The 72,089-nt window shown below is 37.0% G+C and overlaps 3 protein-coding genes, 1 long non-coding RNA gene, 6 other non-coding genes and 1 pseudogene across 10 annotated transcripts; 6 read left to right on the top strand and 5 right to left on the bottom strand.

Moving 5' to 3' along the window:
• Window positions 1-9,971: 9,971 nt before the first annotated feature.
• Window positions 9,972-10,906, top strand: LOC148905300 (uncharacterized; annotated as a pseudogene).
• A 2,691-nt stretch (window positions 10,907-13,597) lies between these two features.
• On the top strand, window positions 13,598-14,409 carry LOC148905299 (uncharacterized). Its single transcript, XM_089040260.1, has 2 exons — window positions 13,598-13,630; window positions 13,717-14,409. Exons 1-2 carry the CDS (start codon window positions 13,598-13,600, stop codon window positions 14,407-14,409), a joined length of 726 nt encoding a protein of 241 aa, XP_088896386.1.
• Window positions 14,410-39,076: 24,667 nt separating this feature from the next.
• Window positions 39,077-39,149, bottom strand: Trnav-aac (transfer RNA valine (anticodon AAC)). Its single transcript has one exon. It is a non-coding gene; the product is annotated as a tRNA-Val (tRNA).
• A 3,162-nt stretch (window positions 39,150-42,311) lies between these two features.
• Window positions 42,312-42,385, bottom strand: Trnar-ucu (transfer RNA arginine (anticodon UCU)). The gene has a single exon. It is a non-coding gene; the product is annotated as a tRNA-Arg (tRNA).
• Window positions 42,386-44,917: 2,532 nt separating this feature from the next.
• Window positions 44,918-44,990, top strand: Trnad-auc (transfer RNA aspartic acid (anticodon AUC)). Its single transcript has one exon. It is a non-coding gene; the product is annotated as a tRNA-Asp (tRNA).
• Window positions 44,991-46,168: 1,178 nt separating this feature from the next.
• On the bottom strand, window positions 46,169-46,242 carry Trnar-ucu (transfer RNA arginine (anticodon UCU)). Its single transcript has one exon. It is a non-coding gene; the product is annotated as a tRNA-Arg (tRNA).
• Window positions 46,243-46,731: 489 nt separating this feature from the next.
• Trnav-aac (transfer RNA valine (anticodon AAC)) lies at window positions 46,732-46,804 on the top strand. Its single transcript has one exon. It is a non-coding gene; the product is annotated as a tRNA-Val (tRNA).
• A 4,227-nt stretch (window positions 46,805-51,031) lies between these two features.
• On the top strand, window positions 51,032-53,880 carry LOC116287735 (uncharacterized). The gene is made up of 6 exons (XM_031694425.2): window positions 51,032-51,087; window positions 52,238-52,474; window positions 52,551-52,622; window positions 52,723-52,839; window positions 52,911-53,325; window positions 53,417-53,880. Exons 2-6 carry the CDS (start codon window positions 52,250-52,252, stop codon window positions 53,761-53,763), a joined length of 1,176 nt encoding a protein of 391 aa, XP_031550285.2. The 5' UTR covers window positions 51,032-51,087; window positions 52,238-52,249; the 3' UTR covers window positions 53,764-53,880.
• A 184-nt stretch (window positions 53,881-54,064) lies between these two features.
• On the top strand, window positions 54,065-56,301 carry LOC148905298 (uncharacterized). The gene is made up of 3 exons (XR_016121714.1): window positions 54,065-54,311; window positions 54,891-54,954; window positions 55,172-56,301. It is a non-coding gene; the product is annotated as an uncharacterized LOC148905298 (long non-coding RNA).
• LOC148905297 (uncharacterized) lies at window positions 56,112-60,318 on the bottom strand. Its single transcript, XM_089040000.1, has 11 exons — window positions 59,365-60,318; window positions 59,148-59,251; window positions 58,627-58,739; window positions 58,378-58,451; window positions 58,138-58,247; window positions 57,805-57,903; window positions 57,451-57,543; window positions 57,231-57,340; window positions 56,983-57,135; window positions 56,702-56,821; window positions 56,112-56,605 (listed from the first exon to the last, which is right to left on the bottom strand). The coding sequence occupies exons 1-11, from the start codon at window positions 59,982-59,984 to the stop codon at window positions 56,456-56,458; spliced, it is 1,746 nt and encodes a 581-aa protein (XP_088896126.1). The 5' UTR covers window positions 59,985-60,318; the 3' UTR covers window positions 56,112-56,455.
• Window positions 60,319-63,941: 3,623 nt separating this feature from the next.
• Window positions 63,942-64,013, bottom strand: LOC116295587 (U6 spliceosomal RNA). Its single transcript, XR_004197030.1, has one exon. It is a non-coding gene; the product is annotated as a U6 spliceosomal RNA (small nuclear RNA).
• Window positions 64,014-72,089: the final 8,076 nt, after the last annotated feature.

Raw genomic sequence — 72,089 nt, 5'->3', positions numbered from 1 at the left:
ATAACATGGATAAAGCTATGGAAAAGTACGTACTATGCTACCTATGATTGGATCGAAACCGAATTCATCAGTTTCACGGAAGAAAAAATAAAATAAGAAAAAAGCTGATAAACGCAAATGCTCGGCAGCAGAACATACTTTAGGAAGAAAAGGGCATGTGTTATATTTAATTCCTTAGGAGGAAATCCTTTAGCAAAATGAATACAGCCCTGAGATATCCCACAACTTGATAATATTGATGAGGACACTCTACTAATATTTACGATCTCAAAATGACAAATCCTGCGTGAGGGCTCTACTTTCTTCGAAATGTTTTGTTGGGGAAGCCAAGGAGCTTGTTCAAAACTTGTTTTTTTCCTTAACATAGCACTAAATATAACATAAACATAAAAGAATTATTACAAAGCAAAACAAAAAAGACGTGAAATAGTCAGTTGTCTTCTACTGTACAGTCAATCAATGTGCCATAACTTTACCACAGTATGGTATAGAAAGTTGTGACTTGTACTGTTTTTAGTTACTGTTTTTTGTACTGTTCTTATTACAAAGGATATTCAGTTTATACATTATATTTCAACACATATGGTTATGAGGTTGCACCTGTGACAAGTTGTATCCTTTATACAGTAAAAAACATAATTAGAATGAATGTTATATGCATCTTTTCAATTTTATAGTGAACAAAATCCCAAATTGACTTATGACCCCCCTCTCCATACTTAAGCAATTAGCTTCTAACCCCCCTACCCTACACTCCAATTTAACTTTTGACACCCCCCCCCCCCTATTAATTTTAGAACCCCCCCCCCCCCCCCCCCCCCCGATTATTATTGCACAGTCCCTAAGGGTTTTTTCCGAGAGGTTACATGCTCCCGTGGGATCCCTGTTGCACAACCTCGTCCTCGATCCTGCTTGTTTTAGATTGTCTCCCCGATTAGTAGGGCACTTGTGCCCGGCTAGAAGATTAGAGACATTAATAAAGTTATTATTATTATTATTATTATTATTATTATTATTATTATTATTATTATTATTGTGCATGATTGTTAATATATGGGTCATGTAAGGTATTGCAAAAAATGGTTGAATATTAATGCGGAATTGTTTTTTTTTTTTTTTTAATATGTATAGTTTTGTTACCACTGTTGCGAGTTTCTTCTATATACGATTTTCCGCTTTTCTGTAATTAAGAAGCATTTTACTAGCCATTTTACTAATGATTGATGCATTTCTCGTATATATATATATATACAGCCATTTGCAAAAATTATGGCCGTTTCAAATATAAATACAAGTATATCGAAAGTATATCAGACAGGGCGGGATATCTTTATTGATATTTTTTTTCAGAAAGCCCTAATGATAAACAACTCGAAAAAAATATAATGGAGGATATCCCATAACATTTGGTATGCTTTTGATATACTTGTATATATATTGGAAGTTGCCATAATTTTTGCAAATGGCTGTTTATATATATATATATATATATATATTTATGTATATATATATATATATATATATATATATATATATATATATATATATATATATATATATTTGTTTAAGAAAAAGTCAAGACAACATTTTTCCCGACAAGCCTGTTTCGTGAATTGCTTTACTCTTCAGGGGATTTAATGATAAGAATATTCGTTACTATCATTTATATAGAAAAAGTATACATAATTAATTAGTGGATGTAGTTTAGCTGTTGCGTAATAATGCTTTTGTTTCTGTGGCGGCATGAAGATACAAGTTCGTTGCGCTTATTTAATGATGAGAGTTCCGGTCGATAAATTATTAGAAACTTTTCTTGAAGACAAAGGTTACATCTTTTGCTGGAGCTGTTGTAGGCGGAGCTTGAAGATAGGACGCGCCATAAAATGGAGTAGCTGATATTACCGTTCTTGAGAGTCCAGATGTATTTGCTGAGTTCAGTCGAGTTTTTATGTTGTTCGTGGCGGAATGAGGCGGTGTGGTTTCTGTATCTTGTTTTGAAGTCGTTTTCTGTGAGTCCTATGTATGTTGCGGTAGTGTTGTTGTCCTTTCTTGTGACGGTGGCTTGGTATACAACTGATGATTGGAGGCAGTTGCCATTAAGCGGGCAATTGTTCTTTTGTCGGCAGTTGCATGTTTTCTTGTCCTTTGTGTTGTTTGCGGTGTCGTTGTCGTCTCTCGGTGGATGTAAATTGCGCTTGTTATGATTGTCAATGATTTGTTTGGCATTGTTCATGCAGCTGTAACTGATCTTGATGGTGTTACGATTAAAGACTTTCCTAAGATTATGGCCTCTAGGAAAGTGTTTATCAACTAGGCCAAGGAATCTCTGTCCGATATTGGTGCTGACATTTTTGCTAAATGGGGGGTTGTACCAGAGTATGCCGTTTCGTTGTCTGTTTTTGCGTTTTGTGGTCGCGGTTGGTTCGTAGTTTAGGATGTACTGGTATCCGCTTTCGTCAAGTGCTTTTTGGTATGGAGGGGCAGCTTGGTCGAAGGATGCTTTGTCGGATGAAAGGGATGACAGTCGTCTGTTGATGCCGGCAAGTATGTTGTTGGTAGTGATTGGTGGATGGTTGCTCTCACGGTGGACGTACTGCAGTGTAGTGTTAGGCTTTATGTAGGGCTGGTAGGTATTTTGGTTTAGGTTGAAAGTAGCATCTAGGAAGTTGATGATCTGCTTGTTGGCTTCGATGGTGATGCGTAGTCCGTTGTTGTTGAAGATTCGGCAAATGTCTTTCTTGATATTTTCAGTTTCTCTCGGTGTGGCGTTAGAAATGGCTAGTCCGTCGTCTCGGTACAGTCCTACGTTGATGTTAAGGTTCTGTAGTTGAGAAAGAAGAAAACTTCCTACTAACTCGCATGTTTCAGCGCCGTCATAGCTGCCCATTGTAACGTCAAATGTTGTGTCTCCTTTCTTCTGCCGTTGTTGCTGCTTGTGTATGAGGATTGATTTCTTAGCATGACTTATGATGTTTCGTTCGTCGTACATACGACAATATCACCAACGACGAACGAAACATCATAAGTCATGCTAAGAAATCAATCCTCATACACAAGCAGCAACAACGGCAGAAGAAAGGAGACACAACATTTGACGTTACAATGGGCAGCTATGACGGCGCTGAAACATGCGAGTTAGTAGGAAGTTTTCTTCTTTCTCAACTACAGAACCTTAACATCAACGTAGGACTGTACCGAGACGACGGACTAGCCATTTCTAACGCCACACCGAGAGAAACTGAAAATATCAAGAAAGACATTTGCCGAATCTTCAACAACAACGGACTACGCATCACCATCGAAGCCAACAAGCAGATCATCAACTTCCTAGATGCTACTTTCAACCTAAACCAAAATACCTACCAGCCCTACATAAAGCCTAACACTACACTGCAGTACGTCCACCGTGAGAGCAACCATCCACCAATCACTACCAACAACATACTTGCCGGCATCAACAGACGACTGTCATCCCTTTCATCCGACAAAGCATCCTTCGACCAAGCTGCCCCTCCATACCAAAAAGCACTTGACGAAAGCGGATACCAGTACATCCTAAACTACGAACCAACCGCGACCACAAAACGCAAAAACAGACAACGAAACGGCATACTCTGGTACAACCCCCCATTTAGCAAAAATGTCAGCACCAATATCGGACAGAGATTCCTTGGCCTAGTTGATAAACACTTTCCTAGAGGCCATAATCTTAGGAAAGTCTTTAATCGTAACACCATCAAGATCAGTTACAGCTGCATGAACAATGCCAAACAAATCATTGACAATCATAACAAGCGCAATTTACATCCACCGAGAGACGACAACGACACCGCAAACAACACAAAGGACAAGAAAACATGCAACTGCCGACAAAAGAACAATTGCCCGCTTAATGGCAACTGCCTCCAATCATCAGTTGTATACCAAGCCACCGTCACAAGAAAGGACAACAACACTACCGCAACATACATAGGACTCACAGAAAACGACTTCAAAACAAGATACAGAAACCACACCGCCTCATTCCGCCACGAACAACATAAAAACTCGACTGAACTCAGCAAATACATCTGGACTCTCAAGAACGGTAATATCAGCTACTCCATTTTATGGCGCGTCCTATCTTCAAGCTCCGCCTACAACAGCTCCAGCAAAAGATGTAACCTTTGTCTTCAAGAAAAGTTTCTAATAATTTATCGACCGGAACTCTCATCATTAAATAAGCGCAACGAACTTGTATCTTCATGCCGCCACAGAAACAAAGCATTATTACGCAACAGCTAAACTACATCCACTAATTAATTATGTATACTTTTTCTATATAAATGATAGTAACGAATATTCTTATCATTAAATCCCCTGAAGAGTAAAGCAATTTACGAAACAGGCTTGTCGGGAAAAATGTTGTCTTGACTTTTTCTTCTCAAACAAATATTCTGCTCTACTTCTATCGATGTATTGAGCACTATTTTACGGAAAATTGATTCACAGATTTCTTTTATATATATATATATATATATATATATATATATATATATATATATATAACCTGTTTTATGAAAAGGTAACCCCCCACCCCCCTAACATGAGCTTGGTTAGGTGGTCAGGATTTCACACTAGAATGCTTTCCAAGTGAAAGGTCAATTCCTGTTTTGGCGCCTTGTGCACACCCCTAGCTCCGCCCTACCTTCCCTCCCCCCCCCCCCCCCCCCCCTCCACCCTTGGTACCAAAATGTCAGCCATCTATATAGCACTAATGGGTCTCTCACCTTAATGATCTTGTCACTTTTTCAGGTGCGCATGCACTGACTGAGTGTTGGGCCTGGGTAAACAAAAACAAAAATCAAAAACAAAACAAAGCCTTAAGCCAAGCTTGGCGCTGAGAGTGGAACGCTTTGCAGAGGCAGTGGGGAAGTGTTGACGTCAGAACTAGGCTTGGCTGATCTGATTCTATGCCTTTGAAGAGTACAATATTTCGTCAATCAAATGGCATAGCATGCAAATGCTTGGAGACCAACAACCAAACAAGAATACTTAAAAAGCTGCAACCCACATAAAGGAACCAATTATTGTTTTGGCCAGCCATGCATGGCCCAATTGGCTTATTCATGCAAATTTACTGATAGAAAATCATCTATTCTGGGTAAAAAATGAAGAAATCAAACATGGATTTAAAAAAGGGCAGCTCTAGAGGAAACCCCTTCGGCCTTAACTGCATGGTCCAGTTAATGGCAAGTATTGTACCACAAAGAATGTCATAACTCATTGAAAAAGAAAAATTTTTGTCTGTTAACTTGTTATAATTTTTTTATTCATCAAAACTACGAAAAATTTGCTTTATTTCAACGCGTTAAAACTGCATGGTCCAGTTAATGGCAAGTATTGTACCACAAAGAATGTCATAACTCATTGAAAAAGAAAAATTTTGTCTGTCAACTGGTTATAATTTTTTCATTCATCAATGCTACGAAAAATTTGCTTTATTTCAACGCTTTAAAAGGGAAAATGTTTCGTAGCATTGATGAATGAAAAAATTAGAAGAGGTCTGTACCTTACCTTTTAATATAAGTGTAATTCATGTTTTTTTCTTCTACTGTGACGTGGTATATCTTCTTAACAGACATAGAGATTTGAAAATATCGCTGCAGCAACAAATTACTTAATAGAGGAAAAGCAAAAAAATAATTTTTTTTTATGCAAAGCTTCTCCGACATGCGTACTAGACGTCTTACACAGGGATCCCAACATTTTTCTTTGCTTGTTCAGTTCCTTTCTTTCTTGTTTAGATAGATAGATACACCTACTTGCAAAAACGTTGCCATACGATATTAGAACATTAGTAATTTAGCGAGAAAGGAAAAAATTAAAAGACAAAAGAAAAAGTTCAGCTTCAGTGATCTTCTTTTGTTTTTTAATATAATTTCTATCCCACTAAATCACTAATGTTCTATTTTCGTATGTCAACGTTCTTGCAAGTAGGTGTATATAAAATCTGATTAAAAATATATAAACTATAAATCACAATACTGCGATGCTACATGATTGAAAAACTAGATATATATACCATATAGACAAAAAGTGGATAGAAAACAAATAATTATTTATGCCCCCCCCCCCCCCCCCTGAACTCCCCAAAAAAGAAAAAGAAATTAATAAGGAGAATTCTTAACAATAATAAAAAGAATGAAAGTGGAAAAATGGACAGTGTTATAATTATAACTGGAATTAGTAAATGTAGGTTAACTAATGATAGAAGCAATATATATAGCGACTTTGTTGAATTTGAAACGAAACAGTTCCTTGATGTAATTCGGCCCACGCGTAGAGGCTAAGGCTTGGTGAACCAGGGACAGAGAATAATATGACCGACGACGTTCAAGAGTTTGTAACTTGACCAAGTGCAATAAAGCATCGTCGCATGGACAATCGTGAGGTACTTTGAAAACAGATCTTAAGCCAAAACAATTTGCTTTCTCAAGCTTATCACGCAAACCATTCGCAACTCCAAGTAGTAAAGGGCTACAGTATTCAAAATGTGGTAGAATAAAGGCCTTATATAGCTTCGCGGCAGTATTAATGGAGATCAAATTTTTAATGCGTCAGCTGATAACGGAAAGCTTAGTGTATACTTTGTTAAGTTTGTTCTTAATATGGACATTCATTGTTAGAGAGCTGTCAATATTAACGTCAAGTCAATCTATTTTTCTTTATATTTTTATTTTCCCTTTCTTTCTTTTCTTCCTTTTTGTTAATTTCTTTCTTTGCTTTGTTTTTTTTCCTACCTACCTACCTACCTACCTACGTACCTACGTACCTACCTACCTACCTACCTACCCACCTACCCACCTACCCACCTACCCACCTACCCACCTACCCACCTACCCACCTACCCGCCTACCCACCTACCCACCTACCCACCACCCACCTACCCACCAACCCACCTACCAACCACCAACCTAGCACACCAACCACCTACCCACTACCTACATCCTTCAGCATCGCGTCTTCGCCTTTTTCTTTCTTTTCTCCTTCCCTTCTTCTCTCCCATTTTTCCTTCTTGGTTATCATTAATCTATCTTTTTTTCTTGCCTTCCGTTTCATTCTCTCATTCTTCAATCAATTCTTTCAGTCTCTCATTCAATCTTCTTCTTCTTTCCTTTCTTTTCTTTCGTTCCTTCCTCATTCTAACCTGTCGTTATATTTTCCTTCCTCCTTCCTTCCTTCCTTCCTTCCTTCCTTCCTTCCTTCCTAGCTTCCTTCCTTCCTTCCTTCCTTTCTTCTTTCCTTCTATCTTCCTTTTACTATTTCCTTCCATCCTTCCTTCGTCATCTCCTTCATTCCTTCCACCTTTCTTTCTTTTTATTAACCATTTAATTGTTGGGCTAATTGTTTGATGATGGTGATGATCAACTTTATTTCAACATGCTAGCCTATTCAACAATAAAGCTGATTTCCAGGAGCTAGGGGCGTGCGACCGTTTGAACCGGTTTTTTTTTTTTTTTTAAAAAAAAAACTCTGACAGCAGGGCCCGACAACATTGGTCATACAGCACTCGGTCACTTGCAGTGTCAACGCTCTGCCACCAAATAAGGGGGTTCTGACCATTTGCCTCTGGTAGCTCGCGCAAATGAACGTTTGCAAATGAAGGCGGTTGGCGTTTTTGACTGACGTTGACTGCTCTTTTGTTGTCCGTTGTTTCACCGTTGTTGCTCGTGAATTTCTGTCAGTTGCTGTTGTTGCTGCTGCTGCTATTTTGTATACTTGGCAAGTCCGTTTGCAGGGATGAGTTCCAAAGAGTTTCTTTACAAATACGACCCTAATAACCCATGGCTCCACAAGAATAACAAAGCGCCATCTGTCAGTTCTGTGGAGAAGGGAACTCGTAGCCGACCTTCCAAGATGAAGAAAGTTTACCTTGCTAAGAAACGGAAATCGAGAATGAGAAGAAATGCCCCCTTCAGAAACCTACAAATCACTACTCTGTACTGTTGTCGGAAAGCTTGCCTTAGTGGAACTACCAGAGCCCAAATTCAATTTCAAAGACAACGTATCTACAGTCAAGACTACCAATGCCTGAACTACACTATTGCGAGCAACATTCAAGTCCAAACCCTATTTAGTGGGCGGAATAAGATCATCTACACACTTCCTAGCCTTGCTATAGTCTGTAAGACTGCCTTTAAAAAGGTGTTTGCAATATCGGATAAAAAGATATGGGTCCTTTTGAGAAAACAAAACGTGGGCGATCCAACATTGCAACACGATCAGCGTGGGAAACACAAGAACAATGCAAGAAAATTACTTCCAGCTGTCGTCGAGTTAGTAACAAATTTCATCAAAGATTACAATCCTGGACCAAGTCATTACAGGCGCCAAAGAACTGCAAAATTATATTTTGACCCTAAATACAGCTTAAGTGGCATTTGGAAAGATTTCACAGAACAGCATCCTGATCTTAAAAGCAATGGCCTCAAAATGAAGAACAAAAGCGCACCTCTCAGTTACTCGGCATTCAGAAACATTTTTATTGAAAAAATGAGTCACCAGTATTCATTCCGGAAAGCCCGAGTCGACACCTGCCAGACTTGCGACAAGTACGGAAAGAAAATTCCAGAACTTGAAAGGGCCATACCCATCGTGGCAGCATGTTTCAGGAGAAAGAGCCAAGAAGAACTTCTAAAACTTAAAACTGAACTTGACGAACACCTAAGAGAAAGCGAAATTAGGTATGGTGCTATATCTTACGATATGAATGTACTAGCCAGTGTTGCCAAATAATAGTTACAGTATCGCAAAAGGTCTACACCTAATATTACAACTTCGAGTTCTCTTTTGCTCTGTGTTAGCCCTGATTGTGCGTAAAATATTCAGAACTGAGAGCAAAAGCCGTGGAATCCTAATCTAGTGCAGTGGTATTGTTCATGTGTCATTACCATAGGCTGTTACTTGTTCTAAAGAATATATTACATGCTAATGAGGCTAACTTAGAGCAAAATAGAACTCGAAACTGGAAAATTGCCAGAACGTTGCTAATCGATCCCGCTCGAATGTTCTTTTTCTCGTAACAACGTTCTTGCAATCTCAAGGTACTTAAGGCCTGGGTCAAAAGCCAGTTATAGCACAGATCATTTTGTTTTCCCTATTTTGTCGTTCTTAGAGTGATTTTCATATGACCGTGAAAGAATAGGCAAACTAATAGTTAGTAGTACACTCTAAACCCATTGTTTTTTTTTGTTCTTTATCAAAAAGTACAAACTAAATGGTCTATTTTCTGTCACGGTCATATGAGAATCATTCTACTCCATATACTTAACGTATCTAAAAATTCTAGCGAGTAATAAGGCATAGTTGGATTCAAACTCTCGGATAATTAGAGAACGGCAGAGCCTAATTAAGGACCATGAAATAGCAGCAGCAGCAACAACCGCAAGACTAGCAAATCAAGACCGACAACCAATTACACGCACACTTTAGTATTATATTGTTTAGCAATTTGCCAACCACGCAATTATATGCGCAAACTACTTATCAAAGTACCATTTGCCCAAAACTCTATGGTTACCTTATTCTGTTTTAGTTTGGGCTATATTGCTATTTATTGCAAAATTTGAGGGTTTTGCCCTGTTGAAGCTCAAAACGCGTATGGTTCTTCAATAAAATCTTGTAGATTTTTCAGCGGTTTTTGAGCGCGCGCACATTGTGGGCTCAAATCAAACGTTCAAAGGTAGGCAGCCACCTTAAAAGCATAGTCTGCAAATAAAGAAAGAAAGAAAGAGTAAATATCCAGACAATAAGAAAAAAAGTCATAGAATGCACGCGTAATTTGATCAAGGTATATTCCACCGCGATATATATAGTGCACCAGTCTAAAGGAAGAAGGAAACGTTAAACACAACTTTCATTCCATTCGAGAATGCCAAAATCAAACCTCTGGCAAAACTGTAGCGCGCGCCAATGCGTTCTTTAGTAACATGACGTCAACTTTTGAAATAATGTCTGTTACTGCTGTTTGTAATCTTACTAAAATGAATGAAACATCTCTAGTCTTGCATCTAGACTTTCATAAAACCATTCAGCTACCGAAGTTATCCAGCCAAGACGTCTATTACAAAAAGAGATTGACAACCAGACTATTTGGAATATTTGACGCAAATGATAAGAAATTGAACGCATACATTTATCCATCGACCGTTGGAGGAGAAGGACCCGATGAAGTGATTTCTTTTTTGGATTTCTTCTTGAAACGGAGTGAAACAGCTGTGTTTAGACACCTTGTGCTTTGGGCTGACAATTGTCCCGCACAATTCAAAGAGAATTATCTTTTTTTTTTATTGCCAATATCTCGTTAAAACGAAGCGATTTTTCAGAGTGGACTTGAAATTTTTGCTGGAAGGCCATACCTATGCAATTTGTGACAGGCGTTTTGCTTCTGTAGAAGTAGCTACAAAACGCTTTGAAACAATCGAAACTCCCGCCGATTGGGTAGCAAAATTGAATGAACAATGTATAACAAACCTTGTGGTACATGAAGTTTCGTTGGACATGGTCAAGTCATATAAAACGTTTTTACGCAATGCGTATGTCAGCCGCCAAGAAGACATAGAGGAAAAAAAAAATTTCGGTAAAGAATTTGGCTTGGCTCAACTTTGGTATCGGTGAGTCGACAAACAGCAGTGGCAGGCTTGTTTCTGAGAAACTCAAAGATGGGGAGTGTTTTGCTAGATGTTCTATCAATCCCTATGAAAGACCGATGAAGATCAATTATTTGAAACAAAAGCAAATCCGTCCGCTTAATCTTCAATCCCTGAAAGCGAGGTCGCAAGAACTGATTCCAGTTCCGACTATAGTTAAAGACAACTGCTTGGAACTTGCTACAAAATACCTAAGTTTAGAAGCAAAGCGTTAGAGTGATTTTCATATGACCGTGAAAGAAAATAGACCATTTAGTTTGTAATAGTTGATAAAGAACAAAAGAAAATCATTGGTTTAGAGTCTACTACTAACTATTAGTTTGCCTATTCTTTCACGGTCATATGAAAACGACTCTATTACAATTCACTTCCTGCTGAAGATGATGGTGATGATGATGATTAATACACTCATATTGATTCGCGGTTAATATACCTTGATCAGCTTTGCCAAGCGCTTAGAAGAGCTTATAACTTTATTTTCTTTTAAATAAAATTCAATAAATGTTGTAAAATGAAAAAGTGGTTGTCAGCCTTGTTGCCTTTATCAATTTCCTTTTCTCTATTGTGTTTTCTATAGCTTACAACTGTTATCGTCCAAGTGCGACCCTAGAAGTTTGAAGACTCGTTCGCCGACTAGCATTTCGTCGACCGTCAATCAAAGAACTGAATTTAAAAATCAACCATAAATTCTTATTTTGAGGGATATTTCATAGTCTGGATTAGGAATTTTAGAGAATTAGAAGTATAAAATCTCCCATAACTATAAGAATTTATTGTACATTTTCGATTCTAGTTCTTTGATTGACGGTCGTTGAAATGCTGGTCGACGAACGAGACCTCAAACTTCGAGGGTCGCACACTTCATCGATAATGGTTGTAATCCCCTTCACAATGATGCCTTGCCACTGGCTTTGACGTTCGTTGTCTACTAAAGCACAGGGTTCCCAATAGGGAAACCGGAGGTTTCGCAGTTGGGAACCCTGTGGTGCATCTCTATACTGCTTAAAACAGAACTTGCTTGCTATGTTCGAAACTGGAAACATAACAGTGTCACGAGTAACATTCGACCTGCAAGATAAAAGAAAATCCCGCCCTCGCACCCTTAGGAAAGGGACATGAATAAAAAACCTAGGATTGCGCAAGTTTTAAGCGCAGGAAAAAGACTGGTATGCTTTGGAACCTAAATCACAAAGTATTTAAAATCTCTTTCATCTGCAAAACGTTTCTGCCACTTCAAGTTGCTAATCCCCATGATATTTAGGGCGCAAGATTTGGAAAATGTCTAATTTCTCCGCCATCCTAAACATTGACAACATTACGGTTGCTGGTCGTTGCAAAACGCTTCTTGGTCCAAAAAGCCACAAAAATAGTGTTTACTAAGAGATAGATTCCTTAATCCTTACAAATAATCAATAATATAAGCTGCAAATCACACAGGGATCCCAATATCATTTTGCAACCAATATTGATTTGTATCACGTGATCGAACTACGCCTTCGATGAGATAGTGTGGAACTCATCGCGGTAGAGCAAAATCAAGACACAAAAACGCCAATTGTTCTTCGTTATTTTGAATTTAGTAGATCATTATTCAGTTCAGTACTAAAACATTTATATTATATTGTCTCTTTCTTTACAGAATTGCACTTGATTTTCTATCAAAACCATGGCGCTGACCTTCGTAAACCGGCTCAACATTGCAATGTCCATTTTATGTCGAGGTATGTAACTATTTGATTTGTGGTTGAGTGTGTCTTATGACAGATAAAAGAAATGCAATTCGAAAAGTGCTTATCATAAATTTCTTAGCGTGAAAGGTGTGTCAGTAGGAATAGATTCAGGATTAGTTTAAAGCCCCTCCAATACCGTTTTATACTAGTAAAATGTACACTGTCATAAGCTACGCTGAAACATGTTTGCAAGTAATAAACCTGTGAGGTTTAAGACTATTGTCTTTATCATAAAATTACACTGTTATAGTTTTTATATCGAAGTAAAATTTTAAAAGACATATCATTAGATATTATCCAGTAAACGAACTTAAAAAATGTTTACTTAATGCAAATGTAGTGCAATCTATCTTGTAATCCGTTTCGCATTACTTTTACGTGATCGCGTTCGGAACTATCATGTTTAAAGTTATGTCTGGAATCGCATCTTTAAACGTTACACTTTAAAAAAATTGTATCCCAAACAAAGTATAGAGCTAAATCCCTCCATTTTCGCCCCGAAAATTGACTTTGAAAGGTAGATTGGAATACTTTTCTAAACTACAGTGTTGTCAGTTTGAAAGATCTCAAATCATGTTTGTTGGCAATTAGGGAATTTTCCATCATAGCTTGGAACGCGATCGTGTAAAGCAAGGGACGGTCCGTTATAAAAGTTATGGGGGAAGGGGGATAGGGGGATCCAATAATAATTTGTGAGAACCCAATACTGTTACTATTTTACTGCTGCTGCTTTTGTGGATGTATCATGTAGATTGAGGCTAAATTGAATGATTCAAATGAATGACCTTCCATTGCTTTATGAATAACTGCCATATTCTGTGTTTTTGTAAGACAATGGAAGGTCCTTTTGAGGCATTCCATTTAGCCTCCACCGTTGTACCATAAGTATCATTAGTATATGTAATAGGACTCCATGCTGTCCAATTAAGAAACAATTGGACGAGGAAAATTCCGAGGACTGACAAAATTGGATGAGGCCGTAGGCCGAGTCCAATTTGGCAGTCAGAGGAATTTTTCGAGTCTAATTATTTCTTGATTGGGGAGCATGAAATCCCATTACCTATTAATTATATAGCTGCGTAATTAATCCCATATCAACAAGACCTGTCCAATTAAGAAAATAATTGGACAGTTACCTATATGGGATTAATGAGAAGCTGTATAATTAATATCATAATGTTATCGTTGATACATTTATTGATCGAGGGAGTAAGTGATGGATTGGTTGAGAAATTCATTGGTTAATTGATTAACTGATTGATTGACTGATGATTTGATTGTTCAATTCATTGTAGACATACTATGGCCAGGCCCCAAATTGTGATAGGAAGCTTCTAGAGAGTATTTTGGAGCCAGATGAAGCAAGGCAAACACGACTTGATATCAGAACATTCAAAAGCTGTATCAGTGAAATCGTTGAAAACGAAGATGGTCGACTCACAGTCATCGCCTTCTCTAGACAAAACAATCAGCCAGCGGCTCTTATAACATTAAAAAAACACGGATACAATCCAAATATGCTTGATAGCCTTCCGGGACAGAGCACCAGAAGTGACGTTCTTAACACTAGGAGAAAAGCGCTCTGGGAAGTGCAATACGTCGTTCGTCGTGTGGAGTTTAAATCTCAGTGCTTGGGTGATATAGTTCTCTCGTGTGGCTTAGAAAAACTGGGCGAGATATGCCTTTCGGAATCACGAGTCACAACAAATGTTTGGTTAATTGTTTCAAATTCGTTTTTAAATTCATCAGCTATTCGTTTATATTTATCATGTGGTTTTGAAATGTCAGCCATGTATCAGTCAACACTAATGATGGTTTTATTTGATCTAGATCACAGGAGGATAGATAAAGCACGAAACTCCATGAAAAGGCAGGTAGAATCTGTGTTTCTTCTTCCATATCTAAGGGACCTTAATCTCCAGCCAAGCAACCACGATCCCTCAACCAGCCGAATTGGGCGACCAATTTCTTCAGATGAAGAGGTATAGTTTAATCATTAACATTATAAGAAATGGTGTTTACTGCAATGGCGGTTTCAGTGTTCAGGCTAGAGCAAAATTACCATAAAGGTTCCCTTTCGCCATTTCAGGTGGATGTGGCGTTAATTAGTGATAACGATAGCGACACCAGCAGCCAAACGATCGAGGTTACACCAAGAAAAAGGAGACGGCGAAGAAATGCCAGTGACGACCAGGTTCTTGAAGGTGGTTCCCAAAACCCCGAGAATATCAAAGGTTTGCAGGACGATATACTTTCTTCATTGAAGTTTGTTTCTTTTTCAGAGCATATCAAGTGGTTGCCTTCCCTAATTACTCCCATCGACGCTGAAACAAACGCGATGATACGAAACGCTGAAGCGATGAGGCAAAATGCCGAGGCGATCGACAAGAGGCAATCTTTTCTCCAACATTTGGAAATGGCAAAGCAGATTGAAATCTTCAGCAAACGAATCGACAGGCACACTTACGATGCAATCTTCGACCTGTGCAATCATGAACTAGGTCTAAGTATTCAGTATTTACGAGCCGTTTTAAGAGTGTCATGGGCTGTTTACAGATTTCCCATTCTTGAGTTGTGTAAGATGTCTTGGAAGGTAGGTATGAAGCGAATCCCAGAAGTTGCCGCTAGTTTGGACCGCGTAAGTGAAAATAACGGGCGCTTTCCAAGCAATATTACTGCGGCGCAAGCAGATTTACATTCTTTGTGTGTTAGACTTTTTCTTCATTATCCAGAACGATCTTTAGGAGATGGAGATGGCCTTCCCTACACTACCGTGCTGTCAATTAATGGTATATTCCAAAACGATGGCCCAATAGAAAACCTCGATTCTTACGTGAGTACTTCTTGGTATCGTCGAATACGAGCAACAGTAGGTACAGAGATGCGAAGCAGAATTGTTGGCTACGACACTCATGAAGCCCCAAGACCAAATGACGAGAGAGCTGTGGACACGCCTCAACCGTTTTGGGAAGAAGGGAGATCGTTCTTACTAGATGAACTTCACGGTCTTCTTGGTGATATACCGCCTCAAAGTGCAGTAGTGTTAGTTGATTGCTTTTCAGTCGACCTTTATGACAGACTGCTTATCGACATCAGGGGAGTGTATCCCTCTAGCCAAATGGCGGCGGGAAATTTCCATCCAAGATTGAGTAGATTCGAGCTGGTTCATCGTGCTCTGTCGTCAGGCTACGCGTTTCCAACGTACAATTATCTTGTCAGCCAATCTCTTCTAGAGGACTTTGATAGGGCAAGAGAACAACAGCGTGGTGCCTTTGGAGTTGCAGTACCAGTTTACCACCCCTCTGTGTGCAGACGACATCGATATGAAATCTCAAAGAATCGTACTCGAGCAAGACGCCGAAGATACGACGAGTAAGATTGGGTATAATTTACGTGTTTTTATGGTTGTATTTTGGTTTTAAACAATATCTATACAGGTATCAGGTAGTCCCATTCAGCAGTGCTTGTTTAAATGAGGCCTGAATCCATCCGCGTCATGCACGGATAAGGAAGCAATGGTGGTTCCTCTCACCACTGTGAATCGTTCGGTTTACAACTGTTCCTAGTGATACGCGCGGCATTGTGGAATAATATTTAAGTTGACTTGAACCACTGGCTTTTGAAATATAAGTCAGTCAGACACCTGAAACGAGAACATATTCGAATATAAGGAAAAAATCCTTCGCGACAGTAAATTGTCTTAAAATAGCTTTAAAGTGCTTGTGTCATTAAAGAAGATTGTAACGGCGTTGCGACACAATTTGTACGGAGTATTGCAGCGTGTCACCTCCCGTGCAATGTGAAAAATGTTGCGAGACAAGCTGCAGCAATAGCTGCGAAAAGTAGAAATCGTTTATGTTTATGATAGAATCCAACAATTCAGAGCGGATTTTACAATTTTTCTTCTTTGTCGCTTGATTATGGATATGCCAAAAATTCAAGGCAATTTAATGAATGGTGTTTTTTCTACGGCCCAATGTTTTATATACATCAAATTTGAGGTTAAGTTTAGGGCCATAATTATATCTTTTTTCTGCCCCAACGTTTCCCTTCAAATTTGCACACAAGTTGCATTTCCTAACTGAAGATGATAAGATTCTGAAAAAGTCAGAAAAATCGTATGAGAGGATGTCGAGAAAAAAGCCAAAAACTAAAAATATCATTGTTTGAATTTCCATTATTATAAGCCAGCCACGGAAAAATATAAAAATAAAGTACACTGATAGATTTAAGGATAATTAAGGTACAAAATACCAAAAAATCAGTAAAATTGGTGTAATGGTTTTGCGAAACAAGCGAGTAAGAAAAACTGTAAAATACGTTCTGAATTAGTTGGATTCCACCTTATACGGTAACGATTGCCTCTCCATTGGATCGTGTTTTTGCTTAGAGGGTTTTTTCCTCCGGGTACTCCGGTTTTTCCCTCACTATTTGCACACATTTCATCAGTTGGTGGAAATTGGAAAATTGGCAATTTTCTATAGGTCATGCAATAATTTTGCTTATTATATGGCAAGGTAGTTTCACGCGCTATGATTGGTCAATTTGTGTACCATAGCTTACAGTACTTACCGAACATCAAACGTCTTTCCTAGCCTTGCCATATAATAAATATCTTATTAACCTCGTTTGCTCGGTCCCTACCGTAAGTTGTGGTCCTCGTTTTTTTCTACTTTTTTGTAGCCTCCGCACTACGCGCTTGGGCCATAAGGTACTGAAGAAATATCGGTCCATAACTTACGGTAAGGACCTCGCATTCGACTAATAAGAGCTATATAACCAATAATTTAGCCAAACGATTACGAGGACCTCAGTTCACAAAAATAGTCATATTAAAAACATTATAAAGCCACCGGCATTTAAGCACACACAAAAATCCTTTCAGGAAGACCTCGTTAAAGGAGGGGCTGGTTCGATTCCAGCTGGGGAACTCGTGTGCAAATACAAACAAAATATGATTATCACCGTGACAACTACAAACACTTGGATAGCCAAGCACAAGAAATGACACTCGATATAGTTTGACTTTTGCAGCCACCTTTTTTCTCATAATATAGAACAATTAATTCTTCTAAGTCAGATTCATATTTCAGATTTATTATAATTTATTCCTGGTATAATTGAAATAGTATAAGTTACAATTTGAAATGATAATAATATCTGTTGTAGAATATTTACAGATTTTTTTTCTTTTTGACATTCCTCCTCCTTTTAAAATTTATGTATCATCCTGCTTGTTATTATCAAAACAAATAAATAAATAAATATATACAATATTTATAATAAACATTATTTACATATGGAAAGAATGAAAAAAATTAGAAGTCATGTACCTAGGGCAAGGCAGTCCAAAAGAAACCTCAGTGCTTGAAATTTTAGACTACCTTAATTAAGTAAATAAAATTGTAAATGAGAATATTAGTGAGGAAAAAAATATGGTACTCAAAAGAGAATGTAATTGAATGAGAATTAATTATTAATAGATGCTGAACGGTTTGCCCAAGGATGGGCGTTACCATGGTCAGCTATTTTCGCTAGCCATCCGTGGGCAAACCGTGCAGCATAATTAGCAAAGCACAATTCAGCTATTTTCACCAGCCATCCGTGGGCAAACCGTGCAGCATTCTAACCTGTTTTATGAAAAGGTAACCCCCCACCCCCTTAACATGAGCTTGGTTAGGTGGTCAGGATTTCACACTAGAATGCTTTCCAAGTGAAAGGTCAATTCCTGTTTTGGCGCCTTGTGCACACCCCTAGCTCCGCCCTACCTTCCCTCCCCCCCACCCCCCGACCCTCCACCCTTGGTGCCAAAATGTCAGCCATCTATGTAGCACTAATGGGTCTCTCACCTTAATGATCTTGTCACTTTTTCAGGTGCGCATGCACTGACTGAGTGTTGGGCCTGGGAAAACAAAAACAAAAATCAAAAACAAAACAAAGCCTTAAGCCAAGCTTGGCGCTGAGAGTGGAACGCTTTGCAGAGGCAGTGGGGAAGTGTTGACGTCAGAACTAGGCTTGGCTGATCTGATTCTATGCCTTTGAAGAGTACAATATTTCGTCAATCAAATGGCATAGCATGCAAATGCTTGGAGACCAACAACCAAACAAGAATACTTAAAAAGCTGCAACCCACATAAAGGAACCAATTATTGTTTTGGCCAGCCATGCATGGCCCAATTGGCTTATTCATGCAAATTTACTGATAGAAAATCATCTATTCTGGGTAAAAAATGAAGAAATCAAACATGGATTTAAAAAAGGGCAGCTCTAGAGGAAACCCCTTCGGCCTTAACTGCACTCGAATGCCTCAAAGTAGGTTTGGAATTCTAAAATCAAACCGAATTCCTGACACCCTAGGCTCTTTCGGGCAAGTCCTGGACCGAGAGTGAAGAGTAAGTTCTGGGGGGGATGGGCATCCCAGCATAGTGACCTTCTTAAAAAACAGGTTAGATATATATATATATATATATATATATATAATAGAGTGACCACAGTAAATCCGTGAAACACTAATTACTAAACAGTACAAAATAGTGCTAGTTAAACAATAAAAAAACATTAGAATTTGCGGGAAATTGTGCTATTTAGTATTACTAAAGTTTCACGGATTTACTGTGGTCACTCTACTCGGAAATTTAAAAACGAAAATCGTTCAAAAACATAATTATGGTAACTGGCACGTTCACGGGATACTCAAAGTTAAAAAAATATTTTCTGCATCTTGCTTTAGTAAAAGAAAGATTTCAATGACCAAGGTACATTCCCAGGCCCAGCTTCGCCGTAAATGCCCCCAATGAAGTTCATCAGGCGGATTTGCTTTTCTTACCGCACGACAAGGTGAGAAGAAAGGCCTATAGAAGGCACTAAGTTTAGGAGAGCCGAAGCAGAGTACCACAGGGGTCAGAGCATCGTCGAAAGATTCAATAAGACCCTGGCCGAGCGTCTCTTTGGGTACCAGTATTGGAAAGAGCTGGAAGATCCCTCCAAACGCAACAGGGAATGGACTCAGAGGCTCCCCCAGGTCATTGCGGCTTTGAACAACGAGGAGGCCAGGGCTACGGGAATGAGACCCAAGGATGCTATAAAAAAGAAACACGTGGAACACAAGTCCTACGTCAGAAGTTCAAGGGCGGTCGGACTGAAGGAAAAAAAGCTCCCCCGCGACATAGTGGTCAGATACCTCTATCAGCCGGGGGAACTCGAAGGTGGCAGTAAGAGAGCCACGGATCCTAACTGGTCTCTGGAAACGTATGAGATTTCGAAGTCCGTCACCAAGGAAGGGCAGCCCGTGTTGTATTACCTTAAATGGCCCAAGTCGTGGATTCGTTAAGGAAGAGCTGCTCATAGTCCCCAAAGACTCAGAGTAGTGCTGCTCCGCGCGCCCGATTGCACTCTAGGCATGTCAGTCTTACGTTGCCTCTGCAATGCCCGCGTTTATTATTTATACGATCCACGGAGAACTGCTGATCGTCATTCGGGTCAAACCTCCATAGTAGAGGTATGTTACACTTGGCACACCTTGCCCCTTTCTCATAGACGTCGTCCACGTATAGGTCGAACGTCATATCTTTTTCTTCGTCGTGTCGCTTGTAGCGAAGGAGTTTTTTGGCAATGTTCTCTTTGGCTACGTCCTCTGGCGTCTTATCGTAGCGTAGCTGCGGACCCCAAGCTTTTTTTAGCTGCTTAGCGTACTCTACACGGCTTACGGCGGTGTAGATAAGGTTGCTCCAACATAGCCGCTGGTCTATGATCCATAAGGTTTCTTTTATGGTAAGCCCTTGCGCGCTGTGGACTGTCATGCAATAGCCCAAGCGCCAGTCTGGATGGGAGGTTATTTTTTCCACCTTTTCTATGGGCACCCAGGCTTTATCATGCGTTACTGCGTTCTGCAGTTGGATGTCGGTACCGGGTACGTAAACGTCGCGGCGCTGCATACGGGTGTCGCGGGGTTTGTAGCAAACGGGCACAAGATGCGCAGGAAACCGTTCTTGGTGTATCTTTAGTAAGTCCTTTTGTATCCTTGCTTGCGCTGCGCGTTTGCTGCTTAACACTAAGTCCTTTGGATGCCACTGGTAGAGAAAGTCCTCGTATTTCTTCGCTCGTACACGCTTACGTAATACTTTACATTGTTGGGCGTCGCTAAGTCCCCTTAGTTCTGCTTTCAGATCCCTTACTTGATCCTTACTGCGATAGTCTGCGTTGATCTCCTCCACGTAACAAAACGTCTGCAACCATTCATGAGGCATCTCCCCGCCCATGAGGCGGCTGGCAAGGATCCCCGGCAAATACAACTTGACACTTTCCTTTGAGGAATTCTACGAACTCCTGCAGGATTTCCAAAGGAACGGTACAAATCTCGTCCCAAAGTATCACCGGAGGAATGTCGTGGATAGCTTCCGGTACCCACTTTTGACCATTCCAGCGAAAGAAGCTGTGGTACGTTTGAGCGTCGTAACCCATCTCACGGAGTTCCCTTTCCAAACGATGCGTAGGCGTTAATACTTTCAGACTTGGAAAGAGTTCCAGCACACGTGTCGTCTTACCACTGCCTCCGGTACCATACAGGTAGGAAAAGCGTTGGTAGGAAATGGGGTCCGTAACGCTGGGCAAAGGTTCTTCGGTCGGGGTTGCGGACCCCCTTACGTGGTCTCCGTGGTATTCTACTCTTTCTCTCCAGGCTTTAATCTCTTCATCTTTGACGCGCCATTTCCCGCTTTCCGCTATTTCGTCTTCCGTGTAGAATTCTTTGATTCTTTCCAACATATGGGGTTTAATGTACAGGGAATCCGTAGCTACACGCGGTACGTCTTCTTTATCAAACCGTAGGAGCATCGCTAAGAGGTTAATGTGCGCGTAAGCGAGCATGCTGGCGCGCAAATGGTAATATTGCGAACGGTGATCCTGGTAGTAGCATAATGGTAGTAGCATAACATGTTCCATTTGCAATCAAATTCAATGTTCAGCTACTTCGGAAGATGTGGTTATTTTCTCTTACTCGTGTCTTCAATGATCTTTCTGTTTGTCCATACTAAACAAATTCGTACTCCTGGCAGTCCATCTCAAACACTACGGCTTTCTTGCCGAGAGGATATTTTTTTTGGTTGCGGAACAACTCGCTGATTTTTGTCATTGGTCGTGTGCCATTTGTAGGTCGTGTGTGCTGCCTTTGTATTCTGCTCAACAAATTTACAAAAAACCTAAAAGTTCAAATGCAAAGGCAAGACATTCGAAGAAAATCCTCGATCGTAGGAAGTAGATTATATATTTTTCTCAAGGGTAGATAAACAACAACAAACTTAACACATGGCTTTTGTATATTACCTCGAACAACAGCTGCTAGATAAAACTTTATTCACTAGCGATTTTCTTCCGGAAAATCGAGACTGTCATTGTTCAAAACGATACAAGTCTTCTTTCTTCAATGAAAATACCTGGGAAGATGGCTGATAACTGTCACAAATTTTTAAAAAACACGTAATACCAGCAAATTCAGTCTAATTGATCCTTTTTGTGGACAATACAGTAGAGAAGAGAAGATCTGAAGTGGAAAAGGGTTCACGATTTCCCTCTATAATCTCCACAGTCGAGTCCATAGTCGTTGCTTCTGCATTGCAATCAAAGCGAAAATGAGTAGATCACGTGACTTTTCAGTGTGATAATATAGTTGGTCGAAGCGCGCAAAGCATGCTAGTGAAACATCCTCCTTTCTGTATTGTAATAAAAAAATATATATATATAAAAAAAAACACAAAATGTTTGATTTAAAAAATTGTATTAAATCAAAATAAATAAATAAATAAAATAAAATAAGTATCTAGGCCTTCAATAGCTCTAAAAGGTGTGTTCAAACTTCGTAAAGATATGGGCAATCATTTCAGAAATGATATAAACCTTACTATTCGTCTTTTTGATTCTCTTGTTAAGCCAACAATGATATATGGTATGGAGATGTGGGGAGTTGAGAAAAAAAACCAAAACAAAACAAAAAAAACAAAAACAAACAAACATAAATACTGATCCACTAGAATCAGTTCAAGTAAAATTTTGTAAAATGTTGCTGGGGGTTAGTAAAAAGGCCACTAATAATGCATGCCGGTCAGAATTGGGGCTCTTCCCATTACGAGCAAGTGCTAAATTAAGGACAATTAATTTCTGGAGAAAATTTATAAATTGTTATAACGAAATTACAAAGCTGTCATATCAAGTAATAAATGACTGCTCTTATAAAGCAAGATTTTCAATAATATTTACCATTCTTATAGCCACAACTTTAACCAACACTATCTGTTTTAATCAAAACCTAGTCCAACGTAGTGACCTTATCTAGCCACAAAATGTAAATAGGAAATGAGATTTAGATATATATAGACGAACTTAGACAGTTCTTACACACACTGAATCGACTTAACTTTGGAGTTAGAAGGCCGAGTCTAAGGCTGTAGCTGTAGTTGAACTGGAAAGCACGGACCTAAGTTAGGACGAATGGCCTAGTAAGGAAATCCTTCTAAATCCACACCTACTAAGGGAACGTCTTTCTAGTCAGCTGCAGTGCACCTTACGCTCGAAGCAAACCTCTACTCGTATTTGTAAAGCTAACTAGTCTCATTAAGGAGAAGTCCAATAACGAAAGTTACTCGAGGCGATTCCGGAGCTATTTCAGCCCAATTCTAACACTGCCTCACTTATAGTCCTAACAAATCAATGTGGACTGAAAAAATAAAATCCATTCTCGATAGATTAGGCCTTGGATATTTAAGGCAGCATGATTGTTATGAAAAGACAGAAGATCGGTGGATATCTGTAACCAAACTCATTAAACAAAGAATCGAAGTTCAGGGAATTTCAAATTTGGCTTGGCGACTTGTATAACGGCGAAGGACGAAAAGATTCACAAAAAAAAAAAAAAATTGAGAACGTATAGAATTAGGTTTAAAACAGTCTATAAGCAAGAAAAATACCTGAGAGAAGTTAACAACATCAAACATAGAATAAGTCTTACAAAACTCAGAATCAGCTATCACTGTCTTCAGATTGAAGTGGACAGATACACTTGAACATACACTAAACCTGAAGAAAGGCTATGTCCTGTATGTAAGGTTGGTGTAGAAGATGAGGCACACTTCCTTCTAACATGTTAGAATTACATTGTAGAAAGAAAAAAATCTTCTGGATAAGATAAAGGAGGCAGCAAACTTTAAAGTAGAATGGTTAAGCGAAAAATGGAAATTTAATTTTATCATAAACTCAAACAAACCAATCCAAAAAGTAGTAACTAAATACATACATGACTGTTTTAAAAAGAGGGATAATCTAAAGCAATAAGATCTTTGACAAATTTAACTTATTAATATTTTGGCGAAAAAAGGAAACGACATTATATATAGATCGATGTACGGCGATCGCTGATATTATTATAAACAAAACTGAGTCAATATATATCAGTCTCTTGAATTATTCTATATTTTTATTAGCATGGCAGCAATCCAATGTAAATATGTTTAAAAGGAGCCAATAAAATACGTTGTCTTGCCTATGTAGTTGTATGGGAAAAGAGACGAGAAACGGTTATAGCGTGTGTTTAGGGAGGGGGGGGGGAGGGGGTTGGATGAGGATTGTATGTAGTTGTATGGGAAAAGAGATGAGAAACTGTTAGGGCGTGTTTAGGGAGGGAAGGATGGGGGTGAAGAGGAATTGTGTGTAGTTTGGAAGAAGGGGGAAAGGGGGAGGAATGGTTAATGTGTATTCAGGGTGGGAAGGGGGGGGGGGGTTGAAGGAAAATTGTATGTAGTACAATCGTATGTAGTTCCTTTTTTCCTGCTTTGTAGATTTTCAAAAAGCGTTTGACTGCATCCCAAGGAAAAAATTAATGGCAAAACTTGAAAATGTTGGTATAAATGGAAATGTTTTAAGAGTGATACAATCGATGTATTCCACTGACCAATCAGCAATCAAAGTAAATGGACACATTTCTCCGACATTTTCCTGTTATATGGGTGTTAAACAAGGCTGTATGCTGAGCCCTACATTATTCAATTTATATCTTCACGATCTGCCTGACTCATTAAATTCGTGTAACAACAATGATGTAATGTTGAATGGCAAACCGATTAGTACTCTTTTATATGCAGATGACCTGGTTCTGTTCTCTAAATCTGCTAAAGGGCTTCAGAAATGTCTCGACAAGCTAGAGGCATTTTGTGAACAATCAGGCTTAACAGTTAATATAACAAAGACAAAAGTGATGGTTTTCAATAATACAGGGAAGACAATGAATAACTTCCAATTCTATTTGAACAAATTCAAACTAGAAAACGTTAAATCATACAAATATTTAGGATTAAATTTTACAACCTTTGGAAACTTTACGTTTGCAAAACAAGAATTTAAAAAAGCTGCATTAAAGGCACTATTTCAGATGAAAAAACAAAAGGGTTTTTCACATCCAATATCAAATTAACTATAAAACTGTTTGACTCGCTTGTTACACCAATACTTCTATACGCAAGTGAGATATGGGGTATCGAAACATTAAGCACCAAAGACCAAGAGCCCATGGAACTTGTTCATTTTAAATTTTGCAAAATGCTCCTCAAGGTGACAAAGAATGCTAGTAACCTTGCATGCAGAGCTGAGTTAGGAAGGTTTCCGCTAAAATGCAAAGCATGCAGTAGAAGATTTAAATTCTGGTATAGAATTATAAAGTCGGAACTACACCCAAAAAAACTTTCAGCTGAAGTCTACCAAGATTTTAAAAATGAAACTAAAAAAGCCTTTTGGAGCATGAAAATTAAAACTACTTTAGAACAACTCGGATTGGGGATAATTTGGATGAAACAAAATTTACTTTCTCCAAGATGGTATGAATATGGAAAAATAATAACCCAAAGAATATATGACATTGAGAGGCAAATTTTATAGAGTAATCTCCACAATGATGAAAGGAAAGACGACAGACATGAAAATAAACTCAGAGTCTTTCGTCAGTTCAAAACGGATTATAACTTTGAAGAATATTTAAGTCAAGTCACCAATATTAAGCACAGAGTGGCGCTTACAAAATTAAGAATTAGCAACCATAAGCTTGAAGTAGAAACGGGGAGGTATAAGAGGCCTTATCTCATTTACGATGAAAGGATTTGCCCAGTGTGTAAGTCGGGAGTAGAAAACGAAAAACACTTTCTAGTTTGGTGTCCACTATATAACTCTCATAGAAACGACTTAAGGTGGCTCGACCCCCTCACGCTTGACCGCTACCTTCCACTTTTGGAACGCTAGTGCATAAACGTCTTTTATCCGATTGCAAATCTTTTTTGCACATAAGTCACATAAAGATTGAATTAATATTTGATGTAGTTTTTAGTGAGATCGGACGTCATAACACGTGATTATGATGAAATATTTGTTTTCGTTTAGAAAATAAATTTAGCCTTGCAGAGCGTTCAACGCTAAAATGCTTCGTACCACATAATTATATACTGAATGCCTCCATTTGTGGGGATTTTTGAAAAAATCTATCTAGCTAATAATGAGATATTTGAGATTATTTAAATATAGTGCATAATCTACTTTAAAACTAAACAATGGATTTCATACGACCGAAATTAATATTTCAGAGCTATATATTCACAAAAGTCATTGCTCATTTAGTTTTACTCTGTATCTAGTTTTAAAAGGAACATTTTGAAGGTAATCGACTTATGTGATTTTGTGAAAACGTATAGTGCAGAAGACGGGGTAAACATTTGATGCGCACTTTTCATCGCAGTTTTCTAGTCAATCTTACTAGATCTTCCATTATTCTAAAATTCGCTGATCATTTCTCTCAAAATTACGTCAGGATACAAATTTGAACTTAAACTAATATTACACAAAATTGCAAGACTATTGAACTCATTTAAGAAATACAGAAATACAGAAAACATTGATCGTTTCCCAACGATTTGATGCTCTGGGAATTCTATTGTTTGCTAATGATCATAACATCAAATTCTTTCGCACCATGCACGGTCTGATCTCGCTTGGCTGCTTTCCGATTTACTCCCGAAGTATGGTTCTTTATCTAAACTCAAAGGTCTTGCTCGCTTCTTTCTTGAAGTTTTAATTTGAGGCATGTTCGCCGATTCTATTCACTCACACTGACAAAGTACATCATGACAAACGTCCCACGTTTGAATAAAAAAAACAACTGTTTGTTACCAAACTTCGGGGGTAAATCGGAAAGCAGCCAAGCGAGATGAGACCGTGCATGGTGCGAAAGATTTTGATGTTATGATCATTAGCAAACAATAGAATTCCCAGAGCATCAAATCGTTGGGAAACGATCAATGTTTTCTGTATTTCTCGTTCGTTTTAGATCGCTTTAAATGAGTTCAATAGTCTTGCAATTTTGTGTAATATTAGTTTAAGTTCAAATTTGTATCCTGACGTAATTTTGAGAGAAATGATCAGCGAATTTTAGAATAATGGAAGATCTAGTAAGATTGACTAGAAAACTGCGATGAAAAGTGCGCATCAAATGTTTACCCCGTCTTCTGCACTATACGTTTTCACAAAATCGCATAAGTCGATTACCTTCAAAATGTTCCTTTTAAAACTAGATACAGAGTAAAACTAAATGAGCAATGACTTTTGTGAATATATAGCTCTGAAATATTAATTTCGGTCGTATGAAATCCATTGTTTAGTTTTAAAGTAGATTATGCACTATATTTAAATAATCTCAAATATCTCATTATTAGCTAGATAGATTTTTTCAAAAATCCCCACAAATGGAGGCATTCAGTATATAATTATGTGGTACGAAGCATTTTAGCGTTGAACGCTCTGCAAGGCTAAATTTATTTTCTAAACGAAAACAAATATTTCATCATAATCACGTGTTATGACGTCCGATCTCACTAAAAACTACATCAAATATTAATTCAATCTTTATGTGACTTATGTGCAAAAAAGATTTGCAATCGGATAAAAGACGTTTATGCACTAGCGTTCCAAAAGTGGAAGGTAGCGGTCAAGCGTGAGGGGGTCGAGCCACCTTAAGAGAGTTCATAGAAAAAACACCAGCATTAATTTCAACAATACACAGGCAGCCCAAACAAGGTTCCTGTGTATGGTTTATAAGGGAATGTATGGGTGTTATGATAAAGTTACGAAAATAAAATGTTTCACTCAACGATTTGCTTCAAAACTTGCTGCAGTCGTTGCTTTGGCTTTGTTCAGTCTTCTGGCAACGTTTCAGCACGATTTGAGGCCGTTTAGTGGGTTTTTTTCAAAATCCGCTCTTCTCTACCTAAATAATGGGAAGGCTGGAGACTTAGCACCCCATATCGACTACATCATGCTAGAAAATCCAAAAAAAATCTCTCTCTCTTTCCTTGAACCGCAACAAAAGTCCAACATGTCAAAGGAACGATAATTTCTCTATCATAACATGTATTCTGAATGCCACCACGCCAAATATTTCCAGAAAAATCCTGGCTTAAAGTCGAATATTTGATTTCTTCTACAGCGTGTGATCGATGGTGTTCAAACGGCCGTTGTAAAGCGTGAGCGGGTCACGTTACATACTGCATTCTGATTGGCAACAAACCCAAGTCTGTCGGGGAAGGGGAATTTGTTTCGAGCTTGGTATCACGTTCGACCGTGCTGAAACGTTGCCAGAAGACTGAACAAAGCAAAAGCAACGACTGCAGCAAGTTTTGAAGCAAATCGTTGAGTGAAACATTTTATTTTCGTAACTTTATCATAACTCCCATACATTCCCTTATAAACCATACACAGGAACCTTGATTGGGCTGCCTGTGAACAATATGAGCGCTTACAGTCGTTTTATGTTCTTAATCAATTCAAAATCAGCGTCTCTACAAAGAGCCATATCAGCATACATTCATCAATGTATGCTGATACGTGAGAATGAAATAAGAAAATTACCTAATACATAGTATATATATATATACCTATAGTATATTTGGAATCAAACACTCATGTACTAGTATAAGGTGCCAAATAAAATTGTATTGTATTGTATTCTATTGTAGTATGGGACAAGAGAAGAGAGATGGTTAGTGTGTGACTATCATCTAACAGGGAGGGGAAAAGGGGGTTTGTATGTAGTGTGGGAGATGAGGAATTTAGTATTGTAAAAGAGATGAGAGACGGTAAGTCGGATTCAAGTAGGGGTGGAGGAGTGAGGAAATTCTGGTTTGCAAACAAAATCGTAATGAACAGATACGAATGAGTATGAAGTACAAGAGAGATTATGAAAGGTAAATGAATAAAAGGTGTAAACATGTGGGATGTATGGAAGGGAGATGAAAGGGTATCGAATGCATAGGCGTTGCTTGAGGATCAAAGATGCAAACCTTTCCCCCCTGTAGTTACATTACAAATTTAAGAACATAGATCCATCTGGTATTAAAAACCCGACAACACTATGTTTGGCACAGGTATTCGGACTCAAGCAAACGGGGAGGTGGGTGGGGAGGGGGGGACGTATGTGAAAAATAATTGAAGGAAAATGATGAAAAAGAAAAGATATAATTAAATAGCATAAAATAATTAAATATTAAGGCAGTGGGTGATTGGCACCGTTGAGTTGACGCATTTTTCCCCGATGCTAAAGCTAAAATTGAAACTCGAGCATGCGCATCACATTCCAGGTCGCCACATTTCTGGCTACCGTGCGCTAGGGTTTCCCAGAATCTCTGTTATTTCGTTGAGCATGCGCAATAGGAATGACAGGGCTCTGAGGTTAAGAGTTGGATACCATCAGCCATAGGAAAATTATATAGGAAAACAAAAGCGCTAAAAATGTTCTAAGTCTAAATCTTTAATTCGTTAAGGTTGCCCATCACTACATGTATAAATACAGATCTATTGTTAATCAATACATCCGATTTTATTTTCACCTATCAGTTTTATCAAAATTGGGCTTCCTGCGCCCTGTACATAGGGACTATGTGCCTGTAATCTAATCACCGAGATATTTGCATTCGTCCTTCAGTTTCTGCTTTTCTTTTCTTTTTTCTTTCTTAATTATTATTTCGCCATATTTATTTATATATTTACAGTATAGGTTTTATACAAAACTTAGCACGAATGGCAAGGGGGCCTCCTGAAACCATCACGGGCTTATGAAAGCAGAGAGTCTCCTTCTGTAATTAATTAAAGTTTACAAAAACGTACTTTATACAAATCGGCGACTAAGACTTTTATATCGATGGAACCAAGTATCTGATTTGACAAGTTCGTACCGAGGTTCATCGCGTATGCAAGGAATAGATTTAAAATATTCGATTTATTTGTAACAATTAAACCGCGGAACTCCTGTTCCTTCTGTTATTTTCGCCATTAACTCGTGCTTTTCTTTTTGCAGCTTTGTTACACCGGATATTCCTTTTTGGTCTTGAACGAAAACAAGACAAGAAATCAAGGTATAACTTTTCATAATATATCAAGATGGTTGCACTTATTGAACCATTAGCATAAATCTGTAAAACACTGATATGACGAACTATGTAGTCATTATTTAATGAAACATTACTTTTAGAAACTATCATAAAACATGTGTATACGAAGAAGGCCAGGTAAGGAATGATAAAAACAAAAATCAGTGATACAAACACCCTTGTAACCTTTAGACGAGACAAAGCCCTCTGAATGTTTTCAGAAGCATCAACACGTTTGCTGTTTCGTTGACGCTTTAATATACGAAGGTTGATGAAAGTTAGAATAAAAATCGGTATGATGTATACGATAAAAGTAATACTAGCGAACAACGCTCGATATGATGGCAAAGAGCTATCGTATTTACAAACTAAAGTGTAGGAATGATCTCCAATGTCTCCAAAGTACACGAGCCTAAAGACGGGAAGCGGGATAAGAGTTATCAAAACCCCTAATGCCCAAGATCCAACAACCATTCTCTTAGCTTTTCTTCGACTTATGATAAAGAATGGATGAAAAATGCAAAAATACCTCTCTATCCCAATAACTAAAAGATTAAGTATCGTTACCACAGGAAAAAAAGCTAAAAGAAATCTACTGAATCTGCAAGTTGAGTCACTTTTGACAAAGTCGATGAACATTTCAGCTGAATGCAACGGAAAGCTTATAAGTGAGCACAGCAAATCTGACAAGGCAAGACTATTGATGAAATATTCTGACAATGATCGTCTGAATGCTCTTCGTATTGCGTGGCGTCTTCTTCTGTGTTGCTTATGCTTGAAGTAGAGGATCAGGGTGTTTGCAATCATCCCATACACTCCAAACGAGATCATGAAAATGAATATAGGGAGTTTGACGTGGTAACTAATCATAACAGGAGCAAAGACATATTCTCTACTGGTGCTGTTGGTTGCTTTGCTAAAATTATTGCTGGTGTTTCTTTTGAGAAATTGGCTTTCTGAAATTCTAGTTTCCATGATGAGTTCTGCAAAATTTGAAAGGAAAATACAAAACTATTTATTATATAATTATTTGCCGAAATTATACGACATAAGTTACAATTCGCCGAACATAGTTTTCTTTGTGTATGTTTTATCAAAATTTTAATAGTTATAATTAAAGATATAATTAATGGAAATCAATTAGTATAGGAAATCGCACGATCTCGAGTACAATTTGGAAATTAATAGACACGAGTAATGTTTTGAAAGTTCTTGTAATTGCACGAGCCTTTAGGCAAAACAGTGTCTATTAATTCCAAATTGTACGAGAAGATCGTGCGATTTTTTGTTTATAGTTCACTCAACAAAATTTCAGTAAAAAATGCGAAGCGACGCCGTTCATCTTTGTCTATTTGGCGGCCGATTTCCAGTCCATCGTGCAACTGAAATGCATAAAAAGGATTAGTTCTTACGGCTTTAAAATTTTATTTATGCTTTTTAAGTACAAAATGATAGAAAATAATTGTTTTGACACTGTTTTGGCCGTGTTGCCATAGCGACTTAATTCGGTACTCCTACGGAGTACAATTAACGCTGTAATTGTACTCCTCTCGACCAATCAGAGACGAGTAATTTTGTTGAGTGTACTATAATAATATTGATTGTAAAGCCCCTTAGATTGACGAGATTTTGCAATATATAAAATAGATAGTAGTAGATAGTAGGGACTGCACGATCCGGATTTTCGCGGAGGATTTACTAATTTCTGCGGAGGATTCGAGTAGACCAGGACGAGCACATCAATTATTAAAAATGATTGAAGGCCGAGATATGACAGCATTAATAAGCTTGAATGCCAGGGAATTTTGAAATAGAATGATCGCTGTTTATATAATAAAGAACAAGATAACAGAACTAATCATTTTCAGCTGATTCAGTTTTGCATAATTAGGAAGAACTTAGTAGGTCTTATTGTTTATCGTTTATGAGTCATTAATTGCATTGTGTTGGATACAATAGTCATCAAATACTCAAAGTATATTTCTTGAGTTTGATGAGGGATGTCTTTAGGCCCCGTCTCCACGTACCCGTAAATTTTTGTATCCGCAATATTTTTTTTTTTCTTTTTTTTTTTTTTTTTTTGCGGATACGGGTTGCGTCCACACGTGTCCGGAAATTTTTGTATCCGTATCCGGAAATTATATCGGAATACGGATATGTGTGGACGGTCGTATCCGCAATTTTTCGAATACGCTGACGTAAACACGATGTTGCGCACGCTCGTCCTTTTATTGATGAATAATTGATGTGCTCGTCCTGCTCGTCCTTTTGCCCATCATTTTATGCTAATATTTGATGAATAATTAATGTGCTCGTCCTGCTCTACTCGAATCCTCCTCAGAAATTAGTAAAGCCTCCTCGAAATTATGGATAGTGCGGTGCGGCCTATAAAGCTTACCATAGATTAAAATGAGAAGCTTAGGCCCATAACATACTCGTATCTTATTATCCAAAATTCCGCCGCTTTATGTGAAAGACGTGTAACTTAAATCATAAGACTATCTTACAACCAAAACTCAAACAATTTCAAATAGCTACCGAATCTTGGTGCACAAGTCGGTCATCAAGAGATACAGGGCGTGACGTACAAACAAATTCCAAACTGACGCTCACATACGTTTCAATGCACTGGAAAAATATCTTATATAGCTTGGCTAAAGAATCACAGGGATGCTTTCAGTATGGCAGGTGAAAGGGGTGGATTGAGCCTTCTAACTGCAATAGCAGAGACACAGTTAGGCCCTTGTGTTCCAAGACATTAAAAAAAAATTCAGCTTAGATACATCAAGGATAAACTGAAAAGGTCTATGAACAAGTGGCACGGAGAAGTGCTACCATACCATCACCAGTCAAATCATATCCTTCTTCATAATGGTAATAAAAACTAAGTGATAAGATAAATTAATCTACTTATTGGAACTACTCAGCCAACCATTGCGTCATTAAACTACTCTTAACTGCATCATCCGGCAAGAGCGAGATAAAACTATCTCCGACTAAAACCAATCAACAACACGAAAATCGGCCTTTCTTGCAGTCTTCTACTTGTAGCTATTTAAAACTTTCATATCCTTCTCTGGGCCACCACCCAGGATTAAATGATTCAATTCTATGTCCTCGGTCACCACAGAGGAACTTATTCAAAGCTTTATTCTCGGCCACTTCCAAGTAAAATCTTCCCCGAATCAGTGATTTATTTGGCTATTGCCGAGGGAGGTATTCAAATACTTTGCAGCCTTTAGGCCACCTGCCAAAGAAAACTAGTTAATCCAAATCGTGTCAGTGCAAACTAGTCAAACGTAATTCTAGAGACAGTATAAAAAGAATCAAACAGATTCGGGCTCGTTTTGAGCGCCAAGTAATTTTTCAAAAAATGATATTGAAATTTAAAATCATAGGAGATGTATATTATTGGAGTTCTGCTCTCGGAAAGTATTTTTCACTGAAGTTTCCAAAATTTTAGATTACTATATGATTAAAGTCATTATATTTGCTATATCACCGAAAAAAGTACTTGAGATAAGAATGAGCGTTTGATAGCTTGTTTGTGTGTTATTCAGGTTCAAGAGTGTTTGAGCAGGGACGACTATACCTGAACAGTAAGCTATTTGCTTGACATAAACTAAATTAAACCACTTGTAAAAAATAAATCATGATTGAAAAAAATTACACTTTCTTTACCTTTTTCTTTAAGTTCACTTGGAATGAGGATTCTCTTCGGTGCCTTCTTTGCTATGAAAAATACTATTCCAGAATTGCTCATTTATATAGCATTTTATAGCAAGTTTTGAAAGAAAATTTTGCCTTTTATAGATGCTTTTACCTCGGGGTGCAGCGAGTTTTGCGCTTTCTAGCTAATGTATATTGTTTATCATATATCCGTTACCTGTATTTGGCGTTTATAAAGAAGCGCCGGCCATTAAATAACGTTTTAGTCTAGGATTCCGTTCCAAAAGTGGACCTTTTCACAGCTCTTATTTATTCATCTAAAAGCATCAAACTCTTTTATAAAATATATTATGCAATCCTCGGTAGATTTATAATTATATTGTAAAAGAGCCCGTATTCTCTATATTCTTACAATCCGCTCAGATTATAGTCAGTCTTCTATCTGATTTCATTCGCGTTTCAAACATTTTATAGCAATAGTTGCACGATCTAATTTTTTTTTAACATTTGAAATATAGACCGCTCGAAGCGTATGTGTAGAGGTTACTTTATTCAAAGTGCGAGCGTGTGGTTTTTAAACGAATACTAAGGCTGCGTTCATAATGTATGGCAAAGGAGGGGGAGGGGGGGGGGGGGGGGGGCGGGGCAGGTGAAAATTTAAAATGTCCAAAACACCCCCACTTAAAGTCATGCAAAAAAATACGATCCCAAAGCTTGCACTTGCAGCTTCACCCAAAAATTGTGCATTCCCCTCATTTTTCTGATATAAACTCACTCAATTTCACCTGCCCCCCCCCCCCCTCCCCTCTGACATACATTATGAACGCATCCTAATGTTCCAAGAATTTTCCATGTCTTTCTCTTTTGTTTATTATAATCATACGCCGAAATGTTTTAACTTGGTTTCAATTCGAAGAGTAGTATATGAGTTTACAAAAATGAACTAAGAATCATGCTATTGTTTTTAGGAATTTATAGTGCAAAAACGCGCTGTTTTTACAAGCATAAAAACTTATATTCTTTTGAGAACTTCAGGCTTTATCTGTCTAAGTGTGGTTTAGTTTACGTGGGAAATAATTGAGTAAGTTAACCGAAATTATTTATCAAATTCGTCTTCATCCAAAATCAACGCCGCATTTTATCAATGCTGTACGTTATTATTTCATTTCAGTAATTTAGAAACTTTATAAAAAACGTTTTAGTCTTGGCCAGCTTCTTCTTCGTTTCGCTAGTCATATTTCATTGATTTTGTCATTGGTTTTGTCGTCTAAAACATAGTTTCCATCAGAAAAAAATCTGTTAACATTTGGTCAGCTACGATTTCAAGCTCACGCCCCCTCATGTGAGCCCATACAAATTATGTCTCAAAAACACGGTTTTTGGATCTTTTTTCAAAATAATGACTATCTAGGCAAAAAACAGAAGTGGATCCAGTTAATTTAACTATTCACGGAATGTATTATATGGTTTAGATTTAATTCTATTGAAAAAAATCCCACCGTACTTTTTGAGTTGAATGTACGCTGTTGGACGCATGTTACAAGAGAAAATGCATGACATAACCGGGGTCAAGCTAGAAATTAATCGTCTCTCCTTGATACAAAACAGAACCTGTCAAAAAAACAGAAGTGGATTTGAAAACCCCGGGCTTTCCTGAACATTTTGGTATATAATTCATAGGAATTTGTTAAAATTTAGAACCGTATTTTTGCTGATTTTATAAGCTCATACTATCTGTTGGCCTATACACGCTAACTACTAGTTAGCAAAAAAAAAAAAAAAAAAAAAAAGTACAGATGATTTACGGGTCATTTAGGATGCTTTGTCGCGCAGTTTACTTATGCTATATAACTTTACTTTTAAGAACAACCTTTTGCTTTGGAAAGAGAAAAAATAGACCGAAAAGAGCAAATATTCCAAATGTCATATGGGCAATTTTTTCCAATGTTCATATTTTGAAGTAAAATTTTTGGTTTAGTTGCCGAAAGTGTCACTCGAAAGTCGGCTTCTGATTGGATTTCTCACAGACGAAGAAAAGCCGTGATTGGACGTTTTTTATTTTCACACGCAAAAAAAAAAAAAAAAAAAAGCGATACGCTCATTGTGATTGGTCGGAAACAGTGAACGAAACAAAAATGTATTAAAAAGATTTTTCCTAAGTAAATATCGGTATTATTTTATTATTTGGTGGGTTTCTCAACGGAATTATAAAAATGCTGCTATTAAAAGGATGATTCTAATATTTTTCAAGTTTAATTTCAGGATTTTATTGGCATTTTTTCGATTACCACTTTAATTATCAATCGCATTATTGTTGATATTTTTTTCAATTATCACTAAGATGCTATTAATGCCGACAATTAATAAAATTATCTAAATACCGCACAATGTCCTTGTATTAATTACTGTCTTTTGGTATTATATTTTTACTTAAGAACTTTTTTACTTTTTTATATTTGGATTCATCTCGAGCTTTTATCTCAAGTTCTTTTATCTCAAGTTCTTTTCAAGTTGCTTTAATAATAGTTAATGGATCGGAATGGTTGAGAAACCTATTGTTCCAGGTTTTTGTTCGTCTTTATTATCCATTGTTATAAGATAAGGAAAGCACCATTTGGTCATAGTATCAGGAAAGTTTTTTCCGCTATAAAAACATTCTAAAATAGGTATTATTTGTAAATTAGTTTATTTTTCATGCTTTCTTATTTATCATCTAGTAACTGAACCGTATGTGCGCGGAAATATTTATCCACTTAGTTTGTGGTCATCGAATGAAGGTTTTTACTTTCAAATTGTTCATACATGAAAAAACTAGTAAGAAAATCAATATTTTTAGCCATACTTGCTTTGCATCATTGTGCACCACGTGATGGTACGGTTCAACCTCAAACGCAAAGCAATAGCTTTGTTCTATGGAGTTTCCAAACCCTTCCGCTTCATTAGCTATGTTTTAACCATCCTAATGGCAACCATCATATCTTTTGTTGTCCCATTATCTTGGTAATAGTTTCAAACCACGCTTGCATTAAAGCATTTAATGTTTTTGAAACGTTTTTTTCTTTGTTGGCTTCTCCTTCAAAATTCAACTTTTCAAAAACGGATACGTCTGGAAGGGTGAAAACGATTCTGTACATGGGACGAGAATTTTTCTACCAGAGCTTCTGGCACTGGAAGGAACGAAACCGAGGAATACTATACCGCGACAACGAGATCACTTATTCTTGTAGTCTTTAAAAAAAGGGATTTTTCATCGTTCTTGATCGAAAAGTATGATTTTGATAGGCTTTGGGCCCCTTTAAAACTCTTTCCGAGACATGCATTATTCATGTAGTGTCTTTACTGTAGATTAGTAACACACGATATTTAAAGACTCACATACCATGATTAAACTTGAGAAATTTTATTATTAATTGCAGCGTTAGTTTGTTTATAAGTGCTATTAAGAACGCCATCATTCATAGTCTCTTTCACGAACATACATTGGTTTGAGTGATGGTTGATTACTTGATTTGAGATCGTTACCCCCAGCAGTGTACCTGGATTTCAGTAGGCGTTCTGATTGGCTCTTACTTATAAGTTTGCTGATTGGCTATAATTTTCAGTCTCTACTAAAATTTCAGACTAGTTTGTTTATATGATTTCACGTGTGTTGGTTCTTGCCGGGAATAAGGCTCAAATTTATGTCTCGTTTATTGCTAGTAATAATCATAATTTGTATTTCATGTTCTCGAGAGTTATATCAAAGCACCATGTTTGTTATCTTGTTTGTTATCTTGGAGATTTGCTTTCAATCGACAGAGCGAGTATATATGCAAGTCGTGCTCCTTTCAAACCTTGTCGAAGAGACGAAGTTTAGTCCAACTGCAACGCAAACTTGAAACCGAATTGCGTGACATACATAAGAAGAATACGTTGCCTGTTGAGTCAAATGAGCTAAAGAGAGGATCAGCAGAGCATATGAAGTGTGTAACCCCTAAAAAAAGTCGTATCGAAGGGATTAGCGAAGATAATATATTATGTGTTCCCACATCCACAAGACCAATTCCCGCTTTTTCTCCTTATTCGCCATTTCCGAAAGAAGATCGCCTGTTAAGGCTATACGTACGGGAGATCTGTCCTTGAAGGTGAAATGAACAACCAAAGAAAAGCTAAGGAGAGTAAACTACCAGTAGACTTAGAATCTCTGGGCAAGATGTTGGTTCGCGGAACCTATAACAGATCGCTAATGTAGCTTGGAAATGTCTTTCTCTAAAGAAAGAACTAACAGCTCTCGACGTAAAGGAAATAGAAAAGGAGACAGCACAGCTGTGTTCAAACTGAAATTCGACAGCTGAAAAAGCTTCGTTCCACAAGTCCTCGCTAAAATTCGTCATTTTGATTTCAGCAAGACTGAATAACATAGACAAAGGATCTGATAACCAATCGGAAACGGCTTTTGTTATAACCAATTAGAATTTAGTCTTCAAATCCATACGCGGGGTCGTGGGGTCTATACAACACGGTTTGTGTCGTTGCTTCGCAGACGAACTATACGAATCCTCGTTATTCGAAATCTATGCTGCCTTCGGCTTGAGGAAGTCCGTTAAAAAAATGTTTATGACTTCATACATGATAATGGTACCTTTTACTGCGTCACTGTTTCTAATCACAATATAGGGATTCAATTTGTAGCAAATACTAAATGAATATTACTCTTCTGTTATGAAATATTGTTCAGTTATATTTTGGGTGATATTATATAATACTTTCTGGGCCAAACTACTCGAGGCGTCTGACGAAATAAATATGTTGTAAGAACCATGAACATGGCCAAATAAGAGACATAAATTCGCTTAGAAATATGTTTAAATGGTTATTTGTTTTTCGCTAACCGTTAGTGAAGTTCTCAGCGATCTCTCCATTATTGATTATAATCTTCAAATATAGTTTTCTTAAATATCCAAACCAGTGAAGTTGAATGAAACTTGGTTAGTAAAAGGATTCAAAACTTATCGAAAAGTATAACGGCCAGAGTTACCAGCCCTAATTCCGCGTAGAATTTAACGATATATTCATGTATATACCTTATTAACTAAAAACTGAAAGCCATTTTTTCATCTATTAGGCTCTGTTATACCAAGTGTCAAAGTTCAATTTTCCTCAATTTCTATTGGTCGAGAGTGTGTCACGTGAACGTGAATGAATTCAACTGTTTCCTGGCGACCATTCTGGGAGGGGAATATTATGACTAATGGCATGTTGCTCATTTATTCTACCAAATCTACATACATACAAACAAAATTTATCAAGGTTTTTATTGATCTGGAGTACGATGTGTTTGATAACTACATATAACATTACAGATTTGTCGTATACCCTTTTTCACTATTACTTTATTTATTTTAACATTCTAATATCAAACCTACAAAAACAACCCAGTGTTCTAAGATTAAGTTATAGTAGGGACACTTTTCTTTAATGATAGGACATAATTAATGTACCACTGAATATCAATGTCTGTGTTGGTTATTTGATTCTCAAACAAAATGCAAAAGTTTACTGTTTCCGCTGGGGCTCGAACCCAGGACCTTGTGCGTGTTAGGCACACGTGATAACCACTACACTACGGAAACAGATGCTTTTTAAAATTTAAAATATTAATTTGATTTTAAAAAAATCTTAGGGTTTTTTTTTTGTTTTTGTTTTTTGTTTAAATATTCAAAGCTAAGACAACGACGAATAAATAGATGAGAAAGAAGATAGTATAGGGGAATTTAGAAGATGAAATGTGAAAGTATTATAAAAGTATGAATAGAAATATTGAATCTTTTAGCAGGTCTAATTTCATGTTATTAATATATATTTATTGGATGAATGGCCATGGTTTATCAATATATAAGAAGGTAAAAAGCATAATCTTTTTTTGTATTCGAAGCTCGAAGCTAAGAGAAAGGCGAATAAATATAAGAGAAAGAAGAAAGTAAGGGAAGTGGGAATTTAAAAGATGAAAGATGAAAATAAAATAAATTATTATACGACTATTATGTAATTTTACCTTATAAGGTCAAGAGAACTCGCAAAATATGGCACCGTATTATGCTAGTCCTGTCCCGGTTTAACCGGTTTAACCGGGACAGGACTAGCATAATACGCTCGCAGCTTTTCGCAACTTTTTTCATCATGTTTCGAGGTGAAAGTGACCCAAAAAATCTTCACTATGACACGAACACTGACCTAGATTTCCTAGACATCAATTTTGAAATAGATGACGATGTTCTTTTAAAAGTTTTTGAAAACCCGCAGGATACGACAGTCGAAGTACAGAAGGACAACGAGCTCGAGACCACTAATTTCGCCGATGAAGATGAAGTATCAACATTCATAAGAGAAAACAGGAACAAAAACACTGCAAAAAAGACACATAACGATTTACAAGTCTTCTACAGGTGGGCAAAAACGATCAAAGAAACAAGAAAAATTGAAGAGATACCGCCTAATGAGCTGGACAAACTACTAGCCTGTTTTGTGGTAAAAGTACGCAAGCAAAATGGCGATGAATTTGAACCAGATACTCTTACCTCCTATTTACGTAGTATCGACCGCTTCCTTAGAGAACAAGGCAAACAATACTCCATTTTGCTGGATAGAGAATTCAACCGTTCTCGGGAAGCCTTGGCTTGCAAAAGAAAGGAGCTCCGTAGGCGTGGGAAAGGCCAGAAGCCAAACAAGGCACAGGGGCTGAGTACAGACCATATTCAGATATTATGGCAAAAACAACAGCTTGGCAACAATTATCCTCAAGTCCTTCTGCGTACAGTTTGGTTTCACAACACTGTTTACTTGGGTTGGAGAGCACAAGATGAGCACCATCGTGTAAGATACGGCGACTTTGAAGTCAAAACAGATGGAGAAAGAGAGTACGTGGAATGGATTAAGGAACGCGGAAGCAAAACTAGAACAGGCGAAAATGAGTTCGTCCCGGATCGTCCGTTCAATCCTAAGATGTTTGCAACTGGTGGACCTCGTTGTCCAGTGAAATTATTCAAGGAGTACATTTCTCATGTACCACCAGAAATGAAAAAATCAGAATCTCCTTTCTACTTGGCAGCCATTCAAAAACCATCATCAGAGATATGGTACAAGAGACAACCACTTGGAAAGCACTCGCTGGCACAGTTCATGAAAGAGATGTGCAAAGCCGCCGGTATTGAAGGCCGTTTTACCAACCACTCGGCACGAAGAACCATGATTTCAACGCTACGAAAAGAAAACGTAGAGCCTCTGAATATAATAGCCCTGGCTGGCCAGAGAAACCTAAAGTCTTTGGATAGTTATTCAGAAGCGTCAACAGAGCAACAGCACGTTATGTCTTCCAAATTAAGTGAGCACATCGAAGGAAGAAAACTAACGATAGATTCGGCCTTGAGTCCTAAAGTACCGCTTCAACTTTCCAGTACTCTGACATCCAATCCATTTGAGCCTGCAGAACAGCCAGAATCCAATCAAAGCATGTTTTATGGAGCTGTTTTCAATAACTGTTCTATCAACTTTGGTAGAGATCATCATGCTTTGGCGGTTGAACCATCCCCCAGTTTTAAGAAGAAATTCAAGAGAATTGATCCATTAAACAGCGACGATGAGCTATAAGAACTAGTGAACTCACTAAGCTTTTTGTTTTTTGCTGGAATTCGTCTTCATGATTCTAACTTTTCAAAACTTTTGATTGTTAGTAAACTCATTTTTAATCGATGCGAAGTGTTATTTTACGAAGATCATATCTAGTTTGACGAGTTTCATGTCAGTTGTCATGTAATTTGCCTATTGACCAATAAGATTAAAGGCACTTGATGGGTTTCCTTGTGTTTACGTTTTTTCTGAGATAGCGTGCGGACCTTGAAAACTCAAAAAATACTGATAAACTCGCTCAAAAAGGGACAAATACATATCAGTTTCCAATGTCGTATAATTATATCTTATTTGGGTTTTTTCCCGTAATACGGGCTGATATTTTACGAGTTGCGAATGTATTTTTCCGAGTCCCGTACGGGACTAGGAAAAATACATTCGCAACTCGTAAAATATCAGCCCGTATTACGGGAAAAAACCCAAATAAGATATAAGTATGAATACATAAGCTGAATCTTTTAGCAGGTCTTATTCCTTGGTTCATCAGTAAGAAAAGAAGGGGTTTTCTTTGAATTTTTGGTAAGTTTCGATTGCGTGGATTTTTTGAATAGAGGCAATTAAGTTTTAATATTATTATTTTAAGTCCTGTGCTGATCATTTAAAGCTATTTTTTGGATTAAAAAATAAAGACCTTCTATAGAAAGACATATAAAAGGGGCATGCATTTATGCATTTGGTTTATTGGACATCTTCAAGCAGGTCTTTGATTATCAATTGTAACCTCTGCGTAGCAATCGATTAGAGCGCTGTATCCTATTAAAAAGCTGTTTCGTGTCCAACCGGAGGTACCACTTATACCTTACCGTAATACCGTATGTCATTTGCGTTAGAAATATGATTTTATTCGTATTTTAGCCAGAAAACATAACATTAAAAAAATTCCTTTTAGTTTCAAATCGCGAATCACGAATTTAGGGTGTATACTATTTTTGCTGTAAAAGGGTTGATGAAAGCCATTTGTGGCCAATGGCAATGAGTAACTTGGGAACGTACGGTTCCAGGGACAGTAGAAAACCATAATTGGCACAAATAGGTTTAAAAATACATCGGGAAAGACAGTTTATGGCAATAGTAACTTTATATCACAAGCCGGCAAAAGTTCAAAATATCACCTCCGGTGGGAGTCGAACCCACAACCTTTGAATTAGAAGTCCAACGCGCTCATCCATTGCGCCACGGAGGCTAAAATAATTCGCTTGAAAAATTTAAGCTAAAGCAATTCTAAACGCGTTTTGTACCTTTTGGTTATCGCAGGTTGTTTGTCATTTGATAAAAAAATTCTTACTATCATCTATTGTTAAGGGCACCGCTGGTGATATTTCATTGGGAACCCTACTTAATATTCCAGTAGTTAATTACTATGATCAACGATAACAAGTACAGGTCTGACGTAATCATGTTAATGACATTAATTATCGTAATTTGTTTTCCCGGCAAAGGGTTGTTCTTCTAGATTCAATCCACTGGAGCACCAACAACGTGGCAATGAGGAATCTGAAGATTCCTTTAGTGATTCCTTCGATAGGAAACAAATTGGCCAGCCAGGAACATGTTGCTCATTACCAGCTAGTTTGAAACATACCAAACATACCAAAATTCAGAATGATTTTAAGGAGGATGGAAAGACAGCACATCCAGCTGATCTGAGAAATTTTTTATCCGATCCGAATCGAGTAAATTTGCAAAACTTAAATGTCTCCTCTTGAAATTATGGCTTTCCAGGTCACCAAATGAAAAAAAAAGTTGCTAATAAGAGGCTGATAACAGTATCGCAACACCTAATGATTATTTTTATTTTTATGCGTTCAATTTTTGCAGGCCTCCTTGACACCTCAGTTTCGCGGTGACGTCATTTCTACGTCACTATTTCGGATCAGCTAGATAGCATAGAAGTTGAAATCCAAGTATAAATCTGCTGAACAATCTAATGGAACATACGAAAAACGAGTGTAACACTGTGAACGAGCACCACGAACAAATAACGATTCCAAAAAAATATCTTCATTACGACCACGTCTAAATTAACAATTTCGGAAAGTTCTGTTGTCATACATTAAATGCCTGAAGAGTTATAAGCGAGGCTGGTAGGCACTTGGTTGTTGTTTCCATTCAAGCCTTTCTAGTTTCAAACAGCTGTAGCTTTTTATCATTTTATGTTAATGAAATTACTTAAATTTTGGATGATCACTAATTTCGATATACTCTTTCTAATGAAAGCATTATTTTCTTCAAAAACTAATAAAATAGGTTTCTCAAGGGACACGCCCTTTTTCGTATGGTTACAGTTTGAAAGGATTTAACATGGAAAAATAAATGAAACACCGACGCTCAAGATAAAATGCACAATGTGCACAAAAAAATAAAACTGATCAGAGCATTTGAGAAAGCTGTAAATGATCATAGCGTGTCGGTATCGAACCCACGTCCTTGCTCGTGTAAAGCGCACGTGATAACCACTACACTATGGAAACATCTCACATAGTATGAAGCAGTAATGATAAAAGGGTAAATTATACACCGTGAAAAGATGAATAAACGCTAGTCCTTCGTCGGAGTAAAAGAGTAAAAATATTTTTTCATATAGTATGACTTAAATTCTAAAAGTTAAGAAATGTAATCTTTGGTTGTGAATGTTTTTACGGTAATGAAATTTGTCCTAAATTTCACTGAAATGAGCTGCAAGGTGAAACTAGTTTTAGGTGAAAGGCGAAACTACTAGAAACTAGTAAACTATAGCGCATTTGTCACGTGCTGATGTAACGCTACCCTTTTACATTCGGGATAATCCTCTCCATTTCAGATCACGTGTCACGATCATGCCCAAGATCGAGTTCAAAGAATCTTATTCTGAAGAGAATGACACGTGGTCTGAAATGGGAAAACATTACGCCTTATAAAGGTAAGGGTAAAAGGGTAAAAATGGGACTCGAACCCACAACCTTTGAATTATAAGTCCAACGCACTAATCCATTGCGACACGGACGTTTTGATTGATAAGGTTCAAACCTGCTTGAAAATGTTCAATAAATACTCAATTTGGGAATGGTTTTCTTACTAAATGAGAAATCACAACTGAATTGTGCACAGTTTCAAAATAATAAAGCTAACGGGCGTAGAGCAAGTTGCAGTTCATTGAAGCGTGCCAATATCAGGAAAAGGAGGCTGGTTAGGCTTTGGTTCTCTTTCTGATACAAGCCCTTATTATTTCAAAACAATCTAACTTTTTAACTATTCATCCTGCTAGAGCAATGAAGTTTTTTCATTAATACAAGCAGTTTTTAAATTGCCAGCTTCTTATTGTAAATGCTACTTCATTATAGTGGAAAGACGTGCTCATTTTCTATTCCTTTATACAGAATGTCTTAATTAGTTTTCTACAAAGCTCAAAAATGTCAACCAAAAAATTCAAAACGAGAAAGTAAAGCTTTATCGTCACAATCGAAACTAAGCAAAAAATCAGCAACAAACTTCTTTTATATTGATAAACCATGGCCATTCATCCAATAAATATGTATTAATAACATGAAATAAGACCTGCTAAACTATTCAATATTTCTATTCATACTTTTATAACACTTTCATGTTTCATCTTCTAAATTCCCCTATACTATCTTCTTTCTCTGCTATTTATTCGTCGTTGTCTTAGCTTTGAATATCAAAAAAAAAAAAAGAATCTTTTTATCAATATTAATATTTTAAAATTTATTAAGTATCTGTTTCCGTAGTGTGGTGGTTATCACGTGTGCCTATCATGCACAAGGTCCTGCGTTCGAGCCCCAGCGGAAACAGCAAACTTTTGCATTTCGTTTGAGAATCAACTAACCAACACAGACATTGGTATTCAATGATGCATTAATTAACTATGTCTTAACATAAGAGAAAAGTGTCCTGGCTATAACTTAAACTAAGAACACTACTGGGTGTACCGGTGTAATGGCTGAATATTTGTTGAAACAGAACCATTTTGTCGTTAATATTGTTATAAGTTATTCGGATTTTTTCTTTTGACACTTTCGGTCAGCGGAGTCGCGCGGAAGAATAAGACGTATAAGAAACGTTTTGAGAGACGTAAGGCAGAAGAAACCATGTGCGAATAATATAATTTGATTTTGTTGTTATATTTTCTACGTTTTATTTCTACTTCCCGACTTCTATTCATTACCAAAAGGTCCAATAATGTAAGTAAGGATTTCCTCTAGATATCTGATTGTAATTTCTCTGTATTTATTGTAGTTTTGTAACCTTTATTTACCTTTCTTTGTTTCGTAGTTTTCGAACCGTGTAACCGTGTAATTTCGTTTCGAACGACACTGAAAGCGGCTGTGGGGGAGACTATGTCATTTGTCGATTAAACTACAAACGCGTGTTCAAAATACTGGGTTTAATGACTTCGTTTGAACTTCGTGTACCCTAACGCCTGATAAGTGCGTTACACCCGGCTATAACTTACATTTTACAACACTAGGTTTGTAGTTTTGATTTTGATTTCTATATGTAAAGCAAATAAAGTAATAGTAAAAAAAGAGTATCAGAGGAAGCCAGAGGAAGCTGTAATGTTATAAATGATTGCCAAAGACATCGTAATCCAGATCAGAGAAACGAAAGACAAACATTGATACATTTAGTTTGTATGTGCATGTTTAGATATAAACGAAATTTAAAGAAAAAATGTTTTTGCTGGGGCTCGAACCAAGGACCTTGCGCGTGTAAAGCATTTTGAAAGCATTGTTCGACTCAAGTGCGCTGCAAGGTGAAAATACGTTTATAGATTTGGTAGAATAAATGGATTTTAGGCCATGTATCGCTACCTAAAAGGATTACACTTCGTTAATTTAGCAACGGCATAATACTCATTCCAATTTAGTTCCCGTGTCACGATCATCCCCAAGAGTTCAAAGACTTTTATTCTGGTCTGAAATGGGAAAACATTATGGTCCATAAAGGTATCGGTAAAAGAGCAAAAAGTCACCTCCGGTGGGACTCGAACCCACAACCTTTGAATTAGAAGTCCAACGCGCTAATCCATTGCGCCACGGAGGTTATAATTGATTAGCTTCAATCCTGCATTAAGATATCCAATTTGAATTGTTTTGTAACTGAATGAGAAACCACATGTTAAGTGTGCACAGCTTCAAAATAAAAAAGATAAACGACTGTAGAGCCCTATTTTTTAATGCCAGCTTCTTATTGTGAATGCTACTTCGGCGGCCATCTTGGATTTTAAGGCATTATGGGCGTCTAGGCAGCAAATAAAGCTTGTAACGTTAATGACGTCGATTGATATTAACAGTTTGCCGCAAGTGAATACAACAAAGATGAATTAAGATGGCACCTCGATCACTCTTACCCATAAAACAAAGACTAACACACAAAACTCTATATTTTTCCGTCGTCGTTTTGCTTTGCCCCTTGGCAAAATGGTCGCCGTATCGTCCAAGTAGTCCATTATGTATTAGTGACGGAACAATCAGTGATTATCTTTTTCATTCAATTAATTATAACTTAAATTTATGAATCTACAACTTATCCGTTTCCGTAGTGTAACGGTTATCACGTGTGCCTAACACGCACAAGGTCCTGGGTTCGAAACCCAGCGGAAACAGTACATTTTGCATTTTGTTTAAGAAACAAATAACCAATACAGGCCACAGGAAACCCACAGCAACAGTGCTCAAAAATAATTGTATCATGCGTCTTAAAGAAGCTCAAGCGTTCAGATTCTATACGGCGCCATTTCTTTTGCGTCCGTAAAAAGGATTAGCGTTATAGGCTACCTGTAGAATATAAACACATGTCTTTATGTTTTACCTCATGGTTTTTTTAAAAACGCACGATTTTTTGAACATTGTTGCTGTGGACTCCTTGTGCGCAGACATCGGATTAAATTAACTATTAACAGCAGTCTTATCCATGACGACTATAAAGACGAGTACTAACATGAATAAATTATCACTTTGCTAAAGCAGTCACAGCGTGATCATCCATGGCTTGGTTTGCTGGTTGCTTGGTATAGCTGGTTTGCTTCCTAGTCCTGCTGGTGTACAGGGTCAAGATACGAATGTCTACTCACAAGGCGACCCCAGACGAAATATCCAGGACCAAGCAAAGGGGGGAATTTTTTTATTTTGTCTACATTTGGCTTTCTAAATGATCCTTGTTCACGCTTCGGTGTTGATTCACGTCCATTTCGGTTCCCCATGCACATGCTGACTCTCTCTGGTGATTTGTTCGCATTGGAAGTTGTATTTTGCTAGTTTTGGATAAATTAGGATCCTCATATGCACGTGTTGACTATTTCTATTGGTTTGTTGGCATGGGAAGTTTGCATTTGACTAGTTTTGGATACAAATTCTGTTCCCAATGCATGTGTTTGACTATTTGTACTTATTGACCGCATGGGAAGTTTGTATTTGACTAGTTTTCGATAAAAATTCTGTTCCCCATGCATGTGTTTGCTATTTCTCTACTTATTTGCTTGCATGGGAAATTGTATTTGACTAATCTTTGAAAAAAATGATGCTCCTCATGCACGTGTTTACTATTTCTACTTATCTGTTTGCATGGGAAGTTGTATTTGACTAATTTTACCTAACGATTCTGTCCCTCATGCATGTGTTTACTATTTCTATTTGTTCGCATGGGATGTTGGTTTTCACTAGTTTTGGATAAAATTTCTGTACCCCATGCACGTGTTTTTCTTATTTTTACTGTTTGTTCGCATGGGAGGTTTGCAGTTTACTATTTATTCGATCATTTTTCTGTTCCCCATGCGTATGTTTACCGTATGTTTACTATTCTTCGTTTATCTAGGCGTCCTATAACTCTAAGCCTAATTCTTCCCAGGGCCAGTCCATGTACTTCCATATTAACGTAGTAGCTTCCATTAACTTTGCTTGTTTACTTGAATCATTGATGTCAGTTTTTCATTTGATTCGCCCTCTCTTCCTCCCTTGCAGCGCTCTGGGGTGGCAGTCTTGAACAGGAGTCTAATTCATGCTCGGATTACTGAGGCTCAAGGCTATCATCCCCTTAGCCCCTTCCCTCGTGCCTTCGTTTTCATCGTAGCCTTCTTTAAAAACGCAGGCGCGTCGATTTTTCTTTCCCCGTCAGGAAAAACCTCCAGTTTTCGACCTGTTGATGTAAAGTTGGAAAAACTTGGTTGGGTTGACGTCTGTGGAAATCCTTGTAAAGGGACTCAGGGGATGGCAGCCTGTAATTCGCACATCGCTCCTCTAGGGCTGTGCGTTTTCGGTCATTTTGAGGTTTGGGTGCTTAGAGGAGTTTGCAGTTTGATATGGCATCGCCTTTTCGTGTGCCGCCAGACCTCCATTACTAATAGGAGTACGGGTAAGACCGGTGTAAATAGGATACTATGTCCTATAACATAAGAGAAAAGTGCTATAACTTTTATTTCAGAACCCTGGGTTGTTTGATTTTATACAACCTGATCGGGAGTCATTTTCAAGTGAAGAATAAAGTCAGATTGGTTATATTTTTACTGCTAGGGATAACAATAGCCTAATTACCTGGATTAGCGTAATTGGCGGCGTCGGTCTAATAAGTGCGCGTCGCTGTTTCGGTGTTATGGGCGGAGTTATTATTTCTGATAAGCCTATTTTATTCCGCTCAGATTGTCGAAACGTTAACGCCAGTCACATCAAACAGTCCTTCTCAGGATTACATCCATCCGGATGATCATAATACTTCGATAAACATTCATTCACCTGGGTCCAGACCTTTATATACAAAACATTAAAAAATAATGCTCCAAATTTGTAAAACTTTTAAAGAGGATACTTCTGTTGTAATGTTTGTAGCATAATTAAACAACTACTTCTATTCTTCGATTGAACGTTACGTCATCGCGGCCATGTTGGTGCCATTTAACAAAAGATTTCTCGTTAGAATCCATCGTTAACGGCACCACAATGGCCGCCATGTTTTTTTCCTTTTGACTCTCTCTTGGGAATGCTTGCAACTCATCAATTGTTAGTTTGCTATTATACATTTACTTTGGTGCAGTTCGAGAAATTTGTTAAAGAAACGTGTTAGGATGTATACTCGATGTTGTCTTTCTTGTAGATGTTTGCTAAGTAATAGATCAAAAGATGAGTGCGAGTGTTCGATCAGGGCACCCAAACCCCGAGAAACAGATGCTTTTATTGTTTTAAGTTGTTTGGATGCCCTGATCAAACACGAAGAACAAGTTTTTGAACTGACGTCCCAAACTCATTATAATTCATTTGTTCTTTAATCTCGTGAGACTTAAAATTCCTTCGCAATTATTTGTTTATTCATCAGTGTTTTGAACAGTGTCTTGATCCGTCTCTGATCAAGTATCAAGGTGCGTGCACGTGACTACAATGCAAGTCGCCATTGGTCATTGAACTCTGCGTTTACACGGTACCGGACAAATTTTTAACCGGTCAAAAAGTTGATCTGTACATACCATTTACACGGAACCGTCTCTATAATTGTATAAAATACGTTCTGTTTACACTAAACCGACTCCAAATTTCCAAAGCTAGGTTTACGAATTTCTGTTCAGATAGCTCAGTTCTATGTGGTCGGAACCCCCAAACGTACAACTTTTTGACCGGTTAAAAATTCGTCCGGTACCGTGTAAACGCAGCCTATATGTTGAGTTATACAAGCACGCGGGAAATTGCGTGAGTCAGAGAGAAGTGCTAGGAAGTTCTCCGCATTTCTCGAGAGCTCACGCAATTTCCCAAGTGCTTGTATAACTAAAATAACTAAGATATAATTTTTAATAAAAAGCTTGAATTCATAATTTTGCCTATTTTAAAAGTTTAGAGAAAAGGAATTGTCTTTTTTTTTAATTTTGTTTTTAGTCAAAATAAGACTAGAAAATAAGCAGGTGAGGTAAGCATAAGGCAAAAAATTTGGAACGCTTCACGAATTTGCGTGTCATCCTTGCGCTCAATCTGCCCCCATCTTCTCTATCATTTGGAACATTTGGAACATTTGGAACTTTTGGAACATGCGCATGCGTAATATGATCTCCCGTGTTCCAATAATTGAAACATTTGGAACAAACAATATGGCGGACGTATTTTGCTCGAGAGCGGATCACAAATCGGCCTAATGCATATTCTAAGTAAGCTTTTCTTTACATATTACTATGCCATCGAAGTGTGCGAGTTAGAAGCTGTCAGTGAGTCTATTCAGACGTTCATATAAAGCATTTTTGAGTTCAAAATCAATAGAAATACGAAGATAAGTATCCATCGAGTAAATACATTGTCTTATACCTGGTTTTACATAACGATACACAGCTTGTCATACAATCAATCGGACTTAAATGTCCTTGTTTTTAGTTTTCCTTTGCCAATAAACCAATACTACACCATTAATATTTTTGCTACTTGTGTTTTCTAATAAAAGAATTAATTTGCATACTATTGTTGTGCTTCTTCCTATTGTTTGTTTTAAATTTATTTTGTTTCCTCTTATTTATCCCTTCAAAATCACCTAAAGGCAGCAATATACTATATTTTAACTGAATTCAAGCCAATAAATATGTTTGGGCAAAAACATTAGAGTATTACTAGGTTTATTTAACTTAACTTGCTCCAATTCCTTATTTGGTCTTTTGTAAAAAGTTCTTTCAACTGGCTTTTCCATGGAATGTTATCAATATTTTACCTTATACGTTCATAGATAAAACTTCCCTTTGAAAAGCCCTTTTTTGGTCAAGATAATATCCAATAAACACATAGGTTAGTCCTTATTTAGTAATGTTTTCATGAATGGAATTTCCACACCCCTATAAAAGAGAGCACAAAAGCCATTATTTTTAGTTGCAACCAAGATTTGATGGGACCTTTAGTCTGGAAGAACAGCAAGTTGCACTCTTTCTACTAGGTATGTAGATATCTCAATCAACTTTCTAGTTCATAAGTGTGTATATAGTTTTGTATGTCAAAGTAAGGTTGCATTTATTGAACATGCAATGCTAATCTGTGTGACTGTGGTTGACGTTGAAAGCACACTATGCTTTTGGTATGCTATACAATGTTTCATAGTATGGGGATGAAGCAGCTATATATTATAACAATAATTTTATACCTATATACACTAGTAGTTGCGGTAAGGCATGGAGTAAAATCACTAAACCTGTGTTATTGATATTAGACTAATACACTTTAGTATAGACTATACCCTGATTCCAATATGTTTTTTTGTCAATAAGTATTTGACTATCACACTCCAAAAAACAATTTCTATTTCATGGGTTTAGTGATTTCACTCTACTAGATGTATGACAGATTGATTTTACTTATTAGTAGACACTAATTCTATGGTTTTCTTTTGTTGTACTTAGATATTATTCACTAATTATACAACTTTGTTTTGTGGGTTAAAAAAATCACTCTAGGTGTGATATGTTACTGTATATATAGTCATGATAACTGTGGTAGGGTACGACATGTGTAATATGTAACAGGATAGGCATGGTAGGGTACTACATGTTTAATACGAAAGAGTGATTTTACTCGCCCAGTAAAACAAAGTTGTATAGTTAGTGACTAACAGTCAAAGTAAAACAAAAGAAAAGAATGGAATTTTTGTCTACTACTGTATATTTTGCTTACTATTTTTTCACAGGCCAATTAAAATTTTTGACATGCATAAAAATTTGGTAATTAGTGTTACATATATTTGTGATAAGTGTAGTAGGGTACTTTAATAGGTGTGGTAGGGTATGTTTTATGGTGGTGGTAGGGCACTAGATTTGGGTATATATGTAGGTGTGGTGGTGTACTAAACATGATATAGGTGTTGTATGACCCTAATATAGATTTTGGTAGGGAATTGGAGGTGTGTAAGGTATTATGGTGGTGTTTGGGGTGGTATACATATAGGTACAGTAGGTTACCACAATAGGGATGTGGTAGGGTATGATAGTTTTAGTGGTAAGCTAAGGTTCTATAATTGTGGTGTGATAGGGTACTGTAATTTTTCTTATATTTCTTATGTTATATTATATTTCTTTCTTATTTTCTTATCTCAGTTATGCTCCACAATGCCTAAACTTGGTCTCTCGAATAAGGAGTGGTATGAACGCCTACGTTCCTATGCCAAGGGAAACTTTGTCTTTGGAAGAGGTCAGAGACCTTCTAAAATTTCTAAATGGACAAAGGAAATAGAAAAGATAGAGAAATGTCCAAAAATGACAGCAAAAGCCGTACGTGACCCTTTGGGTCGAAAGTTGAACTGTACTTGTGGTTACCATAAGGAGCCAACAAAGGTAACTTATAAAAATAAACTATTTTTGATTAGTAGTTTTGTTTATTGCACTAATATTTCTCTATTTATGTCCACAGCATACCTCTGACCAGCCTACTCCACCCAGCGTGACACCAACAACAAGTAAAACTTCTACTTTAACAAAAGACGTAAGTATTACAATGATATTTTTTGCAGTGATTGCTGTTATACATTGATAATATATCTAATTGATGATATATCTAATTGTAAAACTTATCTGATTTCCAGAACGCTTCTACTGTGACTAGTACCCCGGCCAGTAACGTGAGTAGTGCCACGCCCAGTGACGTACCTAGTACAAGTAATTATTCATTTCTTGACATCCCACCAGGACCTTCTGTCGCTGTAAGTTTGACATTATTTTATATTTTGTTTTTGAAACTACAATTTAGTTAACCTTTTCTTTCCTTTTTTAGTTAGGTAATCAACCAGCTGAGAAGAGTAATACACCATCGTTTATCAAAAGCGCCACTGATTTCAGTCTGCGACTCCCCATCGGGTGGAAGGAGAACATGGCTCCAGGTGACCAAGCATGGGTTGGGCGAGCATTATTCATCGCTAAACACAAGCTCCAGACAACTCTTCTCAATTGGTGGTATCCACCACAAGTAAAGCATGAAACAAAGGTAGCATCTTCGAATCAGTACTTCCTGCGTCGCCTGTTTCTGTGGATGCCACGAAAGATGTGGGGTGTCGATTTTATTTGCCCGAACTGCAAGCAAAAGCGTTCATTGAGGTCTAAAGGCCTTTACAATCGTGTGCGACTGGTACTTGACACACAAGAGTACTACTACCTTGCTACGGAGTACATGGATTGCAATGCATGTAAAGGTATATATCGTCTTTTTCCTGACATCTATCCATTATTCCAAAATGGGTACGTGTAGGGTAATTAACTTCAAGTTTTGTTTTTATTTTGAAGGCACCTTCATTGCATGGGACAGCAGAATGTTAAACCAACTATCAGATGGCGTTCGTGCCCGTTTCCCAGTGATCCTGACGAGAAAATACGCGTGTGACAAAAGTATCGTGACACTCCTCCGAGCACGTACGTTTGGGAACAGCCCCTCTGCTCTACAGAGTAACATCCAAGAACTTTATAGCCAGCAGTGGCTCCAGAAGACCCTGAGCTACCTTACTGACTGCCATAGACAGCGAAAAACCTTAAACAGGAAGTTCCGGTATAAAAGGCGCGTGGCCAGGCCAAACTCGAGTCAGTTATCTGTCAATCACCGTGGAGTGCAGATCTCCGCTTATAATTTTGCTTAGAAACGTGAGACGGCTAGGTCGGCAAAAAAACAAAATAAAAAAACAAACAAAAGCAAGCAACCAAACCGCATTTCACAGAAAAGAAAGCCTTTATTAGGACTCCACATGCACAGAACGGTAAGTGTGACGTCGATAAAAAAGTTTTCAGCATTTAGTTTTTACTGTATATCCGTCAAAATGAAAATATTTTGTGTGTTATCTGAAATTTTTTTTTTGTTTCTTAGAAGAAAAACCAAATCAAATAAAGAAAACAAAGAAAATGAAGATGAAATAAATAAACAAACAACAGAAAGAGGTGAGCTGTAAATTGTAACAGGTAAAGCCGCTAAATTTAGTCAGTAATAATGCGATGCGCCGGCGCAAAAGAAACAAAGCAAGCCCGCGAAACTGACAACTCTCGTTTGGTGAAGGCACAGTATATTTCTGGATTTGCAAAGTTATTCTGCCGTCATTCCAAGCAAAATACATATTTCAAAGTTTTTCTTTATTTTCTTTATCGTTTTAGGTCAATAAGGGAATTCAGAGAAGCTCCAAAATAAAAATAATGGGTAAGTCAAATCGTCTTGTTCGTTGTTGTTCTTGTTGTCCTTGAATCAAGATGGCGGTTCTGTCAAGGTTATCGCTGTTTGTTTACACAGGGAATGATACTCAAGCAGGCTTTTATAAATAATTACATTGTTATAATTTGTTTTGCAAGAAAAGATATGAATGACCGGCAATTATCAGAAAAATACCAAACGAAGCTACTGATCTCACATTTTCTACTGATCGTACTGAGGTTTTTTAGCCATAAAGTAGTACACAAATTACGCGTATACGATGATACAAGGCTTCTAACTGTGACTATGCAGTTTTGTCAAAAACCATTTTTTTCTTATCAAAGTTATCAATAGCAAAACCACATTAAAAAATGGTGAGAAAACCTAATATCATTTTGTTGTTTCAGGTGACAAAAGAATACATACCTCGTTGACAAGTTACAATTATTGCGAAAATAGACATTTGAAATATATATTTTTATATATTATTTAGCAAAAATAGGGTCAACAATTAGCGTATATATATTTATATTCACCTCAGTCTGTAATTTATACAAAGTGGAAAAATATTATGACATTGCTTTTCAGGGCCGTAACCAGAATTTTTACAAGGAGGGTGCACATCGAATAAACATAATCGAGAAAAAAAAAGGTAACCAAAAGAAAGCAGAACCAAAAAAAAAGGGGAAAGGTAACTAAAAGAAAGCAGAACCAAAAAAAGGTGATAGATGGGGGGGGGGGGAAGGGGGTGAACGTGCACCCAGTGCTCCCCCCGGTTACGGCCCTGCTTTCATAGCACCAACAAAATAAGTATCATCTTATCATTTGTTTTCCAACTGATGTTTTGTTTTGTTCTTCCTTCTCTCTAGAGATACTGGAAAATGCCCCTACTGCCTTCAGATGCCTTGTGTGGTTTTAGGACAAGCAAGGCCTAGAGGACGACCTTTGTCAACTAACCATGCAAGGCGTCTGAAAGAGTACAGACTCTTTTATAGAAAATTGAAAAAGGAGGGCTTATGGTCCAACCAGACATACCTTGAGAGAAAACAGGAACTGGGGTGTCACATTGGTGATGTAAGAGAAGTAATGCCCCTATGTGTTGTTGAAGATGTGAGGAAAAGATGGCCAAATCCTCCTCATATTCCATATATGGGTCATAGACGTGCATAATTTTTCATAACAATCACGGCTATCGTGAACAATCTGCACCGTACAATAAAGTGTTGGTAAGGTGCTGGCTGACCACTTACCGACCACTTACCAACCACTTATAAACCATTTACCGACTACTTACCGACCATTTACCAACCACTTATTGACCACTTTACCATATGATGCGGATTGTTCACAATACCCAACATGCACTATCTATTATAATTGGAAATAATAATATGGGTAAAATGCTAGAAAATGATATCAGGAATCCTTTCACTTGTTAAATGATAATAAATTAGTATTTTTTCTTTTATATTCAATTACTGTATACTGTTGTAAACCCATATATTGGACGTCTTGTCTTGTCTTTCTTGCTTGCTGATTGGCTATTTTCATCATCAATAATAGGACAGAGAAGTAAAAGATCTGATGTCAATTTGTTAACTCAGCTTCAGAATTTGGATTATTACTTCTTTGAAGTGTTTGTAGGGGCTTACTTCTTTTCATCACCATCTTGTGACTCCACAGCTCCTGCATAGTGTGTATTGGTTGTGAATGTTCATAGCCTTTATTTTATATAGTTTTCATAGAACTTCATAAGATGCTGATTGTTTTGAAAATTACAAATACAGTTATTGAACAATAGCAAAAACACAAAGTTTATTGACATTTTTTATTTGTAAAAGGAGAAAATGTACAAAATATGCAAACAAGAAACACTCTGAATTGTAAAAATCTGTAAAAGAAATACACAAGAATCAAACACCCATATGAGCAACATTTCATATGCATTAGTACTTACCTGTACCCTATAGTTTATAAAAAAAAACTATTTGAATGTCTATTTAGTGCATTGTACCATTCACTTTTTTTAAATTGGGCGGCTCTGAAAAGAGCCATTTTATATGCATAGATCACACCAAAGAAAACATGTATGTGGTGACAACACAAACAAACATGCGAACAACACCAACAAAACACAGACAAGTGCAAATACACTACAAACAAGCAGAAAAGAATGTGTGCCAAATAGAGTTTCTAAAATTAAAAGTTTTGGGTTTTCTCACTCTTGTAGGGGCCTTTCTATCTGGGTTTCTGGCATACTGGTAGTTCTGGACTGAGAAAACATCTCTGTTGACATTTTCATTCTGAGAAAGTTATAAAAAAATGTTAATTACATGAAAAATGTATTTTTATATCAAAAAGTTTAATATAGTCAATGTATAGTTCTATATAAAACATACCCAGTCGAGAACTGCAAGTTGGATTCTTGTTGTGTAGCTATCATCCCCGAAGTTGATTCGTTTGGGAGCATAAATCAAAAGAGTGGAATGGAAGGACTCTATCCAATAAGTATCACGGCACTGCAAGAAATAATTGAAACAGTAATTAGTTAGAAATAATCAGCTTAATCAAAATAGCTGCAGCCTGTAGAAAAAAAATATTCAAAGTACATTTATGTTTCTAAACTTTTAGCTCACAAAACCAGAGGACGTGAATACTTCAAAATTATTAATAAACTTACTCTCATATAGTCTTCAGGATTTCTGTAGATCAGGCTGTCAGTGATGGCCTTTCTGTATGCCTCAATTGCCTTTGGATTTTCCAAAGACTTTTTGCTGAATACATAGTCAGCCATCCAACACCTGCTCTCCTTTGGGCATTTGGAATGTTTACCCTGGAAACAAAATAAATCACAACAATAATATATGGGTCATAAATATAATTATGTTGAAAGTTACACTGTCATTGTTTGTTGAGGAGTTTACACACCTGATAATGTTCAGTTACATTCAATAGTGCTGCTCTGAACTCTTCAGCTGTCTTGTTTATAGTAGAAAAGTCTTTCATTGTGTAATAGCAATGTGTTTTTGTTGCTTTAGCTAACATTGAAAATGAAAAATCTAATATCTTAAACTGCTTTGATAAGGTAAAGCATCTAGAATTACTGTAATTTGATAAATAAATGTACACATTTAAATGCAGATCCTACCTTTATCAGATAGCTCAGAAAACCAAGTGGTTCCTTCGCTCTTTTTTGTTCCTGTGGTAATATTTTTCATCAGCTTTTTCATGTTTTTTCCACCTACAGATCAAAAATTGAATCATTTGAATATTTCCTTAAAAACTATTGAATTTGAATAAATATATAATTTTTATTTTTGTTCCAAATTTATCCTCATTTATGATTGGCTGAGGGGTGAGGGCAGAGACAGGATAAAATTACAGAGTTTGTTTGTAAAAAAGTTGGAATTTGAAGGGTGGGGGTCTTAAAAAAATCCTCTGTGGGGTTATAAGGACAATTTATTTCTGCAATTACACATTTTTTTATATTTTATTACATTACCATGCCATGTGTCATACGAATTTAATATTCGTTTTTCTTTTACTGCCCAGTTTTGTATGGCTGCAACATTGTCATGACAAATTTCAGCAATCTCATGTCCTGTGGTAAAAGAACACTAGCTAATAGGGGCAAGTTCACACCAGCTACACAAGCACATAAGAGCATATGCAAATGAAACTCAGAGTGTTTTCCAAGTGACTGAAAGTTTTTGTTATTCCTACTCTTTGAGGTTCTTATGCTTATATACCTAGTGTGAACCAGCCCTAAAGGTACAAAATCATGTACAATGTACTTTTGAAATTGAGACAGAATAGGAATTTTCAATTTTCATACCAATTTCTTCAAATCTGTCAAATAACACCTTTGTCATGGGTATTTCTCTCGAAGCTGCAGAGGCCAAGGTAGCTTTTGACCAGTTCACCGTCATAAGTATTTTCTTGTTGCTAATAATTGAATAAAAGAATGAATTGTTGTCTTAGAGCTAGATCAATCAATTCACCCCAGAACATAATAGTAAAAATAGAGTTTCTTTTTATACACAATAATTAGTCAGGACTAGTTACTAGTACTTACTAGTATGACATAGCTGTTACTGTTGTATGTTGGGCATTACGAGAAGAATCATGTCTGGCATCAGTTATAACAATCTGTATTCAAAACAACATATCATATAAATTTCTTTTTTTTTCTATATCTTACTGAAATACAATTGAGTTAGAGTAGATGAATGAATAAATTAGCAAAATTCTACCTAAAAGCATCCTAGTTGAAAAACTAGTTGATGAACTGTAAAATGAACTATTGGCAGATATAAGCACTTACATCACCATCATTATCTATATAGTCTTGCTCCTTCTGGGTCTCTTCCATAACTGATCGAGTGCTGTCCTCATACACTGATTGGATTGCAGCAACGTAGCCCATTTTATTGAAAACTAAAAACATTACGGATGAATTATAAGTTCATAAACAGGGTTGGGAAATGAATCAAATTCTCTTGTGAACTGCATGCATGTTGATTCAGAATGTGTATAATCAAATAATCAAAACAATCAAACAAAAAAAAAAAAGAAAAAAACAATACAAAACAAAATCAAACAGAAATGAAATTGAATTATCTTGTTGTAGCTAAAGTGTAGTGTCAGTGAAATCTTCATAGGGGTCAAAATAAGTAGGCTGCAAGATAAAGTACATAAAGGTTATAAATATGATATCAATTACAGTGCAATAGAAGTATATGCTATCACTATTACACATGCACAAATCAAAACACTAGTAATAAAATGAAATTGCACATGAAATCATCTAATATCGCAATATCCGATGGCAATATCTAAACCTACCTGTATCGAGATATGTGTGCTCAACTGAACCAAGAAATGCTGCTTCGGTGAAGCTTCTGTATTGGGTTTCTGTCAACCCAGAGCTCATGAATCCATGGATTACTCTAAGACAGTCCCGGGAACAGTAAACAAACATTTGTAAGAAACTTGTTACTGACTATTGCAAGAAAGATAATGATTTATAAGCTAAAAAAAATGACAAGAATGAAGTGCTCACCTGAGGTTAGCGACGTATTTTGATTTCAGTACTGCCGAACTAAACCAGACAGTTTCATGGTTGTTTTCGCATCTGAAACTTATACGTCCACAGTGCCCTCTTCTTTCCATCTGGAAGCTGCCAAGAAGCAAAAACCCACCGCAAACAGAACAGCATCCTTTGGACTCCGTCAAGCCCTTCACCAGGCTACGAATCGTAGCTGTACAAGCGATAAAGTACTTTCCGTCGTCGTCCTCCAGAGCTGTGTGGATTTCTGCCCTTGACGGCTGACCAGAGGAAGAAGAAGGCGGAGCTAAAACGTGAAGTTTAGCTTTCGCTTCAAGTTTTTCCGGAACGGCATATGAACTCTGAGACTGACTTTTATGATGAGAGTCGTAAAAGTCTATTACTTTCAAAAGCCACGAATAATTATTGAAATCTTTCAATAGCTTTTTAGACTCCGCTATTCTCTCGCGAAGTAATGAGAGTTTCTCCTCACTATCTTCAAATTGAAGGGTAAATCGACTTCTCTTTCGGCATTCTTTTGCTGCCATTTTTAACAAAAATAGCAAAGAAAACACGAAAATGTGGAAAGTGTCAAAGCTGCTAGTATTTTCCCGCGCAAAAACGTACAAAAACATTGAGCAAAAGCGGAAACAATAGGTTGCTTTTGGGGGGTTTCATATCGCATACACCGTACGCTTTTGTTTACATTCTTCGGTATTTGTATTTTTCCACTTTTTCGTTTATAACTTAAATACACTAAGCTGATGTCAATTCCTCGTTGATTTCTAAATGTTTTTATTATAAAATTATAACATTTATCGTCATATTTCAACAATGATAAGGTTTTTCAAGTTCTCAACTTCTCCCCGTCCACTTCCACCATTTTGAATTCACCCATTTTAAAAATTTAAATCTCGGATCTGACGCGTAAGGGGGCGGAGCCCCCCTTTTTATAGTGGAACTTCCTGTTTAACTGCTCTGGGCCAAACCCAAGTGACCTTCGACGCTGTTCCATCCATGCACACGTTCCCAACAGCGAAGTGGTTCCTTGCAGCGTATGTCCGTGATGTGTACTCGCGACTCTCTGAGTTGTTGGCCGAGGCAACGTCTGTCTGTGGAAATATTTTGAAAATCGATTCAACGAAGAAAATTTGTAAAAAGCTTCAAGGTAAGTTTATTTTCGTGTATATGGAAAGCCACGCGAGAAAACCTTTATAGCAATAAAGTAAAATGTTTTCTAAAAGGTTTTTGCTATTGCATTTTAGGTCAATCCGCGGGTTCTGCAAGCTGGGTGACCAACGTTGGCAATGAAAAAGGCCAAATTGTCCAGTCCATTCTCACAGCATCGGAAGGTACTCCCGCATTGAAGAAACTTGCAGATGGGCTAATGCAACGTTATAACATGGCACAGCATGCACCGCCGCTCTTACTATACACCGATCGCGACTGTTGCAACTCCAATGGTACGTCCAAATACAACCACCTCTTTGATAAATGGCCTGACATGGTAGTGCGTTTGGACATCTTCCACTTCATGCGTCGATTAGCATCAGGTGTAACATCAGAGTCGCATCCACTTTATGGTTCGTTCATGTATCGCCTATCTGGAGCAATCTTCCAGTGGGATAGTGAGGATTATCAACAACTGTGTGAAGCAAAGAAGGGACAACTCATCCAAGCTGGTGTACCACGCCCTACGGACAGTGCTGTTAGGTAAGCATGGCATTAATTAGTCTAGAATTTAACGGACGGAAATCTAATGATCATTTTTTGTTTCTTCGTTTTGTATAGAAAAGCCATCAGTAAGGAGGAATTGCAAAAACACTGCAAAAGAACCACAAGAGGAACGACAGAGACAGAAAGCAGCATTGAGAGGCTAATCCTTACGCTTTCCACAGCAACAGACACCCTGGGAGTGCCACTGTTCAAAGATGAAATTCAAAATATCTGGACCGAGCAGAAGAAACACGTAGCGTGCATTCAAGACCCTGACGGCATACCACTGTACACCGAAACTGGACACCTTTTCAAAGGTGGAATACGATTACCAGTTTACCGCTGTGCACGTGGTTCTACGTCATTGGAGAGCTTTCACTTACACTTGGCGAGGTTCATACCAGGTACATCAGCCAATGCAGTGAACTTCCAAGCCTTTCTCCTGGACGGAATAACACGATGGAACACGGCACGTTCCGCTGAAGCTATTGAAAGTGAAGCCACACCTATCAGATCGTTCGAGACCAGACTACAAGTAAAGATCAACAGCCTTGCAGAAGGAGTTTATGGTGAGCCCCTCTTTCCAAACTGTCGCCCGCCATCGAAGTATACTGGAGAGCTAATTGGCGTAGAGTATCTCTATCACCAAACTGGAGAATCGTTCAACTACGAATACGAAACCCTTGAAAAAGAGATTGACGATGGCTTTGTTGACATGAACGATGAAGAGCTGTCGGCGGAAGTCTGTGATGTTGTCAAAGAAGAGACAGTTGATGATGATGACGTGGCCATGTCGGAAACTAGTTCAGATAGCGAAGAGGAATCAGAGGTAAATATATTTTAAGATCAAATACACATCTATGCCATCAGGAGTTTTTTACATGAAGACCAATTTCTCATTATTTATTGCTTCTGTCCTATCTCACAGGAATTAACCCTAAACCCTAAACCAGAGGACGAAGCCTTTGATGTGAGAGGGATTCCTGGATGGGACAAAGTAGACGCCCTGGCAAAAGCGCTCATAGCCATTGAGGGGTTGAGTGTAACAACTAGTCAGGCTACTAAAATCAAAGAGTTGTACCAGGCCCTTCTTGACTACGACAAAAGGCCTATCACTTTCCGAACCAAAACCATAAAGCCTACACGTGGCCGTTTTGCCAGAAGAAAGCGTTCTGGTCATATCACCGTGGAAGCGATGAAAAGGTAGATATTGTATTGGTACATTTATTGTGTGGTCGTTGACCTAATACCAATCTTTTGACAGTTGGCTACTATTCTTTGTTTTGAGTTCGATCGCTTCCTGTTCGTTCCCGTTTCCCAACAGTTTTAATTGTTTATTGTTATTCATTCAAGTGCGAGTGTAAGTACTAGAGTTTCACTTATCCATTCTTTTTTTCTATAACAGATGTTTCATTACAGCCGGTATGCCAGCTTCATCACCATCATTGAGCAGGCTTGTAGAAACAATTTGTATCCATCTGTGTGGAAAACACCCAACTCCACGTACCCAACACGGAAACCATGGGAGAAACGTATACACATCAAGATGGCGACTAGTGCTCGAGGAATATAACGCAATCAGAGCAAGAATTTTTAATAGCCAGGCACTAGAAGATGTAAACCTCCAGCTGTTCCACATCAACGAGACCACCTTGATGATCTGGTATAAAGATCAAGTGCGCCGCGATGAGGTGAAGCTGCTATTAAAAGGCCTTGATGTGCCTACAACATCGCTTGTCAGCAAAGAAAAGTTGCCACCAGCAATGTCAAGACCCTCGTTGGCCCCCAAGTCAATGGCAGAGTCCCATGAGTTTCCTGAGGTCCATGATACGACTGGCCATGCAAAGGTACGTGGACAGATAACTGCGCGATTGGCGGAGAAGAGCGTGGAGATCGACGACCAGCCAGCTGAAGCACCCGCTCCGCCTGCCCCACCTATTTCACGTACTACAGACTGGAGGCGTAGAAAATCAAAAGCGGAAGGAGACCAACCCGCCAGCAAGGTTCCGCGTAAGGTTTATGCCTGCAAAACGTGTGGAGAGCCCATGATGACAGCAGGGCACACACAATACAAAGGAAGGAGGTATTGTCCACAAGCTCCTGGGCAAATCCCAAAAGAAGAGTGGCTTGCTCTCAGAAAAAAAGAAGATGAAATAAAGAAAGCCACAACAGCAAAACTCGATTAATCCTTTAATCGCCTTTTGGTATCAAGACTGAAAAGGACTGTCCAAAAAGTGCAATGATGCATCTTTTTCATATTAACATTTAACAATTTAAACCTAGCACATATATTTTGTGCATTGAAAACCGTCATTAAATTCTATACAACACTCTATCAAAATGTTCAAGAAATGAAAAATCAAATCCGATCTTAAGCAAACACATATTGAAAACAGAATATGGAAATGAAATGATCAATATCGTGTATTTCTATATTTAAACATTTGGAAATTAAATAAAATGAACTATTTTCATAATAAAGGAATTATATGAAACTGTCTTAGAAATAAAATCAATTCATAATGATTATGCCATTATATTTTTCATTACTTTTTTCTGAAAAACAAAACGTTAATCGCAAAACAACTACATCAAAAAAACTGTTTTCTTTAAATAATAGGTTTTCTTAAAAAAAAACACCGTTTTTGGCTAGACACGCCCTTCATTTATTGTATTGTTTATGAAATTTGCATATTCACCCAGACCATGTGGGATTCCTGTTTAAGCAAATTGCATATTAACCCAGATGAATGGGATTCCTGTGTTAAGTACTGGGTTCCCTGTGTTAACCTTCATCTTTCTCTCTTTTCTCTCCCTTTTCCCCCCTCTTTTTCCCCCTTTTTTGCCCCATCGTGGCGAAGATTATGCCCCAGCTTTTGCGCAGGGGCCATGCTAATCTTCTCTGTATCGTTCCAATTTTAGTATATGTGCTGCTGTTAAGCGAGCACAACCTATAACTTATGGTTATTATATTTGTATGATGAAACAAGTTCCCATCCAAGCATGTGGGATCCGAGTAGGATAAAACAATGGCTTTGTTGCGAAGTGTGATCATCCGTGTGAGTGTAGGAATAATGGTTTGTTACGCATGCGCAATGAACGTATGAAGTCAGACAACTGTCGTTGATAACGGTATGCCTGATCCTACTTTGATACATGTTTTGTTCTTGACCGACAAGGTATGGTGAACTTTACTTTTCTACAATCGACCTTTATCCAAAATTATGGCCACAAATTCAAATAAGTTAAATTTTTAAAACATATGCCTACGCTAGAAAGAGCAACCTTTACTTGAGCCATCCTACAAAGATTCAATATCTGAAGTGTTATATATATGGCAGAGAAATAAGTTTAATTTTGACACATTTGAGTTTGCGACCAGCATTTTGGCAAAGGATCTATGGAACTAAGGTTCCAGTACTTTTGTGTACCTTTCAACTTCAGTACGGCCTTAACGTCTACATTAGTATATGTAATAGGACTCCTTGCTGTCCAATTAAGAAATAATTGAACCAGAAAAATTCTGAGGACCGTCCTGAATTTAAATGCAAACGGTAAGTTGACAAGTAAGTCGGGGTTCGAGTTTGGCCGAGGCCAGTTCGCTGGATTCGAAGTTGGTTCGTTAGGTTTCGTTGGTTACGTACGATTGGAACGATGGTCACAGCAATATTTTGGCGTATATAGACGGGAAAACTGAGAATAAATCAAGCCAGCACATAACAGAACAGATGAGTAACAGTTTAAACAGTTTCTAACGGCTAAAAAAAACACCAATATAACGGAGTCTAACGGCTAAAAAACCTCCAATTTTTGCCCTAGCGTCCTTGGTCCGAGCGCAAGGATGACACCCAAATTCGTGAAGCGTTGCAAATCGTTTTTAAAATTATAACTTCAAGGATATTGTTTTCTCGCTATTTTTGCTATAAAATTGCTTTAAAATGCAGCAGAAGCAGGAACATGTAAAAAAGGGTGAGCACCATGGATGTTGTTCATCGTTTCTTACTCGTAAATTTATTTTCTACATTTTGTGGTGCAAAGAAAAGATGAGAAACATTACTTACTCATAACTTTAAATAAAAGAGAAGAAAGGCAACTTAGTTTTTTTTTTTTTCTTTTTTGTTTTGTTTTTCAGGAAGGAACATTTCCAGAGGAAAGCTAGCACTGAGACAACTATGTGATGCACAATATTTTGGCATACTTTTAAATCATCTTCAGTGACATCATGCCAATGACAGAAATTTTCGTTTAATTTTTCTCTCCGAAAAAAAATATTGACCAATTGTTTTTTGTTTTTTTTCTCTCTTTTTTGTAGCAGGCTGAAAAAAAAATTCGATCACTTTTCAAGAGGTTTTTTTTAAAATATAGATTATACTTGTCTGACGATGGGTGTTTTTGCATAAATCGAAAAAAATAAAAAATACGTACACCTGTTGAAGCGTGACAAGTTACATAAAGCATGAATTAGTGTATTAGTACTGTCAACAGATTGGTATTTTATACTAAAAGATTAATATTCAAAGCTTTGAATTCAAAAATAAATAAATAAATAAAGGGGGTCACCGTACTAGTAGATGACCTATAAGCGACAAAATCTGAATTTTCCATCCAAAATCACCATTCCTGTTCGCGCGAACGTGAGTTGCAGTACTTTATACTATACCTTGAAAGTTGTGAAATTGTATTTGTAATCTTCAGGGGCCTTTAATTTATTTTGGAACTGAGTGGTCAAAATATTTTTTATTCATTCATTTTCACAAAGTCGATTATTTGTCAATTTTGTAACAAAACCGACCAGGTCAGGCAAAATTTTTAGTATGTTTCGAAAAACGCCCAATTTTACCTTAAATTTTGCATGAATGTACGAAATCTTTTGTCAGAATACATAGAGGATATTACATGGGCGCGCGGAGATACGCTGCGCTCACTCGTGAGATATCAATTATTGAACACGAGAAGATAAAATCCGTATCTCCAAGCGTCCATTTAATGTTCTGTTTATTATATAGATAACGATAGAACTTAAATAAAACAAAAGCTCAAAAATTCTTTATTAAAATACGTTACTATGTCAACAGGGATATCTTCACGTGTGAAAGATATGGTGTCTTCCACTGGTGAAATATATAAAGTTTTCGACACTAGAGAAAATCTGGTGTTTCATCGATATCTATATAATAAAGAAATTTTCAAAACAATGCTTGTAAACGGTAAGAATCGAGATGCGCGAAATGGATGCGCAGTAGCAAAAGTGCGGAACTAATCTAAACACATAAAACAGAGAGTCAGAGAGCGTCTAAGATGTTGATCTTATAAAACTGCTTGTTTAAACAGCATTACAATGAACCCTGTGCTGTGTTTACACGACAATAATTTCCAGAATGAAATATTTTTTCATGGATAATAAGATTTTTTTTTGTTTTGTTTTTGTTTTTGATTTTTTTTTTTTTTTTTTTTTTTTACACCAAACGTTGATTGATGTATCGCACGTTTACGTACTGTAGACATGCCATTCGATGTTGTACAAATATAAGTTTACTTTGGCCTAGTTTCAACATATGATAATAATGCGGCTCCGGCTTCGATGTGCAGCCTTCAGTATTCAACAACATAAATTTTGATGAATTAATTGTATGTAAGCAAAATGATTTCTGCAATTAGACGCACGCGCAGTAGACACGTTAATCATTTCTATACCACGTCGATCTAAGAAACATTTTTGCGGGCACTAGGACCAAAACTGTATGCGATAACTACATTTTATGTTGAAAAGAACAGACAACGGCAAAGCCTAGGGCACCGAAAAACCTTTAATGTCCTAATTATTCGTAAATATACTACCAATTTGTAGTGATTAACAAGGCAAATTGGCCTGTACTGCTGAAACGAAAACTTTGAACAAAATGTTGAAATGACAAGGTTCTTCGATACTTTGCCCTATATAATTGTTAAAACACGACTGCCAGATTGCACTTCATGATTCATATCCAGAATATCTCTTCAATTAATTAAAGTAAGTCAAAATTTATACATTGGTAACTCAAGTTTTGAACTATTTGTGCTTTTTTATGTTGTGGATAAATGGTCCTACTTGCTGGGGCACTATGATATTGAATATTAGAACAAAAAGGTCAGGATTTTAAGATTGAAATAATTTAAGGACTCTTCGTATGTAGGTGCCATTAAATATTCAGTTGTTGTTTCATCTACATATATATTTATTATTTTCCGAGCTTCCGGACCTTAGATCCAACATCATTACAAGTTAAAAAAAAAAAAAAAAAAAAAAAAAACACGACTAATTAAAGTGTTTACATGCGAAGCCAAAGTAACCATTTAGCTCGCTTTAAGCTTCCACTTGGTTTCTTACCAAGGTAATTGATGGCCTGCAAGCATTCCCAAGAGAAAAAGACGTTTTGCTAAGTTAGTATTGATAAAGTTCTATATTTTTTTACTGAACCCTCCAACATCTTTCTCTTATCTTATCTTCACATCGACATTCAATTATAGATTAACTATTTCTTTCTTTTTATTCCATTTTTCCTAAACTTTCTTATTTTATCCCAGTAAAACAATGTAAATTCAAATTTTTTTCACTACTATTTATTGTCATTTTTGTTACATTTCACATTTACGTGTAACCTCTTTATTATTGATACATCAGCTGTAGCTATACTTAGTTTGTAAGGCTTTTAGTTTGTAAAGCTTTTCTTTGAAGATTCGCTTAAGAGATGAAGTTTTGTACATCACCTGATGATTTATTAGACTATCAGTATAGGCGCATGGTATTTTCTGGAATAGAGTTCTGGCGCTCGCGCTGATATAGTGTCCAGGTCATTTTTGTTATTTTCTCTCTTTTTTTTAAATTCATTTTTTCTGCCATTATTAAAATTAGTCTAGTAAGTGAAGCGGGAAATACGTACGCAAAAAAAAAAAAAAAAAAAAAAAACAACAACACGTGATTTACAGTGCTACATATTTGCTGTGATACCAGTCACTAATGATGGTAGCACTCAAACTGACAACCTTTATCTGACAAAGGCAACTCAACTATATAGTATGGTTATTGTTATACAAAATTATTGTTGTCATCATTAATATTATCTGCCCATCTGCTCATCTATTCAGATTGTTATTGGAGCAATTCCTTAATTACAAGAAATGCAAATGTAAACTTTTAGAGCTTAGGGCCGGGAAACAAATGCACTTGAATACTTAGCATTCACGAAAGCAATGTGCATTCTTGAAAAACGTAATGTATGAGGAAATTCAAACTTAATACCAACTTGTACCAACAAGCGAAAGAAACCAACGTTATAACTTTTTGAGTTTTTTTCAAGTACAAGTACTGCATGTGAACATGGTGAACATGGCCTTCAGACTTTGTTGAAGAACCATTCTTGACTGTGAACCGGCCATGTGTGGCTAATTACTTAGTTCTCATGAGATCTAAATAAACTTTCTTTTTTTTTTGCTTATTCAAAAAACAAACAAACAAAAAAACTAAATAAACTAAAACAAAACAAAACAAAACAAAACAAAAACAAAAACAAACAAAAAAAGTTGTTTTGAGCAATTAAGATAACGATTCGCCGGGCAACATTTACATTTGGCCATGATCATTTTGTTTGGCAGGTGGTAATTTTTCATAAGTAGCTATATATAATATAAAAACGAAACAAAAACAAACAAAAAAAACGCAACAGCAACAACAACAACTACAAAAAAAAAACAACAACAACAAACAAACAAACAAACAAAACAAAACAAAGAAAAAAACCACTGACAGATTATTTTAAGGTGACAAAAAGTTGACAAAGTAAATTGATTTCAGTCTTTTTAGTGAGTCAATTGAAAGAGCCATTGAAGCATTATTACTGTACCATATACTGCATGTATGTAACTAGAATATTATAATATAATACAATTAACTGATAGAGAAATATTCATTCCCTATGCTTAGCTGTTTAAAACAGGTAATACATACAATCAGCGTGGCCTTCAGCACTTTCACGACATTAATTTAACCACTGAAATCTTCAGCCAATCAGAGAACGATATATAACACTTCGGAAAGGCTTCTCAGGCGGTAGAGGATAAAGCTTGGTTGATTGTTTTCGAAAGTTAACAATCATGGCCAGCCGCTTTGTGCCACTAGAATGCCTTTTGAGTTTTTTCAAGAGTAGAGTGCAAACTATTAATCCGTGAAACACTAATTACTAAATAGTACAAAATAGTGCTAGTTAAAGAAAAAAAAAAAACAATGGAATTTGCATGAAATTGTGATATTTAGTATTACTAAAGTTTCACGTTTATATTGTTTGCACTCTAAACGATTAGAGAAATAGCAAGTAAATAGAATGGAATGGTGAAAATAATGTCTTATTTAATTTTTCAACTTTAGACAAATTAAAAAATATATATATAATATTATATACACTTGATTGCAGAAAGGTTGTAGTATACATTTCTACAAATACCTAATTTATTCAGTATATTTAATGATATGCAAAACAGAAAACTCGCTTTATTTATTATTTGTTTCATTCAATGAACGTCAAAATATTTTATTCTTGTGTTTTACATCCTACAGATTAAAAATAAATAGGTTGGAAGGGTTAAAAAAGTAAAATTGCAATATGCATCTCATTGGGTATTTGTATAAATGTATAAATGTATACTACAACGTTTCTGCAATCGAGTGTATATATATATATGTGTGTATATATATATACATATACATATATATATATATATATATATATATATATATATATATATATATATATATATATATATATATATATATAAAGCATCCTAGGGAACCCAGGAGGCATCCTAGGAAACCCAGGGCAATATTCTGTCGCTCGCTTCTCGCTAGCAAGCGACAGAATTTTACCGCTGTGTTCCCGAGGATGAGTCGAAAGCAGCTGACGAATATGACGGATTGAAAATCAGAACACGGACTAATTGAAATCAGAAGAATCTGAAGGTTCACATATATATCCTTTGCTTGTGCTTATATATGCTTATGACAAGCGGTTGTCACTTCATGCGATTACTTTTTGCATGAAATTCTTCTAAATCCGATACTGATTCCGCCACGCAATTTGAAACCACCTTTACTAAACTAATCAAAACCCGGGTTCCAATTTTTATTTATTCTAAATCTTTTGGTTAGTATTTGTGATATTGTGATATATTGATACAAGAGAATATAAACTAAGAGAATGAATACCCGTGCCCCATCATGTGCACGCTTTGATGCTATCTTTAGAATGTATTCTAAAAATATCGTACAATGATATCATTTATTTGATCGTTCGGTTTTCTGCACGAGCATAGTACGCGCGTGCTCTACGCTGTTTGCTAACGTTTACTTGTGCTTTTCTTATGTTCAAATGTTCAAATCTGCCCTCAAAATGACGATGTAGGTCAAAAGCTTTGGAAAATAAATGTAAAAATACTCCAGAAAGTTGAACAAATTACTACTTCAATTTCCTGTCGTATTTGCCAAGCTTTCGACGTGCACATTCATATTCAGGGCAGAGTCGAAATAACGGAAGAACCACAAAAACGTAAGCAAACAGCGTAGAGCGCGCGCAGTAAATGCGCGTGCAGAAAAACAAATGGTTTAAAAATACCATGAACAAACTGTGCACATGATGGGTACAAGGCTATATAGGGGGAATTCCTTCTCTTAGTTCATTATCTCGTTTTGATATCTATAATGATTACATATTTATCATTCGAAATGGTTTTATTTATTGCTTAGTACAGAAGGAAATTTTCATTTTTCGATCGTCATGCATAATTATACATATATACATCTTAATTAAAAGTACCTGGATTGAACTCGATATTAGATTAATGCTTGAAATTTCAGCTCTTCATATCTTTCATTCGAATAAATTCTTCTTTTTTTTTGTTGTCATACTTTGTTATTAAAAAAGAAAAAAACGAAATTAAACTCATGGCCATTTAGGTCGGACCTTGATCATGACATAACAATATTGCCAATTAAAGCTTTTTATAATAATATGCATTTGAATTTATTCTTTTTTTTTTTTTTTATCCATTATTATTAAAAAAAGGGCAAAACGAAAGAAAACTCATTGCCATTTAGGTCGGACCTTGACATATCGATATTGCCAATTAAGGCGGCGGGATTCAAAGAGTTGAAGACGTCAAAAACAGTTGGATCCAAGCGATCTATTGTGGAAGTTTCTATAGAAGGATTTAAACAGCTGATTGCGACTGTTTTTGTTTTCTTTTAACTGAGCATGAATTAAATCTCCGCTTTTATAGATAATATTGGTAAAAGTGATTTTTACGAAGTAGGCACAGGCTTTGTGCACCCGTTAAAAATGGATGTTACAACTAAGAGTTTGCAGGTGCATATATCAGGTACGACTAAGTGTTTAGTCAGCTCGGTCATGAGATTTGTTTTTATTATGAGTTTTTGAGCAGCTCACAGTAGTAGATTAATGGCACAATGTCAGGATATAACCCACCCCGAATGATGGAAAGTAATATCATGTTAACTTAACTTTTTGAAGATATTAAAATATTGATATATAGCTACTTATGAAAAATTACCACCTGCCAAACTATATGATCATGGCCAAATGTAAATGTTGCCGGTGAATCGTTATCTTCATTGCTCTAAACAACTCGGTTTCGAAGTAACTGGTTTGGACTTTTTGTCTTTAAAAATTAGAAACATGCTTTCCAAAATTCATAATATTGTGGGAAGAACAATATTGTGATAAATGTTCTAACTGGAGCTAAAAATAAAAATCTGAGCTGAGATCCAATCTGGAGTTCAGATCTTTTTCTGAGCTATATTTCCATATGGTACGCTGCCATAGATAATTTCATTCACATTTCAAACGTTGCTCAAAGACTATCACACGAACACAAACATACTTTATATGATAAATGGGTTAAGTCATAATTTTTATTTCAATTTTCTGCTGCCAAATAATATCATTCTTTATTTGAACCAGTAATTAGATCAAGAGAAG

The sequence above is a fragment of the Actinia tenebrosa genome, unplaced genomic scaffold, assembly GCF_029948245.1.
Source record: "Actinia tenebrosa isolate PJP-AT-01 unplaced genomic scaffold, QUT_ActTen_1.0 PGA_scaffold7__59_contigs__length_16204524, whole genome shotgun sequence".
Lineage (NCBI taxonomy): Eukaryota > Metazoa > Cnidaria > Anthozoa > Actiniaria > Actiniidae > Actinia > Actinia tenebrosa.
This window is presented reverse-complemented; position numbering and strand designations above follow the sequence as displayed.

Bases quoted from the DNA above. Each gene is read 5' to 3' on its own strand.
- LOC148905299 (XM_089040260.1), top strand. From the start codon at position 13,598: ATGTTATCGTTGATACATTTATTGATCGAGGGA. The intron at 13,631-13,716 runs GTAAGTGATGGA...AATTCATTGTAG, and splicing joins TACATTTATTGATCGAGGGA to ACATACTATGGCCAGGCCCC.
- LOC116287735 (XM_031694425.2), top strand. From the start codon at position 52,250: ATGCCTAAACTTGGTCTCTCGAATAAGGAGTGGTATGAACGCCTACGT. The intron at 52,475-52,550 runs GTAACTTATAAA...TTATGTCCACAG, and splicing joins ACCATAAGGAGCCAACAAAG to CATACCTCTGACCAGCCTAC. The intron at 53,326-53,416 runs GTATATATCGTC...TTTATTTTGAAG, and splicing joins GGATTGCAATGCATGTAAAG to GCACCTTCATTGCATGGGAC.
- LOC148905297 (XM_089040000.1), bottom strand. From the start codon at position 59,984: ATGTTTTTGTACGTTTTTGCGCGGGAAAATACTAGCAGCTTTGACACT. The intron at 58,740-59,147 runs GTAGGTTTAGAT...TAATGTTTTTAG, and splicing joins GCACACATATCTCGATACAG to TTTTCAATAAAATGGGCTAC. The intron at 56,606-56,701 runs GTATGTTTTATA...TAACTTTCTCAG, and splicing joins AACTTGCAGTTCTCGACTGG to AATGAAAATGTCAACAGAGA.